The sequence below is a fragment of the Gavia stellata genome, chromosome 18 (genome assembly GCF_030936135.1).
Source record: "Gavia stellata isolate bGavSte3 chromosome 18, bGavSte3.hap2, whole genome shotgun sequence".
Classification (NCBI taxonomy): Eukaryota; Metazoa; Chordata; class Aves; order Gaviiformes; family Gaviidae; genus Gavia; species Gavia stellata.
The window spans coordinates 4,130,461-4,196,002 of record NC_082611.1 but is presented as its reverse complement, the minus strand read 5'-3'; the positions used below and the strand labels follow the sequence as shown (position 1 = coordinate 4,196,002).

General features: G+C 51.8%; 3 protein-coding genes across 7 annotated transcripts; 2 read left to right on the top strand and 1 right to left on the bottom strand.

Moving 5' to 3' along the window:
* The first annotated feature begins 19,274 nt into the window (after window positions 1-19,274).
* Window positions 19,275-31,653, top strand: NATD1 (N-acetyltransferase domain containing 1). Its single transcript, XM_059826358.1, has 3 exons — window positions 19,275-19,371; window positions 27,381-27,499; window positions 28,169-31,653. Exons 1-3 carry the CDS (start codon window positions 19,275-19,277, stop codon window positions 28,283-28,285), a joined length of 333 nt encoding a protein of 110 aa, XP_059682341.1. The 3' UTR covers window positions 28,286-31,653.
* A 2,820-nt stretch (window positions 31,654-34,473) lies between these two features.
* Window positions 34,474-43,491, top strand: TMEM11 (transmembrane protein 11). The gene is made up of 2 exons (XM_059826522.1): window positions 34,474-34,538; window positions 42,604-43,491. The coding sequence occupies exons 1-2, from the start codon at window positions 34,474-34,476 to the stop codon at window positions 43,118-43,120; spliced, it is 582 nt and encodes a 193-aa protein (XP_059682505.1). The 3' UTR covers window positions 43,121-43,491.
* A 3,079-nt stretch (window positions 43,492-46,570) lies between these two features.
* On the bottom strand, window positions 46,571-58,145 carry DHRS7B (dehydrogenase/reductase 7B). 5 transcript variants are annotated; one of them, XM_059826280.1, is made up of 7 exons: window positions 58,126-58,145; window positions 53,543-53,718; window positions 51,797-51,912; window positions 50,880-51,090; window positions 50,108-50,200; window positions 48,479-48,631; window positions 46,571-48,121 (listed from the first exon to the last, which is right to left on the bottom strand). In XM_059826280.1, exons 2-7 carry the CDS (start codon window positions 53,691-53,693, stop codon window positions 47,916-47,918), a joined length of 930 nt encoding a protein of 309 aa, XP_059682263.1. In that variant the 5' UTR covers window positions 53,694-53,718; window positions 58,126-58,145; the 3' UTR covers window positions 46,571-47,915. The 5 variants fall into 5 exon arrangements, with proteins under 5 accessions (XP_059682263.1, XP_009812698.1, XP_059682264.1 ...); XM_009814396.2 differs by lacking the exon at window positions 58,126-58,145 and having other exon boundaries at window positions 53,543-53,732; XM_059826281.1 differs by lacking the exon at window positions 58,126-58,145 and having other exon boundaries at window positions 51,791-51,900; window positions 53,543-53,732.
* Window positions 58,146-65,542: the final 7,397 nt, after the last annotated feature.

Sequence of the window (65,542 nt, the reverse complement as noted above, 5' to 3'; positions counted from 1 at the left end):
TGCCGGGGGTCGGCGAGGCTGGGAGCGGCAGCGAAGGCGAGCGGGGGGAGACGGGGAAGGTAGCACCGCGTTCCCTCATCTGCAGCTGCCGAGGTTGGCCGGTCTCGGCTCCGATTACCCTTGAAAGCTCAACAGTTGTAAAAACTGCAGCGGCGAAATAGCAGATGACGTCAACAGGAAACCAGGGGGGAGCCAGCGCCAGCTCCGGGAGCCATCGAAGCACTGGACTGCTACAGTGCATCCCGGTGGGACGCGTTTTCTTCCGACAAATTAAATCCTCCAAACCCAAGCTTTAGGCAGAGCCCACTCCCGCCTCCTCCATCCCCCTGCCCAGGCATCCCACCGGAGCGAGCCTTGCTCAAGGACAGCCCCGCCATCACCCAGCACCAGCCGGGCAGGGGGAAGCCCACGCTCGCTGGTTCGGGCACCGAGGGGGTGCCGGGATAGAAAGAGGTCACATTTCTTTGTGCTGCAGGTGACACGCTAATTGCTTTGCCACTAACAACTATTACCACAACAAATAGTAGAAATATTGTTCCATGACAATACCGGCACGGAGCTTAGCAGCTATTCCAGGGTGACAACCGAGACGGCATCTCTGGTGGCAAAATATAAATTGCAGCACGGATTTGGCTGGTAAACAGCAACAGAGAGAGACGAAGGCGTAGGAAAAAAAAAAAAAAATCATTCATTTCTCTGCAAACACGTGCAAGAAAAGCCGTGGCAAAGTATCACTGCTCTTCCCCTTTCCCTCAAAACCAGCCCGGCAGAAGCCGGTGCTGATGTTCCCGATCAAAGCCAGACTCGGCTTTGACAGGCTGCAGTTTTGTTTTCGATTTCTCTGTCAGCCTGGAGGGAAGATACTGTACCAGCTTCTTTACCTTAAACTAATTACAGAAAACATGCCTCCAGTTCGCTCCTGGGCTATTCCCTCACTCGCAGGCTGTGCCGGGCCATACACGTTTCCAGGCAGAAAAGTCAGAGGTCAAGGTAAATGCACATACCAACATAATGAGTGACTCTAATTTTAAATAGTGTTTATATAAGCCCCAGAAGGACTGCAGAAGATATTTTCCCAGGCGCATTTCCACTCCCAGGGTATAGTTGCAGGCACAGATCATCAGCACATAAAGGATGCTGACGCAGGAGGTGCTATCGTAGACGGCACCGAGAGCCAGTGGCACCCGTCCCCGGCACTCCTGGGGAGAAAGATGCTGCGTTGTCCTCCCGTCATTAACCCTCTGGCTTGACAGCTAATTCCCCGACCCAGACATAAGACGCTCCAAGGATCTTTACAGACACCTGCAAAGTCCGTAACCCAGCAGGTGGGATGGGAAACACGGTCTCCCTTGAATTAGTCCTGTTGGGTTTCGGTGCCCAAGGAGCAGGGGTGGTATAAAGCAGAGCTTCCCGACATCTCAAAAGCATCTTAAAAAAAAAAGAGAAAAGAAAACAAAAACAAAAAAACAAACCCAAACATCCTTTCAAGTCTCACCATTGGCAGCTCTTTCAAAAGTTTGCCGACACGGTAGGAATTGCCCGGCCTTGAAAGACGCATGCCATTTGACATTAATCATCCAGCCCTTTACACGCTACAGGTAATCCCGGAGGAACAAAAGGCATCGGCTGTTTCACTGGTTTTAACGAAGCCTCCCCACGCCTCTGGGCTGGGACGTCCCGGCGGGACAGCCCAGGGAGCAAATCCTGCCAGCGGGAGAAGTCAAGGCACTTGCTGCTGGTCCAGGTACGCCGGGGCAGAGCCAGGGACGAGGCGGGGGTCCGGTGGGATGGCAGCCACGCTCCCATCGCTCCCAGCAGCCTCCTGCCAGTGGGCTGGCTTGAATAAATGGAAGAGCACACCCTTAAAAACAGCAATGAGCTCAAAGAGCGCCCTGCCAATGCCGGGTCCCTCTCCCCACCCTTCCCCTACGGAGAGGCAGCGTCTCCCGAGGCCGGTTTGGTTAAGGCTGGGTCACCATCACAGCCGGGGACCGGGGAAGAGCCGCTTTGCCGTGAGTGGCAAAAAAGGAATGCCCCATTTCGGGTCAGCCAGGAGCTTTTTACAGGTGTGTGTTTGGGGTTGAGCAAAAAATGAACAGTTTCACCTGCCCCGAAAGAAGAGTCCCTGCCTAACCAGGGGAGGGGGCGATTTTCATGGGACACCCCTTTCCCTCTAATCAGAAAAGTCCACGCACCAGCTGGCCACGCTGTCCCAGCGCCGTGCTGCCCAACGCCCACTGCACCTTGCAGTCCAACCGGAATTGCCGCAGTTCCCCTGGCCAAGGCCGGAACGCAGCTGCTGCCCCAAGCCCGGGATGCACTCGCCTTTCCACGCACGAGGTGCACGTCCCACGGGAAAGCCCCGCATGCCCGAGCTGTGCACGGGACCCGTAGCCTGGAAACTCTGCAGCAGCTCTATTTTTAAACAAAGCCTTTGAACCGAATCCAATGGGAAAGGTAACGGGGTCATCATCCTGATCCCCTCAGACAGTGCTTGGGGACAATCAATCACCGATACCACGCAGGGCTCGTCTCCTCCGACGGAGCGGGATGTCACACCAACGGAGCCACCGCGGCTGGGAGAAGGGGAGACCGATGCAAGGGAGAAGGGTGCGACCTCCTGGTACCCAGCGAGGGATTTGGGGACGGGCACGTTCGCCGAAGCTACCGACAGCCAGAGGCCGACGTTCGTGCTGGCACCTCCGGGGCTCGGAGCCACACCCGGCCTCCGTGCACCGGCCAGATAACGCCGCCGTGAGCCGCGCCGGCTCTGCCGGCAGCTCCGGGAGGATGTCACCGCCCAGTTACATTCCAGCTGTATTTTTAGGTTACCTGCATAACCCCGAGGGCTGGGAAAAAAAAAAAGTTTGATTTTGTGTTTTGTTCCCAGGTGGCAGCTTGCTGTCCTGCAGCCCTGTGATGATGGGACACACAGGCTCCCCTCTGAGAAACGCATGCGAGGAGAGACCAGACTGCCTTCGGGAAGCTGAAAAGCACCGGCTAGCTGGCGTTTGCACTATGCCATTATAGGACATGCCATGCACATACCAAGACTCGTGCTGCTTTGCACCAGAGCTTGTGCAAAACCCCAACGTGAAGGTGGTTACGGTCACAGGGGCACCTCTTCGGAGCAGGCACCGAGCCGGGGTGCGGGCAAAGCATCCTCCGCGGGGCTGGAGACTGCCTCCTTTGCATCCATCGCTCCAACTGGATTTTCTCCCCCAAAAAGCAGCAGCGGAAGCCGCACCTCCTCAAAGTTCAGCTATAGCGCAATGGCAACGTGGACCCACCGAGGGTAGGCTGGGGGGCGGTGGTACAACGCTAGGGATGGGTTATTAACCCAACCCACAGCTCATCAGGACCCATGGAAGTGGGCAGCACATGGGTCCGGCCAGCCCGCGGGGTGCACGGCCAGCGTGAAACCTGCGGCCACGAGCCATCTCGTGGGACCGGCACGGGCTGCACCGACTCGGCTGCAGACGCTGGCAAGCCGCCATGAGACAAAGGTCTGGAAGCAATCCCAGCCCCAACGCCTTAATTGTTAGGTGAAGGCAAAGGAGACGGTGCTCAGAGAGAAGCAAAGAGCACGCTAAACAAACCCCAGAAACAGAGAAAAAGGAAGCGGCAGAGCCACCGTCACCTGTGCCCATCTCCCTGCCAGCGGTACCCGGCCCTCCCCAGAGCAACGCTGCTCCTCCCTTTGATTTCTCAGCCCGTAGGCGAAGCCATGGAAAAATAAAACCTATTTGGAATTGATGTGACCAGCTGGTGACAGTTTCCCCGATGGGAGAGAAAACTCAAACCAGTTTTGGAATAGATCAGCTTGACAGGAGGCACATGGTTAGATTTTTTTTCTTTCTGGGAAAGGGAAAGAATCATTTGACTTTTCAATTGTCAGCTGTAACTCAACTCCAGAGTCAACAGACACTCTTCTTCTATCCAAACTGGTGCAATTCAAGTAGTTCCAGGTTTCCCCAAAACTCTGTAAACTTGGCAAGAGAGCAAAGTATTCCCTCTCTGCTTCTCATGCTATTCTTTAAAAATTTTAAAAAAAATAAAATTAGCTTTCTACCATCCTCCCTCCAATTTATTTTGGGCAGGGATAGAGTGATTTCATCTCTGAAAATGATGTAAGACAGAGCAGGCACCTGCTCTGAAAACAGAATTTATGGAGGGGAAAAAAAAAAAACAAGGAAAGCCTCAACGTCCGCAGCTGTGTGCTCCGAGAGAGGGGCAGAAACAAGAGACCGACCCAGGTGCTTCCCTGGCCCAGAGACTTCAGGCAGGACTTTCCTGAGACCAACGTCTGCGCTGGAGAACGGGGCAGGCAGCTGCTCCCATGGTTCGCAGTGACGTTACCCTCCCGGCCCCGGAGGGTGACATCCTGCAGCCTGGTGTTTCTTGCTTCCCGGTGACTCGGGACCAAGCGTGCACAGTTCACGTGCTTTAGGTCTGTTATCTCACCGCAGGCGTTGCAAACTCAGCTGGGGGGATCGGGAAGTCAGAACAGGTCTGTCCATCATCCCCAGGCACAGCACGGCTCAGGCAGCACCGACTCCGCGCTCTGCCTGCCTGAACCAACACGCACACTTACGCCTAACAGACCCGACAAGCTCATCTGCTATTTTTTACCGTGTTTTTCCCCAATTACATCCACGCCAAGACGCTCTCCCCAGCTGAGACAGAGGAACCCAGGGAGCGCCCAGGCATAGCTCAGGAGAGAGGAGCTCCTCCACCGCCTTCGGATGCCCCAGGGATGCCACCACGGCTCAGGCAGACGAAGCCTGCGCATCTTCAGAGGAAAACCTCCGATCTCCGGCGGTGACCCAGCACCACGTCTCCGGGTTGGAGGAGCAGGGAAAACCTTTGATTATTTCTTTCAGAGCCGGGTGCCGATCCGGCAGCTTACGGAAAGCAGCAGGCAAGCACTGTGGTACACTCCCCTACATCTCCCGCTGTCCCACACCAACTCTTTGCTCTTTTTGGTGCATCTTTGGTGCCGTCCCATTTCCCTGCCTCTCTCACCCTGTCCCCTCCCCGCTCCAGGGAACCGAGCAGAAGACACAAATGCAAAGGGCTCATCGCACCAGAGAGCTGGTGCAAAGCAGACACAGCCAGTTGGAATCCCCAGTTTCTCCACCGACTTTTTCTGAAAGAAAAATCCCCCCCATCACGAGGTGAAGGGGGAGCTAGGAAGCTTTCCTGGGCACGGATGAGGCAAAGGAAAACCACAGGCTGAGAGCAGCCAGGGAACACCAAGACTGCCCAATTCCCCTCAGGCCACCGCTCAGCCTTATCTCCGTGTAAAGCCTGTTACCGCACTCAAACCTCAGCGCCCAGCCAAAAAGCATCAGTCTTAACCGCTAATAACGCTCCCAAGTCACGAGAGGTGGCAGGTGACCCCTCTGGTCCCCGTGACCTGCTTGCAACGGGGCTGGGAGTAAGGGCTGGTGTAGCGAGGGGAGAGCTGACTCCCGAAACCGAGAGCTCAGCCGCAGCGAGCCGGACCTGCAGCCTCTTCTCCTGGCATTAACCACACCATCCCTCTGACTCGCACCACGTACCTCTTGCTCTCCCGCCGCTGCTCCTCTGCCCCAGAGGACAGATTCCCCAAACAAGTCCCATGTCCAGCCGATCCATGGGATCAGCTCCTGCTGCTCAGTGCTTTCGGAAGTTAAAGTAAGATACATCTATCTTATAACGTAAGGTGTATATGTGCATAGACGTATATAGATATGTATAGATATCTACATACAAAGACAAGCGCCACTTACTTGCTAAGCTCCATATTTTGCAAAAGGCACCTGCAAACATTTCTCCTTTGTTCCTCCAAACTCCGTGCTGCAAAGCTTAAAAATCCACCCCCCAATTAAAGACTGGACCATCAGCACACCAAAAATCACTGCCAGCCCCACTGTCCAGCATCGCCCTCCACCATCCCCTCCCGCCTCCCCCCCGCGGGCTCTTATCTGCGGCTCCAACAGCTCCGCGTGGGGAAAACACCTATTTTGCGGCAGATTTGCCCAGTACCCACAAGGCAGCTTCGATTCGTGCCTAGGAAAGGCAGGGGTTCCGCGGGCAATGTGCCTGCAGCTCGGCGGCGTTTCGCCACCGCAGTCCCACGTGGGTGCCGGCAGGAAGGGCACAGCCTCGCTCCGCTGCTTGCCTTGGGTGGGCTTTTATTCCCCGCCCCCCTTTTCACTCCTTGCCTACCTCTCTCAAATCCACTGATTGCACTGCAATTTTTCCAGTGTTCAGAGGAAGCGAGCACTGCAGGCTTTTTCTAGTAGAGCCGGATTAAAGAGCCATCGCTCCATCCCAGGAAGGCAGAGGTCTCCGCAGATGGGCCGGTCCCAACGCATCCGGCTCACGTCCCAGCTCAAGGGCTTGCAGGCTGTGACTCAGTGCACTTCAGCCTGCAACTTCTCGTAGGACACACTTAGGGCTTCCAAGAACCATTTCCATTTAAATAAGAAATAATAAATTTCTTAAAAATCCCCTTTACCCCCCAAGAGCGAGCCTCACATCAGCGCTTTGGGGACAGGAGCAGTGCTCTGCTCTTGCGAAACGGCAAGGAGAGGAGCTGGAAGGAGACATGTGAAACGTCAAACCTGTTTGAGATAAAGGGAAATGCACGCTGGCTCCCTTCCCTGCGACAGTTATGCACGGTTTCCCTTGCTGAGCTGCAACTGTAAAACCCCACGGGGAAATCCACAGTTACCGAACAAGAAATTATTTATGGATTCAAAATCAAGGGTAAACTCTTGCAGCAACCTGGAACGTACACAGAAAAGGAAACCACACGTACAGGAGAGCTGCTGGAGGAAAAGCTGAGTCGTTTTCTAGCACCTTAGAAAGCGCACACAGGGCTGATAAGAGCGTCAATTAATATTCACCCTCAATTTCTGCCTGGCCATTTCTAGAGGCACCTCTTCCAGCCTCCACTTCACTCTCATCACCCAAGCGTCCTTCAACAAACCAGGCAGGGGCAGGTGTCATTAATACCTGTGAAAAGCTTCTCTTGGGCAAGAGAGCAAGACCTGCAGAGCACAAGAGGCAGCCCGGCCCCGGCACAGCCCCACGGGTATCCTCGGCTCGGAGGACAAGCCCAGCCCTGGCCGGTGCTAGCCGTCCTCCAGCACCCAGTGCTCGCCACTGACGCTCAAGGCAAGCAATGCTCACAGCCAAGCGATCGCAGGGATCAACCAAAAACCTGGAGGAAAGGGGCTGCAGATGCTAACGAAGAGTGAACGCAGCGGGCTGTAGAAGCAGCAGACCTAAAAGATGCACCACTACCTCCTTTTTTGGCAGCCTTAAGGCAGCGTGCGGCTGCTTCCACCCTTAAGGTAAACGGGTGCTGCCAAAGAGGACAGCCGGAGCACGGCACGGAAGCTGGGACAGGTCCGTGCCGGTCCCCCAGCAGCATCGCCTCCCACCTCCCCGGCACCCACATCCTTTCTGCCCCGTTACATCATTTTTTCTGACCACTGAGCTCTTGCCCAAGGGGTTGAGAGCTGGCAGGGAGCATCGCAGGTGAGCCGGGTGCAGATTCGGCACCGGGTGGATGATTTTAATTGCTGGGAGATGAGGGAAACCTTGAAAGTCAGCTGAGCACACAGGCACACGCACAAAAATGCCTTGTGCTGCCCTGCCCTGTGCCAGCAGGGATTTTCTGGGTGCAGGCACGGGGTTTTACAAACAGGCACGTGGAGCTGAGCCTGCCACCTACCCCCAAGCACCTTTTAAAGGTGCTTGGAAGATGACAAAAAGCAGCCCAAGCGACATATCGGCACAAGATCGTCTCATCTTTGGCTGAGGTGCAACTTGGCAGCACGTCAGGAGAGAAACCAAGCGGTCAGCAGCGGCAGGGGATTTTTAACCACGCAGAGCAGCTTTCTTAAAAAGCCTCGATAGTGAGCACATCTGGCTCTGGGAAGAAGAGCCACGTCATTTTTAGTGACGAGCTGCAAAGACATCCTTCAGGACAACACACCCCCCCGCACCGTGGGGCACGCGTTCAGGACTGACTCAGAGGGACCGTCCTCGGGGCCGCACGCTCTGCTGCTCCATCGTCTCCCTCTCAAGCCTCAACTTCGTCACTCCGACAGCAGTTAACCAAGATCTCCATCCTCCAGCCAAAAATACCCCCACCGCACGGTGCGCTGGCCCTTCACTACCTTTAACAGGAAAGAGTCTCCTGCAGGGAGAGGTGCACGGAGCCGGAGAGGACATCTGCTCCAGCGGCTTTGAGATGGATGGCGAAAGCCCTCCGGTCAGGATGCCAGGAAAGCCGGGTCAGGATGCTGCCATCTCAAAGGGCTGCCATTAACACCAGCAAGGACGACCAGGGCTGCGTGGCACCCAACCCACCGCAGCCAACTCGCAGAGCGCAGGCAGGCTGCTTCGTCAGCCGTCCCTGCGAGGTTCAGGCTAGGAGGGAATTTATATACGCACGCCACAAGGCAGTATCTAACTGGCCTGCAAGCCCAGACAAGCTGACACTCCCTAGATAACCTCGTCATCCTCCCCTAAACCACCCTCGGCCCGTCCACGTAACCAGCCCTGCGTGTTTATGATCTGTCAGACACATGACCGTCACCTGCCAAGCCCTGCCGATGAGCTTCTTCCCCTCCTGTCCCTCTGCCCCGCGCCGCAGGTCATTGCGCCGCCGGTCCCACCCGCACCCGTCACTGGCAGATGGTAAGGGAGGATGCGGCTCTCGGCACCGCCGAAGAGATGCCGGCAGGACCCCATCCCGGCTGCGGGGTTTGATGCATCCCGTATCGGAAATCTCCAAGACCTTTACGGGAACGAAATACAATCATTAAAAGCTGCTTTTAAGTTTCCTAAAAGACACGACAGGCACTATCGAGGCAGGAGATGAGACAAGCAGTACAAACACCCCGCAACAAGGAACACTCGGTGCCCAACAGGCAGCTCCCGGGGAGGAGAGGGTCCAAGCACCACCGTCATCCTCAGAGAGGTTCATCGGATACGAGCAGGCAGGCTGATGCCAGTGCCAAACCACAGCTAAGGTCAGCAGCCTCTGATGGGAAATTACTTGTATTGAGCACTCTGGAGGTTTCTTCCTTTCCAAAACTAGATTTTTCTTTGGTGGTGGTGGTGGTGGTGTGAGGGGAGGAAGGGTGGATGCTCTACAAACAACTTCTGGTAAGTTTTGTCTCCTCCTCATCCTGCCTCCTCTTCCACTCAAGTTATGTTTTTAACAAAAATTTATTTTAAAAAGAAAAAAAAAAGATAGGCAAGTATTTCACTTGAAATCATGAAATTAAGGCTTAGAGCACGGGACGGACCGAGTTCAGCGGCGACCTCCCAGAGCACAGAGCAGAGACATCCCGCTGCACCACACCTCAGCGCACCACGGAGCTCCCCGCGGCCACGACACTCGCATCTCGGAGAAACCGAACTCCAGCACCGAATGTCTTTAAAAACAACATCAGGTGTCTTTTTACACAATCTGCCTTAATTCGCCCAAAAGCTGATGGACCGGCTGCAGTAATCCCTAGAAGCAACGTCCTGACCTCCAGCCGAGCACGACGCTCGCCACCATCCCTCCCGACCTTAAAGCCTGTGATTCAAGCGTTTCCCCGTTTTCCCCGATGTTAGATCCAGCAGCACACACAAGGGCAATCGCGCCACACAGAAAAGCCCGCCAGCCTCCCGGGCTTGAAAGGGATACGCGCTCTTCCAGCGCTGCCCATCTTCTCTTGCAACAGGCTGACAGAGCAGACCGTGCATGAAGGACCCCTGCGGTATTATGCCCGTGGATTAATAAAGCCACGTGGACAACGCAGCACGGGATTGCGGGGGGAAAAGGATGCTGGAGGAACGGAATGCTGGAGAGGGTCCACCTCACTGCAGGTCCAGAACCTCACCCAGCATTAGGCAGCGATTCCCTCCCACCCCTACCCGCTGGGACCGTGAGACCCCCAAATCCTGCCCTTCCCCGTAGCCACGCCATAACCCGCTGCATCCCGCATGGGCAGCAACTCTGCTCCAGCCTTTTGCTGGACAGAGAAGCGGCTGCAAGAGAAAGGTGCAGGCAGGGAGCCCCGTCCCAGCTCCAGAAAAGGGAGCAGAGACTCAGACCCACTGCAAACCGAGGCCAGCTGGGGCCACAAGACACCACCGTGATATCTGAGATAGCTCCAGTCATGCCCAGTAATTATGGTATTCCTTGGGGCGACAAACATTTAGACTCACAACGCTGCCACGGTATCAGTGCAGCATCGTCCCCACGCAGATAAGGGGCTGTGGGGAGATGGGGTATCTCCCAAGCTGAAAAAAAGAACAGAAACTTCCAGTTTCCACCAGAAAAAATCCTCTCTGCCCTCTCCCCCACTCAAAATCCCTGGCTAATACTCGACCCGCGCTACAGAGTTTTGTCAGCAAAAGAGGCGGCGGGTAGATCTAGCTCCTTACGTACCCACAAGCAGTCCTGAGTCATGCCAGTAAAACCCCAAACTTTTTGTTGGTAGAGTAAAATCACCTCCCCAGCCAACGCAAGTTCCTCTCCCAGCTCCTTCCCCAGCGAACAGCCTGCCCGGGCAGCATCTTATTAACACCAGTGAAAAACCATCTTCCGTCCAAAAACCCACACAGCCCCACGTCCGCAGCGGTGGCTTCTCAAGATCACAAAATCACCGGGACCAGAAACCCGCACCCATTCCCAGGCACCCAAAGGGAAGCTCTACAAAGCACATATGAGTTTCCTCCAGCAACGACCACCTTCGCAAACAACGGGGGCAAAGCAAACTCCGGCTCAGCCCTGGACCGCAGCCCAGAGCTGGAAAATAAAAGCAGCAGCCTTCAGGGAGAAGCATTATCCACTAAAAAAAAAAAAACAGGGGAGCATCCTTCCAGGGAGGGAAAGGGATTGCTGAAGCACAGCTAAATATTTATCACGTCCAACATGAGACTTTCCAGGTACCCACCGTTACGCTCGCAGAAAGCAGCATGAGGAGGAGGGCAGGAGCAAAGCTCTGCGCTCTCTCTCTGATGGTTATAATTAATCAGATGCAAGCTCCATGATGCTTCAACTAGAATTAAAATAAAAACCTGGCTCCGGGGGATCAGAGCTCCTACCCCTGCCACCCCCCTGCCCGCACACCCCCAGGGGACACCAGGCTGGTCAGGCTGCTCTCCCCGGACGCAATGGGAGCCCAAAGCCAAAGCGCTGCTTCTGCAGGTCATGGCCCCACGTCTATTTTCAGCAGAACTGCCTTTTTTTTGGGGTGGTGGCAGGAAAAGTGTGAATGGCACATGAGACAGTACAGGATTCACAGCCGACTGAATTGCATGACGGTGGTGTTCTCCCGTGGAGGGCACGGCCAGGGCACAGGAGGGATGTGTCCCCACCGCTTATTTACCTACCCAGAATAGACACGCCACCAGAACAAGTACCAGTTCATCCCTGGGCTTCTCACCACTGATTTTTCCAAGCCTCGGTGTCAAAGGAAAGCTGCCTCCCCAGAAACACAGCCTGGCTCCAGCTGGATCCTGCCCCCTCTCCCCAACAGCACCTATCTTCCCAGAGGAAGATCTCTCCCCTAAAGAGAAGGACTCACTTTTGAATTACTTGGGCATCGGCACTGGGTGAGCCCAGGGGAGGCCAGGCGAGTCTTCTCCCTCCGGTCCCCATCCATGCATCCTCCCTCCCCGCAGCTACACAGCTGCTTTCTCCAGCAAACTCCCCGGTTTCGGGAGACACGCGCCTCCCCGCCGGCACGCTCCTGCCTATCCCTCCAGGAGGGTCTTCCCGAGCACCAGCAGCCACCTGAGTCACAGCCAACAGCCACGGCGACGGGCAGAGGGGTCTTCATACGTGCTGCACACGCAGGCATAAAAAAATGCCTCGAGCCTCAGGGGAAAGGCAACAGCCTGGATTTGGGTGCACAGAGTCTAACACAGACCCTGCACCCTCTGTCCTGCTTCTGCGTGCGCCCAAACTCCCCGAGGCTTCACCCCCTTCCGCTTTAACCTCTCGGATACAACATCCCTCCCTTCGCAGCAGCCATTTCACCGAAAAAGGTGCAGACTTGGTTGGAAAAAGCACGCCCGGAACCAGCCATGTGTTGCGATCTGCGGCTGGAGGCTGCGTCCCTCGCAGAGCTCTGCAAGGAGGATGCACGGGCAGCTCCGGAGCTTTGCACGCAATTCCTTCCATTCCTTCCCTCGGTGCCACCCATTCGATGAAACACAGCTCGAGGGAGCTTTGGTGACCTGAGACAACAAGGAGCTTTTGCATATTTTAGTAAACATCAGACTTGACAGTGCAAGATAACATCCAAACGGCGAGCGACATTTTCCCCACACACCTGATCCCGCGAGATGATTTGGATCAAGCAGATACGGGCAATGGGAAGAGGAAGAAAGCCAAAATCCTTCCTGAGCTTCGCATAATCCCCAGAAGGTGTTTATCTCACAAGCTATGTTTAGTGCAGAGGCAAAGCTCTCGCCCAGCACCATTCCTATCGCGCGTGTCACGGCCAGCCACGCGCATCCCCAAAAACTCCCGAGGCAGGAGACAGCCCCGTGACTAAGCCAAAATGACAGCAGGCAAGTTTTGGTACGCGTCTATCATGGAAAGAGCCAAACTGCAAGCTTCAAGGCAGCACCCTCCATTTACTACCATGATCAACTCAAGCCCGAGAAGGGAAAGCAACCAGCAAAAGGAAACCTCAGACGGCTTGCTGAATCTCCCGAAGGAAAATTAGGGAAATTTAGCTTAAATTCAGGCCACCCGAAAGGAGAGGCAGAAGGAGCTGCCGCGAGGGCTGCCGGCAGCGTCCGCAGTCCCAGCAAGGGGTGCACGCCCTCGGACCTACGAGCATCCCTACGCGGCAGCGCACAGCCGGCAAACCCGCTCGGAGGGCTGGCACTGCCGAGGCAGAGGCAAAACCAAGGAGAGGCACGGCAGACAGCTAGCAGGACGAGAGGAGAGCGTTTTGAAGAGGCAGATACGTTACGCACACTCAGGATCAATCCCTGTGCCGAATGCTGTCCTAACGAAGGCAAAGGAGCTCGGGTCAAACGGGGACCGGGAGCTGCCAGTGGTCAGCAGAGACCGGGCGCACTCAGCACACGTGCGACACCTCCAGCAAAGGACTTTAGGAGCAATTGTATGAATGAACCGGTTCATCACAACCAACAGCCCCGTGCAACCAGAAACCTGCAGACACGGGAGGGTTCCAAACTTCCTCCGAGGAAAGCACCATGCTTCCAGGTGCTCCCGCAGGCATCGCCTTTTGCTGTCAGCCAGACTGCTTCCCCCGAAATCCTCCCGGGCCCAGCTGGGGCCTCGTCTCCCGCCGGACACGAGCAGTCCCTCGGCCAGGCTCACCTCTTCCCTCCATCCACACATCCACACGCCGCCCACGGCACCTGCGAGCCGAGCGAGAGGTCTGGGCTCCAGCGTCCCGGTGAGAGGCTTTTTAAGAAGCCGGGTTGATCCCTTTCAGCGCGGGACGGCGGCCGGAGGCATGTGCTCCTACCTGTGAGTCAGCAGCTCCGCTCAGCAGCACCGTAAATTGCTGCTGATTCACACCCTGCTTCGCCAGCAAACAGGAAACTCAGGTCCGCATTCCCTCCGGTTAAGACACAGATCATTTAAAAGAGGGGGGGAAAAAAAGTCACGCCGAGGTGTGTTCATCTGCTCACATGGTTCCTGACTTCAAGTTTCCAGCGCATCACTCCCGAACAAGGAAAACCCCCTCAAATTTTATTCTGGTGATAAGAGAGGCAGCAACCGTACTCCGTGTGCTCCCTCCTCCGTCCAGCCTGCGCCCACGGCGCTGATGCAACCGGCTCCCCGGAGCACCAGGACACCAGCGAAGCCATTCCTCATCTTCCTCGACCCCGGTGTCATCCAGGCCGACGCCTGCCAGCCGGCACTCACCTTTGGGACGGGGACCAGGCCACCTTAGTCACGGCGATGCTCTATAAATAACCCCCGTGACACACGGTCACGTTCGCCAACCGCATATGGCGGAGGCAATGGGACGCTCCACCGCGGCGCTCCCGGCACATGCCGGCATCGAGTGGCGGCCGTGCCCCGGCCACCGAGACCAAGGGGATCCCGGCCCCGTCCTTCCCGCCTCGGCCGGCCGAGACGAGGGCCCTGCTCGGCACGCGCTGCTCCAAGGCGGCCGCGGCGCTTTGCTGGGCTGCCACGGGCGGTTTCCCTCAGGGGAAGAAGAGGCTGCGGCAGCTGAAACTTGTGGGGTTTTATCGTTATTTTACACAACCGGGACCTGCCCCCCCCCCCCCCCCCCCCGCGGGCCGCCTGCTCCCCTCCGCGCAGCGCCACACACGCCCCGGGCTCTGCAGCTCCGGGGGACGCGGGAGCCCGGCGCCGGCCCCGGCGAGCGATGCCAGGCTGCAGGCGGAGAGCTGCGCGGCCCTCGGCCGGCACCAGGCAGGGGAAGGCACTCGGGGCCCACCCAGAGGAAGCCCCGGCCGGCGGCAGCGGGGCGCCCACGCCCGGCGGCTTGGGCAACAGCCCCGTCCCCGCGGGTTACGCCAGACCCGACTAGGCGGCTCAGCCCGGCCGCAGCCCCGCTCCCCCCCCGGACCCCCCCCCCGGCCCGCGGCCCTACCTCTGGGCAGGGACATGGCTGGCGGCGGCCCCGCTGCGCCCGGGCAGAGCGCGGCGCCCGGCGGAGTCCGGCCCAGCGCGGCGGCCGGCGGGGAAGAGCCGCGGGGCGGGGCGGCGGGCGGCAGGCTCCGCCCCCGGGCGGCGGGATTGGTCAGCGGCGGGGAGGAGGCGTGGCTACTTTCCTCCGTGGGAAGAGCTTCGCGGTTCTCAGGCGAGGCTGAGAGGGCGAAGTGAGGCGGGCGGGCGGGAGAGCTGTCCCCGCTGTCCCCGCTGTCCCCGCTGTCCCCGCCACCGGCGTGACCCCGCCGCGGCACCCGCAGGGCAAAGGCGGCGTTTGGGACGCGGAGCCCCGCCGGCAGCACGGCCCAGGGGGTCCCCGTTCTGCGCCGTGCCTCGCCCCACGTGCCTGGCATGGGGGCACGGAGCGCGGGGGTGTGGGCGGGAGGATGGTGCTGTGCAGCTGAGACCGGGCAAGCTCATCGCACCTTCCTTGGGTCCCGCCGGTGGGTCTGGCTGAAAAATCGGTGGGGATTTATTCCTCTCCGAGTCACTGAGGAATCAATCCCTCCTAGCCCAGCAATGTGCCGTGGCACGTCCCGGGGCGAGGATGCTCCCCGAAACACCCGCGCTGGGCTGCAGAACGTGGCGGCTGAACAGGACGCGAGTGATGCAGCTGAACAAGCAAAAAGGAGATTACGAGTGCCATTTTCTGGCTGAAATTCCTAGTGTGATCCATACAGATACAAAGGAGGGGTTGGAGAGGTGGCGGCTGCGGACAGCCCTGGTGAAATCACAGCTGGTCTGTCGCAGCCTGTCCTCAGCTTTGCGTTTTGCAGAGCATTTTGGACCAGTCTGGGGGCTGGAAAACCTGCCTCAAAACCAGCCAGCTCAAGGGAATCGCTGCAGGAGGGAAGGAGCTGGACGGACGGGGGTCTGCGTCTGTGCAGAGGACTGGTGCCTCAAACGGACCTGGAATCCAGCCGCGATGGCGCAAGATCCGGCAGATGGAAACTGAAGCTAGAAAAGTTCAAATGGGAAATAAATTACAGGTTTTTTTAATAGGGAAAGCAATTACCTTCCCGAGAGACGTAGTATATTCACCACCTTTCAAGTCCTTCAACACAGGCGAGGAGGCTTTCCAAAAAAACTCCGCTCCAGCTCAGCCGCAGGGTTATTAGCTCTGATGCAAGAGCTGCAGATGTCGCTGCGCGGGCTGGGCAAGCAGGAGGTGGGAGCAGAGTGGACCTTTCTGGCGTTCAGCCTTACAAATCTCTGAACCAACAACGAGGTTTGAACTCCAGCCCGGCTGATCCGAACGGGTTTGGGCTGGGCCAGTGTTGGGGTGCGAGATTTGAGGGGTGCTGCTGCAGGGCAGAGCATCGTTAGCACCTTCGCAAACGTGCAGCTGGACGTGGACCTGCGAGGACCGGTGGGACCGGCTTCCACACCCGCCCTCGGCGCTGGCAGCACCTGCGGTGTCGTTGCAAGCGCAGGGCACGACCCTGCTGTCCCCAAGCACGTTGCGTGCTGCGCCATTCCTCCGCCTGCATCCCCAGGCACGGCTGGAGATCGCCACCGGCCCCGGCTGCAATTACAGGGGTGGATGAAACAACCGCCCCGGCTTTTATTCACCCACCTTGAATCGCCGGGCACTTCACAAGGAGGGGTTTGTCGCCTGCTCCGAGGCCTCCCGGCGCAGGAGCGCTGCAGAAGCATGAATGGAAATTTGGGTACGCTTGGCATCAAAATCCGACAGGGTGGGAAGGCGTGGGGCTGGGGAGGGAGCCCACGGACCCCCGCGGGCTGCAAGGAAGGGACCAGAGGCAGCGTATGGTCACCTCCTCGTTGTTGGCAGGACATGGGGACCTCTTGGGAGCACCTCTCCTTTTCTTCTGCAGCCTCTCAGTGCCTGCCAGCACGGCTCCCTTCCCCTGCACCTCCTTCGGACCCGGCAGACTCTTTGCTGGAGAAGTGTATCTGAAAGATCAGAGGCAGCTGTAATTGCTGGCCCGAGGCAGAGGGAATCGCAGGCAAAGGCAGAGCGAAGCATCCCAGCGGAGCCCGAGTGCTCCTAGAAATTTTGGCAAGGGTGCTGGATTTTTTGGCACCCCTGGAAGGCGATTCCAGGGTGCTGTAGGTAAACCTGTGGGTTTGCAGGGTCTGGAAGGAAAACCCGATGGAGGGAGAGAGGGAGGCGCGGGTGCACCCCAGACCTCACTGGACACGCTGGGATCTCTGCCGCTGGCACTCGACGCTTCGGCGCTGGCCCCTCGCTGCAGGGTTGTGCCAGACCTGGTTGGGAAATCCACCCACGGCGGGACGGGGCGTCCCCGGCACAGCAATCGGGAGGGGGGGGATCGCCAAGAAAGGCAGCGGGGACCCCCTCGCCTTTGTCTATGCAAAACCTGCTTCTCCTTTCCCCTCTCTCCCAGCGCTTCCCAGCAAAGCGACTGACTTTCCCCCAAGAACCACTGTGTGCTGGAGGGCATCAGCTCTCCCTCGCAGCTCCAGGCGGGGTGCAGGATTAGGCCCCTCTCTCCCCCTGCCCCAGGCTCCCCCCTGTCCTCGGGCTTGTGCCACTCATCTTCCTCCCTGCAAAACCGCAGCTGTACCTGGCCCGGCTCTTTGCAGCGTGTTTGTCTTCCCCTGCGTTCCCCCGCTCCGGGTGTTGTGCTGTCTTTATCTTCCTGCACCGTGGTGGTGCGGGAGCACAGGTGGAGCGAAGGCTGCCAGGGAGAGGATGAGGAGAGGGACAACATCCCACCACCGACATTTTCTAGCCTTTCCTAGAGGAGGAGGGCAGTGAAGTCCTCTCCACTAGCAGCCACCCGTTTCTGCGGGCCGGCGGGTGCTGCGGACGCCTGTGCTCGACGGGAGCAGGAGACCGTGACCCCGACGGGCACGATGCCGGCACCGGCACTGGCCGATGGAGCGGCACAAACCAAACAAATCGAGTGGCCTGATGAATTAATCAGCTGATGGACTCTACCTCAGGGAGCAGGAGCCAAAGGGATGAGTAAACAAAGGCCAAGCTACACGAGGCAGTATTTAGGTGCAGAATAGCTGCCAGTGAACTATTACAAGTTCCAGATTAATTCTAGGTGTTGCTGCTTTTCCTGTTGCACAGGCAGCCGCCAGCCTGCCCCGCTGCGCAGCCGGCGTGCAGACACCTCGGACAGGCTCAGCTCCTGCCTCCAAGAGCTTTTGTTTCAAATATATGGAGGTGTTGCTGCTACAGCTCCACGGGCATGGGGACAAACCCCCCTATCTCCTGCCTCGCTTTTGCACATGGTGGATACACGAGGTTATTGAGCTGACCCTGACGTACACGGCGTGGCGCGCAGAAGCTCGAGCGCTTCTGGTTTGGAGGGTGCACTTAGTGCAGCCGTCCCACAAACAGTGATTATGGCATCTGTGTCCCCCCTGAAGGCATCTGTGGGGTCCCGTGACAGCGGATGCGCAAGGTTTCCCTTGCTTTTGGGACTGCTGGGAGAAGGACCTGGAAACCGGCTGTTCACGCGGCAGCGTGGGCACCCTGACGAGCCTTCTGGTGCTTTCTGGGGTTTTCTGTGCTGCAGGGTGACAGGACGTGGCATCGCCCTGCAGCGGGGCTGAGCCAGACCCCCGCCCTGGGAAAGGGCCCGCTCCTGGGGGGCAGAGCATCGCTCGGGGGCTGCGACCTGGGGCTTCCAACACACCGCGCAGCGTCAGCCAAGGGCACCGGCACAGCACCAGTGCCGGGTGCTGGTTCGGTACCAGTACAGCAGGGCAGCAACAGCGCAGCACCAGTACGCTGGCGCAGAGATCCCAGTACGTGGGCAGGGTACCCAGTACAGTAACTACTGCAGAGCAGGCGGCACAGCGGGGCAGTACCAGTGCCCCGGTGCTGGGCCCCAGCACAGTACCAGTAAGCCAGTACACAGTACCCAGCACAGTACCAGTAAGCCAGTACACGGTACCCAGTGCAGGACCAGTAAGCCAGTACACGGTACCCAGCGCAGGACCAGTAAGCCAGTACACAGTACCCAGCGCAGGACCAGTAAGCCAGTACACAGTACCCAGCACAGTACCAGTAAGGCAGTACACCGTACCCAGCACAGTACCAGTAAGGCAGTACACAGTACCCAGCACAGTACCAGTAAGGCAGTACACAGTACCCAGTGCAGGACCAGTAAGGCAGTACACAGTACCCAGCACAGTACCAGTAAGCCAGTACACAGTACCCAGCGCAGGACCAGTCCACCAGTGCAATACCAGTACAGAGCATCAGGGCCGCAGTGGCAGCGCATGTACGTGCACGTGCGCTCGTGCCCGTGGCCGTGGCCGTGGCCGTGGCCGTGGCCCCCCCGCGCGGGGGCGCCGGGGCCCGCCGCTGGGCTGCGGTGGGCTCGGGGGTGCGCGGCCCCTTTAAGAGCCGGACGTCTGTACCAAAACAAAACGGCGGCGCGGCCATTGGCTGGCCCGCGGGCACGTGGCGCACAGCTGGTTTCCTGCGGCCGCGCGCCGGTGGCAGCCCCGCGGCGTCCGCCGCCACGGCCCGGCCCGGCCCCGCCGCCACCGCTCCCGCTCCCCCGGCGCCGCCCTCGGGATTCCGGGGCGGGACCCGGCGCTGCCGGGGCTCCGTGTCGCGTACGGCTCGGCCCGGTCCGGCCTGGCCATGGCGCACTCGGCGCCGCTCGGCCTCCTGGAGCAGGGCTGCCCCATCCAGGTGGAGCACGATCGGAAGCGGCGGCAGTTCACCGTGCGGCTGAACGGTAAGGGACGGGGGCCCGGGGCTCCCCGGTACCTTCCCTGCTCCCCTCGGTCCCCGCTTCTACTTCCCTGGGGCTCCCGGGACCTACAACCCCCCATTTTCCCCCATTTTCCCCCATTTTCCCCCATTTTCCCCCATTTTCCCCCATTTTCCCCCATTTTCCCCCATTTTCCCCCATTTTCCCCCATTTTCCCCCATTTTCCCCCATTTTCCCCCATTTTCCCCCATTTTCCCCCATTTTCCCCCATTTTCCCCCCCTCGCCCTCTGCTCCCCATGCCCTCAGTGCTGCTGTGTCCCACAGCACCTTCCCTCGTACACCCCACCTTGCCACCGTGTGCCCCCCCTTGTGCCCCCCGATACTCTTCTAAGCCCCCCTGTACCTTCCCCAGTGCCCCTGGTTTGTGCTGGTGCCCCCATGTCCTTCCTGCCCCCCTGAAAGCTTGGCCCAGGAGATCTGGGGGGTCTCTTGGTTGGTGTTGGGGGGTGGAACCCCATGCTGGCCTGGGCAGATTTGGGGGGGGACCAGCTTGCCCCCCCCCCTCCAGGAGCAGCTGCCTTTGGGTGACATGGAGGTGCCACGCCAGGTTGGTGTGGGGGGACGTTCCTCAGTGCATGTGCTGCTCGGTGGCTTTTCGGGTGGGATTCCTGGGGGGAAGCCCCGCGGAGGCCCCGGCAGTGTGGGATCCTACCTAGGTCAGTAGGATCCACGGCACAGAGCCAAGCTGCCGTGAGCATCCATGGGACCGGGGCTGCAGAGATCTGGTGACACGGTGACCCCCCAACAGATCTGTCAGGTATCAGGCAGAGTGAACGGAGAAGTAGGTGCCTCTGACATTTCTTTATGGCATGCCGATTCCTTTCCAGACATCCTCTTAATGGTTAATCCCAAATATTCAACGATCCCAACGCCTCTTCCCTCTCTGTCATGCCGAGAACCACTCTGGGAAAAGAGGCTGTCTCGCTGCCCTACATAAATTGCAGGGTAGTTGCCTTTTAAAAATAAAATAAAATAAAATGGGTAGTTCAGAAATTATACAGACTGTAGGAGGCATTCTCAATAAAACAACAGGAATAGTCTGGATTTTATTTTAGACTCTTCTTCCCCCCCCACCCCATTTTCATTTCAACCACTAATTACAAAGTGCAGGCTGGAGGCTCCGCAGTGGTGGAGCAAGGAAGGAGGAGATATGTGTGCTGGGTGCGGAGAAAACAATTTCACCAACTGCTTATTTTGAACAGAGGGAGATCGAACGAGGTCCCAGGTGACGGGTCCTCACTGCCATCGCGAGAGCTGTAACACAGCGTTGTCGCTGTCGGCGAAGTTCGTACGCGTGTGAAAGAGAGGGGAGAGCTAAGGACCAACAGTTATTAGGGAAATGTAATCTTTTTGTCGTGGTTTGCCGAATAAAACCTCTGCCAGCCACGCTGTGGGCCAAGTAGCGTTCGGTGGCTGAGCGGGGATGGGTCGGGAGAGGATGAATTTCCAGAGTGAGAGAATCAACTGTGGGACCCGTGGTGGGAGTCGTGTGTGAATCAGCACAAAACCTCCTGCTTCAGGAAGGGACCGCCGCGGCTCAGGGAAGCCGCGGCCTTCCCCGGGGCTGTAGGTGGATCCCTGTGATCAGGGTTGGGTTTTTTTCCGGGAGTTCAGGGAGATCGAACCCTTTTTTTGTGAGATCAGTGCCAGCCACGTAAGGAAGCCGAGCTGAGCAGCGTCCTGGTGTGACGGCGTTCCTGCCACTGGGCTGACTAACATCCACGCGGAGTGGGTGATCCGTCTCTCCTTCTTGTTAGGCATTTGCTGATAACAGCCAAGCCCTGGAAGGCGGTTAGAAGATCACCGTCTCTGTGGGAGTGCGTGGCAGGGTGTTTATGTCCTCCACTGCTCTCTTCATCGCTCCCGCTTCTGGCACGACCGGCATCAGTGGTGCTGAATGCTCTGGCAGGTTTTCCCTGCTGCACGTGGGGGAATGACAAGAAACGGGCCAGGCACAGATTTTAGTGTCAATGTGACCCACGTGTCCCTCTGAGAGCACTTTTGTCCCCTGTTACTGCACTGTGGCAGAGATGAGCAGCAACCCGTGGGGTGAACCTGCAGCTCACCGATGGGCTCCAGGGCCAGCTTGTCTCTGGTGTCTCGGTCCTAATTTTAGCTATCTGTGGGGTGTGGGTGATGCTCTGGGAAAACACAGGTGCATCGGGCTTGTGGACCAAGGAGCCAGGCTTTGCTCATCTCCAGTAATAGCTGGTCTCTGGGCTGATGGCTTGGTGGTTTACGGTAGTGTGATGTTGGGTAGAAAACTTCTTGTGGTGGTATTTTCATAGAAATCCCCATAGCAAGAGGCCCGAGACACTGTGAAAGCCGTGAATTAGTTGTGAAAGTGTTTGATTTCAGCATCGTCCTGTGTTTGCCTCTGCACCCCCATGTAACCTCATGTCAGGACTCCCTCCTTGTATGCAAGATGAATTGCATTTGGTGTTTCTGGGTTGCCCTGTCTTTCCCTTCTCTACTCGTTGCTCCCCTCTCTCCCCTCATTGCTGCACGTGGCTTCTGATAGAAACAGCTGCTTCACTTTAACACGCTCCCTTTTTTCCTTGCATCCCAAATGCAGAAGCATTGAGAAGCTGAAAGTAAAGCTGATTATAACCAGACCTCACTGAGCTTCGTTATCCCTCTGAGAGGAGGGTAGAAAGAAGCCCAACTGGATTTGAAATCCATTAAGATGTGACTAACAGCACAAGCTAGCCAGAAACCTCCCGATGCAGCGACCGTGTTGGAAAACATCAATTTGTCAAAGCTAAAAACTTCGATGGGAATCATATAGGCTGGTTTTGTCAGGAGTAGTTGGGGTTTTTTTTGGATCCGAGATAAAATTTCTGGTCAAAACAAGAAACCCGAGGAGACCCCCACCCCAAAGTAGTCGGCCGGTCATTCCAGCTGCTGGCACAGCTGCTTGGGGCAGGGGAACAGCCCTTTTAGCAGCAGCCTCTTTGACTTCTTGATGCCCATCAAACACGTCAGGCTCTCCAGTTGGGAGATGGGCTCACCACACGCTCCGAGCAGCTCCGGTTCCTCAGGGACGCACGGGCTTCTTGCACACCAGTGCTCCTGTTCATTCAATGCATGGGTGCAGCAAGCCACACTTCCCCAACCTCCCGCTCCTCCCCAGCTGGGTTTGGGCAGGATCCAGTGGCTGGAAGCTCCTGCTTTGCCTGCTGCTGATCTGAGTCTCGAGAGCTCCTTGTCAGGAATCCAGGCTCGGGTGTATTAGGAAAACCGGAGCAGGTCGTGCCTTGGTGCTTTCCTCCCTGCCGGGGCAGATGCCCTCCAGGAGGGGAAAGCTGCCGCGTTTGCAGCAGGCATGAAGGGATCTGGCCACCGGATACTGCACCAAGGTGGCCCCGCTCTTCTCCTGTGCCTCAGTTGCCTTGAGAGAGCTCCTAAACAGGAAACCGCTTCAAACCAGAGCGGCCCCCCCGCCGTCTGCCGCTCCTGCGAGCGAGGCCCCTCGGTCACGGTTGCGCTGTCTGTTGTGCTCTGTTGTGTTTTCTCTCCGTAGTAACGTGCCAGAGGCTCCCTGGGGAGCAAGGCCAGCCTGCAGCGAGCCCTGGCTTGGGATGCACGCGCTCCTTGGGACATCTTGTCCTCTCGGTTCGCCCCACACGCAGCTTTCGGCAGCCACCTTTCAGCTCAGCAGCCGGAAGAGCCAAGCTGCTGCCTGCCTCTGGGCTTTCCTGGGTCTGGGAGTGGGAAATGGGGCTGGCGCCTGCTCTCTCCCACCTTGCTCTTGGGGAATGGCTTTGCAGCAGTGCCCCAAGGCGGCTGGCCCTCAGGGGCTGCCTCCAAAGGCTGGTGAGCGCAGAAATTGGCCCGTAGGCAGCAGCCAGCCCTTGCCAGGCCCCCGCTCTGCTCCAGTCTCAGGCACACAATGGCGTATTGTAGGCTGGGGCCAGAACAGAGGGACGAGGGAGAAGGCCTCAGGCTGGGGGGACGGGTCCTGCTGTGCTGCCAGTGCTGCAGCATCCCCTCGCTGCGCAGGTACCATGCACGCCCAGGAGAGGGGACCACCGAAGAATGGGCTGGAGCAGGGTGCCTGCGTCTTCCCGTATGCCTGCCGTGTCCCTTCCCCAGCTCAGGGCTGGGGCCGGGCTCGCTGCTCGTTCCTCTGCGGCTCACGAGCCGCCCAGCTCAGGGACTTGTGTCTGGCTGAGCCTGTGGTGCAGGGGCCTCATCTGCTGCCCGAAGCTGTCTGCCCTGCTTGGGTGGAAGCTCTGTGCCACCAGTCCTGGTGGAAACCCTCCGTGGAGAGCAAGTTTAGACCTGGTCTCTCTCCCACTTCCCAGAAAAGCTTCCCCCTCCCCGTGCACCCTGTGATTCCAGGGAGGGAGGGCTGGGGACCAGCTGTGCTGCCATTGCTGCCATTTTCATCGCGCAGCCTCTTGCTCCTTTCTTGCTGTGCTGATTTGCATTGACTCAGACTTCCTCGCTCACGGTGGCCTTGAAGCCGAGGTGCTGCGCAGGGGTGTCTGCGAGTCAGACGTCATGATCCGGCTCACGGGGCACTGCTTGGGCCAGCCAAGACCTGAGCCTGTTTTGCCAAGCTGTGTCTGTGCAGGCTGATAAAATCCCTGCCCCAAAGTCTAAGGGGGCGGTGAGACAGGCGGGAGGCCAGCTTGCGGCATCCCTCTTATGCCACGTTTCGGTGTGGTTTCTGCTTGCGTGCCCTCTCTTGACAGGGGGATTGGGACAAGCTGGGGCTGGGCTGCTCCTGCGAGGGGTCAGCGCTGCTTCCAGCTCCCCCTGCTTTGCAGTGTTCCCTTTGCCGGGGGCAGCCCCCTGTGCCCAAGGTACGGAGCAGCAAGGCTTCTTTCAGCATCGTTATTGCAGCAATGTGCTTCTGCTCCCCATCTCCTCCCTCTGGCTCCAGGGAGGCTTTTTGGTGGGAAAACAAGGGTTGTGCCTGGAGCTGCTCATAGGGAGCCCAGGAACAGTCCCAGTTTGGGGGTACAGCCTCCTTCACCCTGCTTTTCCCTGAGGCTCTTGTCCACCGTGAGGATGGTGTGGAGAGGATGTGCAGAGCAGCTGCTTTTGAAGGAAACAGGCTTTCCGCCGGCCGGTCCTTCCCCTGCTTTCATGAGCTGTTGGCCACCTTCAGCCTTGCCCAGTAGAGGAAGAGGGATCTCGATCCTGCCAGGAGAGGCTGTTCCTGCAGGACGTGTGCTGTGAGCCGGCATTACTGCGGAGGCAGGGCTGCTGTGAGTGCACAGCCTGACAGCAGACAGTGGAGAATCTGGGTGGGATGCTGTCTCACAAGACTGAAATCCTTTTGGATCCCGGCTTGTCTCTCCTTTGTTGATCAGGGCTTTTTCCCACTTCCAGCCCCCGTGTCAGTGCAGTCCCGTGTATCCAGCTGTGCCCAGCTTATGGGTTTGGCTTGGCATGTTCTTGCCTGGAGGAACCGCAGGGTGTATTTGCGGTGACCTTTAAGCATAACCACCCATCTCTGGCTGTCCCCCTCCATCAGCTCCTCTCGCAGCCTGGGTGCTCTGTTTGTGGCTCTGCATCACCCACCATCCTGCAGCGGGGAGCTGGAGATGGGGAACTGGGAGATGCTCGACGTTGCCCAGCCCCAGGGCTGCACAGGAGTGGGGACACAGCAGCGATCTCCTCTCGAGCCGTCGGTGTCACCTGCAGGGCCCGCACCAAACCCTATGGCACGAGTGTCCCTGATTTCATGTGCTGGGTGACTCGGGGTCCCATCGCTGAGGTGAGCATGTACAGATGCATTTATGTACTTGGCTGAACCAGGATGTTTTTCTGAACTGGGAGCAGTTTCCCGCAGTGTTGGCAGCACTGGCTTTTTCTGCAGAGACAGTTGTAAAATCCTTTGGGCTCTGCGTGTGTTCATCTGTACGTGGGTGGCACCCTGCGGCTCCAGTCCTGGCTGGGGTTTTGTGATGCTACTGTGACACAGCGAACATCGAGGGAAAGTCTGTCCAGGGCAGATCTGAGACTCTTCGAACACTGCATCATCTTCTGCTTTAAAATGCATTTTTGGGTGTGATACTTCTGTATGGATCATATATAAATATAATGTATAAAAGTATTAATTTTTTTTAAAAAACCCAATAATCTTTTGCTCCATCGTCACTTAGAGAAGGATTTAATTTTGAACTTATCAAAACTTCAGGTAGAGTCTACGCAAAGTTTTGGCCTGGGAGGACAGCAGAGGGGAAGGTCTGGAGCATGTGAAAGCCACTGTTATAAGAGCATTTCACAGCCTTTGGTGCTTCCAGATCTGCCAATAGCACCTCTAAGAAAGCTGCTGCCCAACGTGTTGCTTCTGATGTGAGGGTGAGGGCACCCGGCTTTGCCTGTGCCCCGATCTGGGCAGGTTTTCTTCTGCGTGAGACAGGTCTGTGCTGCTGGGGAAGAGCAGGGCTCGTAGCTGCTCCCTTGGCTCTGTTTGGGTGCCTGTATCCACACTGGGAAATGCTGTGGTTCTCCCTTTTTTCCCCGCAAATATTTGCAGCTGTAAAATGGGGCTGTAGGATCTCATCTGCACTGTTCTTGCGAATGGGGAAGAGGCAAGCACCCCTTCAGCCCCTTCCCCACCCCGTTACCTCTGCCCGTCCCAGCTGTTCACCCCAAACCCTCTGTCCTGAGATGGGGGGGTTCTGGGGTAGGTAGGGAGTCTAAAAGAGCTTGGCTGCTTGGTGAACTAGAGGCTGAGAGGGGCAGGACTGATGCCTATAAATACTTGGGGGGTATGGCAGGGAGGGAAATTATTTATGTCCACCCAAGAACAATGTTGGCACAAGAACGAGTGGGTAGAAACCAGAAGGAATAAACTCAGGCTGGAAATGTGCAAGTTTCCATCTGATGTAGGCAGATGCTCCTACAAGGAGCAGGAACAAAGACTTGAGCTGCTTCTCTTGAAACACAAAATTCAAATAGGCTCTTTTCTAGTGCCTCTCAAATACAGGGATCGGGGAACTGGGCTGGAGTTGTCAGCTGAAACACAATAAAATAAAGCATATTGAGCACACTAAAGAATATAGTAAACGCAGGTGAACCTTGCAGCCCTTCACCCTCCAACAACCATTGGAGGGAAAGGAAAAGTTTCCATTATTTTATTTGAGCGTGTCTCTTTGATTGGAAGCTTGCATTTCTGAAACTCACTTTTAAATACAGAAACCCTCTAGAAATTAAATGTTTGCTTTTGCACTGAAGACAGAAGCTTGCATTCTGCAGACAAAGCCGGAGGGGTGTTATTAGCTTGCCTCTGATTTACACGTGTGCTGAAACTTTTTTCCTGTAACTGAACTGCTGTGAGAAAGGTCAGGGTGTTGCAACAGGAAGCCTGTGTGCATATAAATGTGTGTGCAGAAACCCCCTTGCACGCCTGTGTGCGCTTTCCTGTGTGTTTGTGGGATTATCTCTCCCAGCATCTTCCCCTAAACATGCCTGTCCAAATGCTGCAACACCAGGCCAAGAAGTCTTGTCCTGTTTTACATGCCACAACAAAAAACTCTGTGCTGTAGAGAGAAAGGAATTGGCCGTTACCTGGGTTGGCTTTGTCCTGTTCTTCCCCCTCCTCTTTTTGCTCACTCCCCTATCAACACATCCCACCCCATCCCGCCAGCTGCTTTCCGACCCTAAACATGTTGCGTTGGCACATCAGCCCTTGATTCAGGGCTCAGTAGAAAAGGTCCAGGGGCTTGGAAAAGCCAAGAAGATCTGCCTCTGCTTGTACCTCACGGGGGGGACAAACAGGGATGTCCAAGTGTCACCAAAAGCAAAATCTCTGCTGAGCCTTTCCACTGCGTGAGACCACCCAGCGCCACGGCTGTTCCCGTGGGTGCGAGGAGCCGTGCGGTGGCTGTTGTAGCAGTCCCAAAGCTGCCTGTTCCCTGCTGTGGGCTCCCCGGTGAACGGCTCCATCCAACGGCGGCCCTGGGGCTCCCTGGGGTCATCCCATGTCTCACCCCTCTCTCGCATCCCCCAGGTTGCCACGACAAGGCGGTGCTGCTCTATGAATATGTGGGGAAGCGGATCGTGGACTTGCAGCACACGGAAGTACCGGACGCCTATCGAGGGAGAGGAATAGCCAAGCACCTCGCAAAGGTATGGCCCCAGCCACCCCTTCTCCCCTGGGCAGAAGCTGTCGCCATCCCGGCCGTGGTTAGAGACCCTGGCTGAAGCCAGGCCCCGTCACGTTGGCATTGCAGGCATGTCCCACGGGAACTGTCCCTGCCCTGATGGGAGGTAGGGGCGGCTGGCGGGGCAGCTGGAAATCCGTGGTCAGATATTCCTATTTCTGGCAGCGAGAGGGGCTGGGTGAGGGCCAGCACATCCAGCTGCTCGCCCGGGCTCGGCCCTTTCCTCCTCGCAGCGAAGAGCCCTCACGCCCACCTTGCAGGGGCTGATGCAGTGCCTCTCGTGGGGGCTGGACCCCCTCATCTCAAAGCTTCAAGGCCCTCGTGAGCCCTTTTCCTGCCTTGGGCCCTGCTTTTGAGGCCCACAGATGTGCAGGGAGAGCTGAGGAGCTGTGAGCCCAGTGGTGAGAGGGACCGGGGAGTGATGCCTCTGGTTAAACTGGGGACCCTGTAGAGGCTGTAGTAGGACAGCCATGGTCTCCCCCCAGCTGCCTCGTGCAGTGGGTACATGAGGGCAACCTGCCGTTTCCCCCAGCTGCATGGGGGGTACGGGAGTCTGGACCGCCGGGACGTTTCAGAGGAGCGCGTAGACTGGGGTGCTGGTTGTAACCCATCTGTCCTCTCTGGCTGGTTGCAGGCAGCCCTGGACTTTGTGGTGGAGGAAGACCTGAAAGCTCACCTGACGTGCTGGTACATTCAGAAATACGTCAAGGAGAACCCACTGCCGCAGTACCTGGAACACTTGCAGCCTTAAGGCAGGACAGCTCTGACAACAGCGCGCCTGTCCCTGACTGTTCAACGCGGCCTTTGCTTCTCTGTGGTCTCAGGAAACCCCCCTCCCACACTCACAACTTCCACTTTTTTAAGCGTGTCCGTGTGGTGCAGGAGTGTGGGCACGACCTCCTCCTCTCTGCCCATGTGTGAACGTGGCTATGGCCCCTGGGCCAGGCTGGCTTTGGGCACACATGGTGTCCCCTGGTGCCCTTCTTCCCAAGCCAGGGGTGGGAGAGGATAATTTTTCCACCAAACTCCATCACAAGACTAGGGGATGACTCGATCTGCGCCTCATCCTCTCCCCTCCGCTTGGCAACAGCTGTGAACTGGCTGGCGGATGTTGGTTAGGGGCAGTCGTGGGGTACCAGCCCCCCTTTCCTCCTGGCAACTGGGGAAGATGCTGTGGATTAAGCCTCGTGGGACAGAGGGAGGTGCTGGAGGAGCCCCAGCCCCATGGCAGGTTCATCCCCTGCAGCATCTGCTGGGCACCGAGCCTTGCCCAAGCCCATGTGGGGCACAGGTGAGAACGTGTGGGCCATGGTGGTGCCTTGGGGGCTTTGCTGCACCAGCTGTGGAGACACTGGGATGGTGACACCTTCAAGCCTAGAGACAGGAGCCGTGTGCGGAGCAGGCTTCAGCCACAGGGGCTGCGGCAGAGCTTATGCTGCCTGAGTGTGTACAGGATGAAAGGCGTCTGAGTCGCAGATGCTGCTCCCTGGAGATGCCAGCCCCTGCCCAGCCTTCTGTACATAGCCCTGGTGTGGCATCCCTGCAGGGTTGTGGGCCGTCGTTCCTGTCTCTGCTCCCTGCTGTTGTTGTCTGTGCTGGTGTGGACACAGCCTGCTCAGGAGAAGAGCACCAGCCCTGGCCTAAGCAATGAGGGGACATCCCATGCTTTTGCAGGCACCAGGGTGGTTTCCTGCAGTTGAAGAGGAATGCTCCCCCCCTCTCCCTCAACTCCAGCTCTGCACCCCTGTCTGTGCCCCAGACGGTAAGGCCTGAGCTGTCATCGCATCCTGAGAGCATCGGGGGTAAGGCCTCTAGAACCTGGTCCTGGCCCGTCTCCAGGACTCGATGCTAGAGCTGCCTGCCTCTGCCTGGATGCTGATTACTTCTCCTTACGGCCTTTGGAAAGAAGCCCTGGCTCAGGGCTCGCTGGCCTCCTCGCTGCTCCAAGCCCTGGGTGCTGGCAGCATTGTGGGGTCCTCGGCCAGCAGCAGGGAGGAACACCCTCATGTTGCACTGTTACCTCTGCAGATGATGACCCCGTAGCACAGCTCAGTGTTGCCACAGTCGGATGTAGAGGTAGCACTGTGATGGCAGGACACTGCCTGGCTCTGGCTTGTTGCCTGTCCTGCTTTGCCTAGGCTTTCCAGGGCCTGAGCTAGACCCCAGAGCATCTCCCCTCAAGCTCTCAGGATTTTGCAGTGTCCCAGGGCTCGGCTGTGGTGGAGGAGATGGTGCTGCCAGCATGCCAGCCCTGAGCAGCTGCTGGGGGCTGCAGCCAGACAGAATGAGCTAAAGAGCCTTTCGCCTGGAGGCCAAATCCAGACCTAGCTTATCTCTCAGCAGGGACTAAAGTTTACAATCTGTGCCACGGTCCGAATGAAGCCCTGGCCAAGAGGCAGCTCAGCCCTCTCCCAGAGCCCAGCGCAAAGTCCATGGAGGCAAAGACAAAAGCTCCTACAACCTTCTCTCCTGGTTGGGTGGGTTGGAGATGGAGACCCTGTGCCTGATCTCAGCCAGGGAGGCCCTGAGCTATTCCTCCTGGTCACCAGCTTGAGGCGAAGCCCTGGCGCCTGCCTGTGCTTGTGGGCTGCCCGCTGCCAACATAACGCAGCCCTCTGCCCACAGGCCTGAGTAAAACCTCCCAAACTCCATCCCTGCCCTGCCACTGCAGGCTGCCTGTGTCCATTGCCTGCCTGGGGAGGGACCTGTGCCTGGTGGCAGACCTATCTCCAGCTTGTGCTGCTCAGGAGAGGCATCAGGCTCAGCCCTCTTGCTGCCTCATGCTTCTGTCCTCTTGCTGCCTATTTCAGCCTGGCTGCGACCTTCAGGTTGGCTTAGAGGGACTGGGAAAGGGTTGCAGGTAACGAACTAAAGAAAAGGGGCTCAAGAAGAAATCTGGGCTGCTGAGTGTTCATCCTTTAACATGCAAAACATACTTCAACATCTAGTTACAGGAGCAAGGCTGGCTCTGTTACAGCCAAGTGATGACAGAACTGTCCCTGCTCTTGATCCCAAGGTGAAGCTGAACCATCTCTTCTTCTGCAAGCCAAGATAAGACATCATCGTATCTTTGTCACAGCTGGGCTGGGTGCTTGGGGGAGATGCGCACACCTGGTTGCCTCTTGGGAGCAATAGCGCAAGTCCAGCGCTGCAAGCCTCTGCCCTGGTTTTGTGCTTATTTCCATTGGGTGACAGTTCCCAGAAGTACCATGTCGTGTCCGCTGCGTGAGAGTGGCTCGCTGGAGGGCGTGCTGTGGTCGCTGCACCGTCAGGGTCCCAGCATCCAAGCTTAGCCCTGGAGCCCTTCGTGATGCTCTGGCAGGAACCTCGTGCTTCCCAGCACTGGATCACAAGTGGCAATCGCTGCCTTAAATCAGGCACAGCACACGGTTTTGCTGCTGCTTCCCTTCGAGGTGCTACAGTCCCTCTGGTGTCTGACCTGATGGAGATGTGTGCCAGTGTCCGTGCCAACCGTTTCACTGCTGTACCCATCCTTTGCCCCCAGCCTTCCCTTCCTCGTGGTCCTTGATCTCGGCGAATAGCAATACCCATAGGTCACCAGCGATGCCGTGGTCCACAGTGCTCCCATGATCTGGCACTGCCATGTGGGAGATGGCTTGGGGTCCCTCAGCGTTGGGCAGCCCTCCCTCCCGCCTCTCCGCCAGCTGCCCTTTCCCAGCTCATCTCTGCAGGAAGGAGCTTTGAGTCCTGCGCTGCCCCTTGGTGCTGACTAAGCCTGGAGGAGTTGGGGATCCTGGACTCTCTCCGGAAACGGGAGTGTGGAAGTGGTTTGGTTGAATATTGAGGTCCCGAAACCCATTTGAACTACAGACCTTGTTGGGTGGGGAAATGCAGATTGCTGTCAAACCTGCTTCCACATCACCCAACTTGAAACACCCCTTCCCTCATTCGCTTTCCAGCGTTGTCTTCCTCTGTCCAAGGTTTCCGTTCTGTTGAATTCGGTGGTTACAATGTGCCTTTCCTTCTCAGGACCTGTTACAAATGACCTTTCTGCTTTTGTTTATGTCTAACATTTATCTTTATCCCTCCCTCTGTCATACTATAAAACATGAACATATTGCATGGAGTACAATACAATAAAAAGTGTGGCTTAACTGACCCGCAGTGGTTCACTGTGCCGCGCTTGGTGGGAGGCAGGAGGAGGTGTCACTGCTGGGCTGGGTTGCTTTGGCAGAAAGCCTGTTTCACAAGTCCTGTCAAACAACTCTGCTCTCTAGTCCATGTCCAGGGTATGATTTTTGCTGCCTTGTTGCTGTGTATTTGTTTGCTACATGAATGTAAACAATCTCTTTCTCATCCTCAAAAAACACATCCTCTAACAAATCTAACCCCAAATCTCTGAGACAGTAACTACCACGTGCCTGTCTGTTTCTTGGAGAAGGTGAGAGAAAAGGCAGAAGTTAGCAGATCTGCATGTTGGTGTACTCAGCAGCTACTCTCCTACTGCCTAACCTTCCCCTCCAAAAAATGGAGAAAATGCTACTTCTCTCCTTTGCGAGGAAGAGGATCTTGTGCAAGGAGGACCCCATCGGGGCGGTGAGGATGACGGAGGGTCTGCAAGACCCTTGCTAGGTGCAGGATGAAGGATTCCTGGTCCCAGTGCTGGTGCTGGCCATAGCTCCCTGTGACCTGTGGGCAGCCACTCTCGTCTTTCCATCACCTAACGTGGGTGCTACCTGCAGCGCCCTTCTCCCATCATGGAGCACCTCAGAGCCAGATCCCAGGCGAGCCTGGCATGCACCCATTGCAAATGAATAGGAGGGCATGGGCTGAAGCTATTGAATTTTATTTCAGGTCATAGGGCTGGCTGACCTCATGATGACTGCATAAGCTTGGGGTGAATGGGATCACAACTGGTTCCTCTCCTTTGCCGGCTGATCCGCCCCTGCTCATGCTCACCAGTCCTGCCTTGAGATTTCAGCCCAAACAGTCTTCAGGAGTTGTGCTGCAAATTCAGCCTCTCGTGAGCAGGTGCTCAACGCTTGTGTTCATCGGTTTAAGATGTTTGAAAACATAAAGGCATGAAAACATTTAAATAGCCAGCCGGTGGAGTTGTTCCCTGCTGTGCTTGTCTGGAGCAAGGCGGGCGGGCAGGTGACTCAGAGGAACACAAGGCGCTTCCCTTCTGGGGCCAGCGCTCATCAGCCCTGGGGCTCCCAGCACATGTTTATGTCCCTTCCCAAAGCTGGGCACAAGCTACGGAGGCTGAGGCCGAAGTTTCAATAGCTGAAAATGCTGGGGCTGGGGGGTGGTGGGGAGGAGAAAGGGCACAGCTTATTTACAGTTATGATTTGATCCAACATTGTCAGTGACAAGTGGCCCCTGGGCTGCAATTTGAGCAGGCAGGAGCGTGGGTTTTGTTCGTCCCGAGAGACAGTGCAGTAGGTTTGGGTTATAGCACGAAGCCGGGCTGTTGCTGGTAACACGCTCTGTTTACATTCCACATTCCAGACAGTCCGATGCGCTCCGGCCTGCCCCAGCAATGCCGCCGGTCGGCCGTGCGCTCTGCCAGGCTGGGCACTCTTCCCAAACGCCTCTTGTTCATGCAAATGCACCATTTACCTCCACCAAAAGAACTGACCCCCAAATTACCGCTGAGAAAGCAGGGGTGCAGGAGGGCCCTGCAGCCTGGAAGCGCAGCCTCGCAATGCTCGGGATGGTGGAGGCAGCCATGGGTTTGTTCTCTTCAGTTACATTACATCACTTGGAAATAACGTTGTCAAGAAGAGGCATTTTCTAGGAACAGGAGATGCAAAAACAGCACCGCTGTCTTCCGAAATGCACTGTCAGGCTGGAAGAGGGCCGGTCCTGCTGAGGACAGCTGGCAGCGCAGCGCAGCTCCAGGAGAGGGGAGGCAGCGGAGCAGGGAGCTGCTGTTTGTTAAGGGAAAACCAATTCCTGAGAAAAAGGCTCCTCTCCTGGGAGGAGTCAGAACTGGGAGCTAGAGAGGGCCCTGGAGAGGCACAAGGATCCCGGAGATGCACCATCCAAGCGCCCCGGCACAGGTCCCCTTGGGGGACCCTGCTGTGCTGGGGGGCAGCCCAGGGGCTGAGGACAGGGTGGGTCTTGGGACACCCCCACAAAACCTTCAGCATCGACTGCTGCTGGATCGGACGGAGCTGGGAAACCTCTAACAGTGGCAAACCTGCATTTTGTTTTCTAAAGAAGCGTTTGTCTATGAACTGGTATTCCTCCCCAGAGAAGCAGCAGTGGTGGAGCCTCCTCATTCCCGGCTCCTCTTTCAGAATTGACTAAAGGGGATAAATTCACCCCAGCAAAGTCCCGTCTCTCTTGCCCAGGGAGGTGCTGCTCTGAGGAGTTCCCCCATTCCTCCTCCGCCTGCGAGCAGAAATCGCGCGTTTCTTTTCGAGCAGGAAAACAAGGCAACGCTCCGGCTCTGGAGGACTGTTGACCCTCGGCAAGAGCTGACCCCGCTCCTGCCTACAGCCACTTCCAGGGCTCCTCGCCCGCGGCGGAGGCCGCATCCGCGGCCGCACCCCCTCGTCATGGCGGGCTCGTGGGGCAGGCCGGGACTCGCCGCGGCGCTCCTCCCATGGCCGGCCCGCTCCCGTTGGGGCGCGCCGGCGGAAGAGGCCGGGAGCAGGGGCCGAGCCGAGGGCCGCGGGGCCGCTCTGCCCGCCGCAGCCGAGGGCTGGTGACAGGGGGCCTCAACCGGGCTCCCACCCTGGTCCCCGGCCGGCCCCGCCATCCCCGCACCCGCCGCGGGGACTACGCGTCCCAGGGGCCCCCGCGGCCGGGTAGTGGCGCGGGGCACTGTGGGACTTGTAGTCCGCGCGTGGTCTCGCCCCCCGCCCGCTGAGTGGTTCCGGCGGGCCCCGCGAACTACATTTCCCGTCGGGCGGCGTGGCGGGCCTGGGGTCCGCTGGCGGAGACATTTGCGAGCCGAGTGTCTCCAAGATGGCGGCGTGGGGAAGGAGGCGCGCTGGCCCCGGCAGCACCAACAGTGGTGGCGGCCGGGAGAGGTGAGCTGTAGCTGGGGTGCAGGGTATGGGGCTGCTGGGGCGCCTCGGGCGGGCAGGGAGCGGGAGGAGGTGGGCTGCAGCCGCCTGGGGCTCTCCGCGACCCCGGGGCAAGGGCGGGGGCCCCGCTGAGGGGAGCGTGGCCAGGCAGGGCGGTTGGCGGACGCGGCCCCGCTGAGGTGGGGCTGGGGCGGAGGGGCTCGCCGGGGCCGACGGTCTCCCGCTGTGGGCGGGCGCGGGGATGGGGCCGTGGAGGGGGCTGGGGCCGGGGAAGGTCAGCGCGGCCCGCAGGGTGGCGGTGGTGGCGGCCGCAGCCCTTCCCGCCGCGGGGATGCGGCGCTCGGGGCCGGGGTGGAGGAGGGCCAGCCCCGGGGAGGCTCCTTCCACGGCTATTTTTAAAGGCGGTAAGGGCAGCGACGAGTCCTCCAGGGTGACCTCCTTCTGCGGGCGGCCGCGGCGGTGCCGGCTGCTTGGGGGGTCAGCGCGGAGCCGCTGCGCTCCCCCGATCCGCGGGGCCGGGCCGGGCGGTGGTGGCCGCGGCGAGCGGTGGTTGCTGCTTCGGCGCTCGCAGAGAGCTCTGTAACGCTCTCCGTTCGCCTCTGTCAGGACAGAGGAGCAGCTAGGACATGCTGGAACTGCCCACAGAGTAGCTGTAGAAGTTCGGGAATCATAACTTCAAAACAGCAAAAAGAGACAGAGGAAAATCTTGTTGAGCTACTTTAAAATCAGTGTGCAGAGTTCTTTACCTACTTAACATGTCTAGTTAAGTCCTGTATTTCCTTACGTTGGCATTTTCTCTGTTTTGCCCCAGGGCTGACTGATGTAACCAGCAGCTGCTGAAAGCTGCTGCATTTTTATTGTGAGGAGTTTTCTTTTGTCCTGTCGCCTACCTAGAGACTCTGATATCTCTCTTAATTTTTTTGCTGTGGCTTTTGTTTCATTTTGTTCCCTTGCTGTAATTCAACAGTATTCTTTTTAATGGTGTTGAATCTACCTAGCCAAGGAGAGCCACAAGTAACCCTTAAAATTCTGGCGCTAATGTGAATTGCAGGAATGCTGTCTGTGTTCAGGGACTTCAAAAGTAATTGAACTGGAAGAGCCAATGGAATTACTGCATCAGTGTAGTTTATATAAACAACTAAGAATACCACAGAGCTCAGTGGTGGAGTGGTAAAGCTGTCTGCACCCAGTGCTGGCACCTGCCACAGCGCTACGCACATGAGGTGTGGAGTTTCCATGTGGTAGACCTGTCCTCCCGTAGAAGTGAAGAAAAAAATCCAGAGAAGAGCACTTAATAATGTCGAGGAAAATTATTCTACCAGGATGAAAATTGATGCAGACTTAAAAGTGAGTTGTTACCTTGTAACTTAATCTGTGAACTATACAATAATCTAATTGTAGTTTGAGGCGGTTTTTTTTTAAGTTATGATTACTCTTGATCTTATGATCAAAAATACTTATTCATAAACATGAGTTACTTCATGAACATGCAGCATGTATTATTTTTCCCTTGGCAATGAGAACTATATAGCTAAGTACAAGAAAGCACAGAAGTGACATAGCAGAACAACAGCAACACCATTGACCAGCGTTTCACAATCCGTGTCAGAAGATGGTGGTGGTTCTTTTAGGTGTCATCCCATACGAACGTGACCAAAGATTGTACTTCTAATAGGTGTCAGGTGATGTCAGCTAGGTACTACTTCTTCCTCGCAATTGCAGAGCTGGAGATACGCATGACTGGGCCTCTGCCTCTCTCCATCAGCGGCTGATCTGAAATCACACCTACCGATCTTGTTTGACTGCTGGCAACGCAAGTTGTGTAAAGGGCAGTGCTGACAGACCTGCTGTCATCAAATGATGACATACGCTTTTTTATACGGTGAATACAGTTTTCTTACACTGGGCAGGATTCTTGTCAAAAAACACATTCCTTTGAACTGAATATGCTAATCCAGCTTTCCTCATAAATGAGCTGCTTCAAGGAGTTTTTATAGTTGTCAGCCAGCTAGTCTAAAAGGCATCTGTGTGTTGGGAGGTGGTGTGAGGAGACTCAGTAGTGAATAAAATATTGTCTGCTATTAGACTAGACCAGCTTTCATTAAAAAAAAAAAAAAGTCCAACTCTATCTGTGGAGACTGTATCCCTTCATAAATGACTTTATTGATACAGGGAAGTCTGTAATTGGTCAAAAAGTGCTTTCCTCAATAGGACTAAACGTAAGGACACTAATTTCAAAGGATGTTGGCTGTGAACTCCAGCTGGCGCTCTGGTGGTAAAATAATAAGTTTAAACAAAATAACCCAAAACACTGAAGAGAACCAACTAAATATTTGTTTTTCTTCATTCTGGATAGACTCTTTAATGGAGACTGTCTAAAGGGAATTGTTAATCTGTGGACCAAAACAACTTTTTTGTACAGAACAGACACTGAATTGTACTTAATGTTTTTGTATAAAATTCAGCACGATGACCGCCAGAACACAAGACAGAACGCCATTTGTTCCCTCAGGACATGTTTTAACAAACTCCAGAAAGAACAGCTTTAATGTCATCACCACTGCTTGTATTGGCTTCTTTGCGCCCTTAAAGAGGTCTTTCCTTTTGCTACCTGCACTGCTCAGATTTCTGGTACTCTGTTTGTTTACAGCAATGATTGACCTATTTCCATAAGCCTGGCTAATCATTAGTTGACTTAAAATTGACACCTCTTTTTGCTCTGGTGGCTGGAGTTTTTTGTTATGGTCTAGTGATGTTTTCCTTAGTGTTGTCTTCCCTTGCCGAGGCTGCTTGAAGATCTCGTCTATGTTCTCCTGTTCTCTTTCAGATTTGTATTTAAGGTACATCTTTCGAGCAGAAGTCTTGCTTTATTGCTGCGATTTTCCAGTTCGTCCTCTGCTTTAATGCATGCGTTGACAACCTGTTGAGAATGGCCTTTCAGAAGGCATAGGCCTGACAGCTGTGGCTAATGGCCTGAGACTGGTAGATACTATGAAAGTTCTGCAGAGAAATAGTTCTTCAGGTGGTAAAGCTCGGATGTGTTAGTACTTTCTGTACACTGTATCCTGGAGCTCTCCTGAGTAGGAAAATACACTGTTGAGTATGACTTTGAGGTGGAGTATTTCCACTGAGAATTAAAGCCAGGCTACAGCTCATTCCTTAATCTTGAAATTAAATTAAATTTCAGAAGGATTTATGTGGGGGGAGGGAAGTTTAGTGTTTGAATTTGTCATGCCTTAACTTTATTGACTTGCTCAAGCTTGGCTGAGATACTAATAATGACCCCAGACACTGTGCTTTGGCCATTGGTAATGTCCTTTTTCTGCAGCTCACTTGCACAGCCAGCATGAAGTCCCTCTGCTTCATTGCTTAAATTGGATTGTGTGCATGTGTGCTGCTTGCGACAGGCGTTATCATACTGCTGCAAGCCTCTCCTTTCTTATTTTTTTTAACTACTAATCAGGCTGGTCTTCATTTACAGTTAATCTGAATGTATGTTTGGTGCTCTGAGCAATACTGTTGTCCAGGAACATTCTTCTAAAAACAAACAAAACTTGACCTGTGTGTTATGGGAGGGGTTTGAAAAGAACTTTTTTTGCACAGACCTGTACCTGTGCTTTGTGCAGATTGAGGTTACTGTTTCTAAGTGTGATTCTGAACATTTTTGAGAACTGAGATAGTTAGACTTTTGGCCAGGGTTTCAAGTCGTCCATCTGGCAGATCGAGGAGCACCATTAGGCTGAGGGCAACAAACTGATGAGGCTTGGTCATTCTGCCCTGCAAGTGGACAGGGGTAGAAGGATGCTGGGTTTTCTTCCAGGATGTTGTCATCTGCCCTGTTTTCAGCGCTGTTCATTTGTTTCTCTTTTTGCCAGTTGGCACCTGGCAAAACTTAAGGTCTTTTCACATTGAGTGGCATTGTGCCTCCTCCTTAGAAGGGTATTTATTTCTTCATCCATAAAGATTATCCAATTGAAACTTATATTTAACAGGCAGGCTGCTGTTTTCAGGAGGCAGCTAGGAGACTGCTTCCAAGCCGAAGGCAGAGAAATGGAGCTGCTTTGAGGGCTGTAACTGGGAAACTGCTGGAGTTGCTATTGTTCAGCCAGCTGCAGCACCCCTTTCCTGATGCTCTCTGATATTCCCATGTTAGGAAGATAATCCAAATGTAATTTGAAGCTTGCCCTATAGCTAAGAGAGACACTTCTGCCCCTCCTGCTGGTGGTAGCTCTGTTAACAACTGATTCCTTATTTATAACTTTGGCAATACCATAATCTTACATCAGTCATTTTAAATTATTTTCATCTTTCTATGCTGAATAGTTGAGTACTGTCACATTCCTGCATTCATTTGGCACCAGGAATGAGACACTTAAAATTTCACAAGTATAGAATGCGTGAGGCTGCAATAGAATACGCTATTTGGATATAAGGTCCAGAACTATTCTTACAGAACAGCTGTACAACTTTTTAACGCAGCCCTCTCTCTTGGGGTGGGGAAGCAGGTCCTGGAAGAGCATTTGATTGAATAATATTAACAACTGCTTTTAGGTTCTGATCTGTCTAGTAAATGCATGCTGGGCTTCTGAACACGGGGCAGCATTTTATGACTTCTGGAACTAGGTCCTCTCTGACACTGGTTATTCACTATTCTTTTAAGTAAAATGGAGTTTGTATAAAAATCACCACACTTCATAACTGGCGGATGCCAGCTCAGAGTGGATTGCATAGCTCTGCATTTTTGTTTGTCATCGCTGGGGGGTGGGGGACAAGCTCCAAAAGGCAAACTCCATAGCCTCCAGTGTTTGAGCAAATCCAATTGCTTTGACTGGATTTGTTCATGTGCAGCTGCTGTGTTCAACTGAAAGGCTGTGTCAGGAGAGAATGCCTCTGTGGATTGAGGTCCTTGGTCCTACCCTGCATGCCAACAAGGTCTAAAACCTTCTCAAGCCCACGTATCTCATCTGAGTCTTTTTCTATATTGTCTGAAAACAAACCAGTTTTCAGCTTTCCATCCTCCAGGGGCAGCCAGTTCTTGTGTGAAAATAATACATGATAAACCCCACTTCCTCTGTTACAGAAACAGAGACTTTCTGCTTGCATTGCTGACTCTTCATGTGTCCTATTGCTTGAGCAGCTAATTTTTCATTCTTTGTCCTTTGTTTTTGGATTGCCCGTTTTGCCATTTGCAGCGTCAGCACTGTGATAGATTTATTCCCATATTAGAGGACTAATTTGGAGAAACAGCATAGTTAGGGGGCCAGACCCTATCAGGGATGAAACCTTTGTGCGGTTTATTTCCCAGAGATTTTCTTCAACAGAACATATTTTAAGTTCTGTTTGTTTTGGCTTAGGAGGATTGTGCTTTTCTTGACTTCATTGTTCCAAAGCCCCAGAGCCTGATGAGCCAAAAGATTCCAGAAAAGATGGACAGTACTGCCTCTGGCTAAAGTCTGTTGGATTCCTGCTCCCTTTGCCAGGTGGCTGTTGCTTGTGGTATGGCTCTGCTTGTGTATGTCATGGTGAAAGGAAAGATGGGGTATTCAGAGGGAAGCACAGGCAAGATCTGAGCGCGGAGAAATGAGGCTGATAGGTTAGTTGCACCTGTCCTGATGCTGAGCCTGGAGAAATCCCATGTAATGTAGTTCCTTGACTTAATTCCTAGAGTTAGAAGCCCAGTTCCCCATGGCTCTTATACAGGCAGAGAAGAAATGGGCTTGCTTCGCCCATGTTTCCCCAGTGATGGCAGGGAGATCCTAGGGTGACGAGGCTATTGTGCTGTTCCTAAGCCCATGCAGAGTTTTTAGTTGAATTTGGATTGTGCTTCTCTGTTTTGCAGACCCACACTGCATGTTCCTAGGTGTTAGAAAACACTGAAAATCATCCTTGGTAGAAAATACTAATTTTATCTGGAGGGTTGTTTTAGCACTGGGTCAGCTTCCAGCTTGAAAATGCCTTTCAGCAATAGCTTTTCCCTGAAGTCATTATGCCTTAGCAAGTGGTTTCACATAGTCATTGGTGGTGTTTTAGAGTTTTACCTTAAGTCTCAGCATGTCTTCTGTAATGAAACTGGAAATTTTGATTTGGAAGAATCTGCACTTGGAACAGTTGTCAAAAAGAAAAAAAAAAAAATCCTTGGCAGAAACTGTTACTAGCTCTGTCCTTCATGTCTCAGTGTAATACCTGGTCAACTAGTTCTTTGTTAGAAACTCCTTAATGTTAGCTGATACACTTAGTTATATTACAGATGTAGTACTCTGTAAAATTTTTATATAGGTGCTGTCCTTCAAAATTGTTCTTTAAATACTTGCCAATTCACTACAGAATGGCAGAGCCCACCACTTCCTGTGCTGAAAGGGGTAATCGTAATTTTTCCAAACAATGTCTGACAAGATGATGGCCTTTAAGAAGCCCCTGGCATACACAGCATCCAGGTGGATTTTTATTTTTCTTTCTACCCCTGAACAGGCCAAGGGGGAAGTGCACTGCAGAGAACTCAATAACTAGGTTGTAAGTTGCATTTTCTGTGTAGTTTATATAAATTCCAGCCAGACTTCTAATGAAACTGCTTATTACTCTGCTTTGAGAGAGGCTGGTGTATCTTGGGTCCTGCTGTTTGATATGTTTGCCGCTGTTCACAAAAGCAGCTACTTCTGGCAACAGCTTTAAATTTAACAATATTCTTGATTACAGATGGCCACCGCACACTACCCTTTGCAGCACGAGTGTAGCTGCACATTAAGGGTAATGTCTGGTAACAAAGCAGCTTGCAAATGTGTATTTTTCTCCCTTATTTTCCAGTGCATGCACATAAGTACCATTGTACTAATGGAACAAAAAGTGCTAGTGTCATTCTCCATCTCTTGCCTCCCAATATCAGGAGGGTCTTAATGCTGTTGGGATGAGGTTGGTTTGTCTGCTGTGATTAGGTCAAATACATGTGTGACTTGTTCTTCTGCTAAAGGAATCTGCTAGATATTTTTATCCTTGAGAGGCCACGTGCTCAGTTTTGCTCTGATTAAGCACAAGTATATCAGAAATAGTTATTTCTTCTGCTTAGAAGGAAGGATTTTGCCTTGTTCTAATAGATAGGTTTTTACCTTTTCCCAGCACAGGTGAACAGTCATAATTGTATTTCTTAGCAGTCCGTTACATTAATGTAGCTGCGGCTAAGGTGATGTGTATGAAGAGGGTGGAAGGAAGGTGGAAATTGATGTGACTTCAGGTAGCTAAAAGCTGCTACTCAAATGGGGGACGTACAAGTCTTGTGAATCCCCTGTCAGTAGGGAGTCTGCCGCCAGGTAAAGCAAGCAGCTCGCTCTTCACTGTTAAAACCTGCCTGGGTTAAAAAAAAAGTAGTTCCTTTCTTGCTTTGCTGCACCCTATTTCAGCAGAGGGAGTGAAACGTTCTGTAACAGTGCTCTGCTACCTTTTTCACCTTCACTTCCAGCAGTGTTTCTTGGCCATCCTTGTTGGATATACTATGCATTTACTAGGTTGGATTTACTATGGAGGACTACATAGCAAGCTGCATCAGTGGCAAAGAGGTAGTTAGTGTGGGGAGAAAGCAAATATCTTCATCTGAAGATGCTTCCTCTCTTAAAACCTTCCAGTGCAACTTGCCTTCTTGATGGATGAGCTGCTAGTCTTGTTTTCTGTGAAAACTCCTGAAGTCTGTGTGGTTCATTCGTTGATGCGGTGTGGTCGCTAAGGCGTTACATTTACAGTATCTCTAGAGAAAACTGCTTGGGTATCAATGTGAGGAACCATTTCAGGATTGCTAACAAGATCCTATTTTCTCAAAAATGTTCTAGTTGCTCTAAGTTAGGAAAAGGTAAGGAAAAATAAGTTGCCTCATTTTGGCATGACTTCATGTACCACAAGCATAATTAGCTGGTGTGAAATGAATCTTGATTTGAAAATGTTGCTTGTTGTTGAGCAGAGGCAGTGACTGACCTTGCGGGGCTGCCCTCACTCCGGGCATTTTTCTCTCCTGTTCTCACAGCTGGGTGGGTGAAAACTCTGTCTTTAAGCTCTGTGGTTTTAATTCTGTGTTTCCTGTTAACAGGGTCACCTTGTCCTCCACGGACTGTTACATCGTGCATGAGATCTACAATGGAGAGAATGCTCAGGACCAGTTTGAGTATGAGCTGGAGCAGGCCCTGGAAGCGCAGTACAAATACATAGTGATAGAGCCCACTCGCATTGGGGATGAGACGGCCCGCTGGATCACTGTCGGGAACTGCCTGCACAAGACCGCCGTGTTAGCGGGCACCACCTGTCTCTTCACCCCTCTGGCACTTCCAATAGATTATTCTCACTACATCTCCCTGCCTGCTGGTGTGCTGAGCGTGGCTTGCTGCACCCTTTATGGTATCTCTTGGCAATTTGATCCCTGTTGCAAGTACCAAGTAGAGTACGATGCCTATAAACTTTCCCGCCTGCCCCTGCATACGCTCACCTCCTCCACTCCGGTGGTGCTGGTGAGGAAGGACGACCTGCACAGAAAGAGACTGCATAACACGATAGCACTCGCTGCCCTGGTGTACTGTGTAAAGAAGATCTACGAACTCTATGCTGTATGACTTCAGCAGGGAAGAGAGAAACCCACAAAGACAAGTGTATTAAGACTCCCACAGTAACATTTTGTTTTCCTCTTTGAGAAGCAGTGGAGACTGGGAAGGATGTGGTTTAATAGAGCTGTTATTTTTAAAATAACACATCACTGGTGCACCAAGGTTTTTCAGTTCTTTGTTACACTTAAGATGTGGATGTGTGGTGACTTGAGAGCTGTATGTTAGGCCATGGGAGTCCAGTCCAGCAGCGGAATGTCGATGAAAGCCAGCTATAGAAAGAGGGGGTGTGAGAGATTCCTTTTTTTTTTTGGGGGGGGGGAAACATTTAAGTATATTGTTTAATTGTATTACACAGAACCAGCCAGAATTATCATTGACCATTAAAGGATGAGAATTTCAAATGCTTTTGCTCTCTGGTTACTGTTATCATAGTTGCCTTTTATAGTGCGCTTCCAGGGGATGGAGGCTTTGCTATGAGAACTCCAGTGTTGATAATTATTTATGCATGCTCACACACAGCCCTGATATTCCCCTTGTCCATTGCACATGGCAGCAGCATCCGTGTTACTTCACAGCAGCCATCTGTTGAAGGAATAGCTGTAGAGTGTTGCTTCCCCTCTTGCTTGACTAGTTTTGGTTCTTGGAAGAGGGTTTACTTCTTACCCCAGTGGTTTTTATCTTTTTGGTAATTGCTTAAGCACGGATGGTTGGGGCTAAAGGTGTCCAAATCTGCTGCTGCCCTGCCATCTCCAGCCATTCGTTAGTTCTGTGCACAATGGAGATAATGCTGTAAGTTTCCAGCTACAAACACATTCTGCTCAGTTTTTGTACAAGTTCTTTCTAGTGTGGATACATCTCCACTGAAATGCGTTGTACCATGTGCAGCTGAGGACTGCTAAGGTGGGAGTCCAGCTGTCTTACCTTTGTGCTTTGGTGGTGCTGCTGACACTTGGATGGCTGCGCCCTGACCATGCAATTCCACTGCTCTTGCTTGGAACACATGCTTCTGGAGCTGTCTGCTACTGCTGCAAGGCATCCATGTGATTGTATCTTGTAACTGTGTTATCTGCAATTTCAGAATTCAATCTTGTGCATTAATTAATCTTTTAGCTCAAAACTGTCAAAATCTTGTTCTGAGAAGGGGAAGTATTTACTGTTTTGCAAGATCTGCCAGTTACTTTTAAAAGATAGAGGCTTGCTTTCTTTTATCTCCTCCTACCAGATGGAAAATAGGTATGGCTTGCATTTACTAGGCCAGCTTGGCACAGCTTCAAGTATTATGATCTGAATAGAAGAGCAAAGCCCTGTAATAAAAACTGCCTGCACCCAGGTGTACTGCTTGCTTCAGTGGTAGCTGCAGTTCGACCTCCACAGCTGAAGCACTGACCTTGGAAGGGAGTCTCATGAGGTCAGAAACCAAATTCAGTAGTTCTATCTTTATCTTTCCAAATTGCAACAGCAGGCACCAAGAACTCCTCCTCGCCTCCAGACTGCAGCAGGCTTTTCTGGCCGTGGTTCCAATTTGTGGTTTTCTGCTGATGCAGCTTTTGTGCGAGCAGGGCGTACATCCCAGTGTGCGTGCTGGGCAAACGGGGTTTGCTAGGAGTTCTGACCAAGTACTTTTACCACCCGCACAGGCAGCCGTACCTGAGCAGGCACGTGGGCTGGAGGAGACTCCTGTGGCATCGAGGCATTTCTAGGTGGCAACAGCCTTTCGCCTCTCTTGCTGGTACAGTGGCTGAGTTGTCTCCCTCCAAGGTTAAAAGAAGCTGGGATCCAGAGCGTCTCTATTTATAGCAACAATGTACAGTTGCCTTGGCAGAGAGGAGGGGAAGAAATACAACTACTTCGTCTTGCTGTGGTTAGGCCAAGACTGCTGGGCAGGCTGCCTTTCGAGTCCTGACATTGTTTGTTCCTGAAGTCCCGTCTATTGGATGAATTTTAAACTAGTGGCAGATCTGCCGTAGCTAATACATACTTTATTGCTGCAGAAGGCCCTGAAATACTTTTGTGCTAGCCACACAAAAGACATTCCTGCTTTTTTTTTTTTAACTCAATGCGAAATAATTGTCAGGGCTGTTAGTTCCTTTTCTTCACCAAACCTCTGTGGTCCTGGGGCTTTTTTGTGTTAAGCTTTCCCTTGCCTGGAATGACCACTATGGCAGAAGGACTAACCCTTCGTAGGCTCCCTAAATGCATGGCTTGCATCAAAGACTGGAGTTAAAAATGAGCGAGTTTCCTGTGGTCTCGTATTGCAGGAGGAAAGGTGAAAAGTCAGCTTAACTGTGACAACAGGTAGGTCTGTTTTAAAAACGTACCCTTCACTCCATTCTGAGGTGGAGAGGACATAGATGAGGGGTAGAGGGGCTTGTTTTTCAAGAAATATTAGTGATAATCCAGTGAAAATGCTTGGCAAACATGCTGGCTATTACTGAGTCAGTGCTGTAACTATGCAAGGTGAGCTGGGAGAATGAGAGGGGTCTCGAGGGTCGTGCGTTTCAGTGCATCGCATGAGATGGTTGCTGTATCTGCCTCCCCCCATGCTGGTAGCTGTGGGTTACAGTGGCTGGGGACAAGCCTCCCTTTCAAAAGCCCCGCATGCTTTGCTACCCATCCTGACCATTACGGAGGCTCTCTGAAATGGACCGTGCTACGTTCCTCTCGTCACAGAGAGGGAATTTACTTTCCAAGGGGAATGTGCACACTCTCGGTAACCTCTGACTTGGAGCTGTAGTTCAAACAGTAACTACAGTAACCCCCCATACGTAATTTTTTTTCCTCAGGCCTGATGTGTTACACCCCTCAGCACCCTGGATGGTAACACAGAAATGCAAAGCAGCCCCTCGGACCTTCCTGGGTAGCCACCACCTGAAACACCAGAAGACGGAGCAGCTGGACAAGACTGGCCGGAGTACTGTATTTTGCCAATAGAGGACCTGAACATGCAAAACACAAAAGGAAAAGCACAACTAACGCTTACAGAAACTCCCCTTGTGGAGAGGGACAGAAGGTAATGCCTTGGTTTCCTATTTTAACAGGAAAAAAAGATATATATATACCTGAAAGCGTCAACTTGGAACTTCAACCCTAGGCCTAGATTTGTTACATAAAAGGTAAATCTGCAACCTCAGTCACAGTGAAAATACTGGAGGATGTCCTAACTGAGCAGCAGCATTGTGATCATTAAACATGCCATGGTCATCATCTGGGATGGATTCTCAGAGGTCATTATAAATCCGTAGTGGTCAAGACAAGGCTTTTTGAAGGAGAAGGTCCTGCTGAGCCTGCACACCTGTATCAGAGTTTCAGTGTGACTAATCCTGTGTGGATTTACACTATGTCTACCGTCAGCTACCAGACAATGTAAAGAGGGCTGGGATGAAGTATGTTGTTTTGCAGCTACTACTGGTACAACAGCACCTTGCAGGAATGTAAGAAAAGAAAAAAACCCTCCTGCTTTCCCTTCCTCTAGTGTTACCTGCAGTTAGGAGCTGAAGTACAACAAAGGATTAATTTCATAGCGATGTAATTTATTTGTCATCAGATGTGCACTCACAGGCAGGACATACAAGGCAGTACACATGGAGAATGCTGCTAAGTGCATGGAGGCGGAGCAGGGTTCTGGACCTTGGCTCCTACTAGTAGGCTTTATTTCAATTATAAGTTAGAAAAAGATTATTTCTGACCTTACTTAACTATCTCTGTGCAGCCACTCCTTTTTCCTAGTGGTGCTGGTATCCCTCACATGAGGAGAAGGGGTGAAGAATGGAATACGGCACTCCCTCAGGCTGTCGGACTCCCTGAAGCCTGTGGTATCTGAACAGGCGGGTATCGTCCCCCCACTGGATGTGATCCTAATTAGCATCCATGATTGCTTTAAAACAGATGAGAACTAAGGGTCTGTCTCCTGAACTGTCCACCCTACGTGCACAGATTCTCCTCTGCTTGCCAGGAGACAGTGTGCCTGGCACCTACAGAATCGCACCTACTCTGTGCTCTAGGCCTGCAGGTGGACCAGGTGTGCTGCTGTCAGCTGCACAGTGTTTACACGCAACAGCATGCCTTGCTGTGCCATTTTCTATCTGTTCCGTGCTTCCCCTGCATTAACTCATGCTGGGGTTAGTACTGTACTGTCAGGGAGTGCAGAGTTAAATGTCCCTATGCATCAGTAAGGCGTGATTCAGGCAGATAAAATAATTGCCAAATAGAACTTAAAATTTACATTAGTTCTTTAAAAGTCGTACTGGACTTGACTTTAGCTTAACATATCAGATGATTTGGCACGTTAACAAGGAGAGGCTCTGTGAAGTTTTCGACTTTAAGCAACATGTTCTAGATGAGACTGGAAGGAGTGGGAAGGAGACCCTGATCACAAGAGCTTCCAGCTGAGGACTGTATTTCCCAGGGGCCGTGGGGTGGGGAAAGCCAAGATCTGCTTGTGTGAAGGCAAACCAGGTGGGTTTTATTTGTAGCAGGCCAGTAAAGCTGAGCATGCCTGGGGTGAGGTGCTGTCTTCCAGCACAAGGGCCTCCCCTGCTGCAAAGTGTGTTCCCTTGAGTTACCCTCCCTTGCAGCCTCAGCTCTCCCCCTTTGTCCAAGCACCCCTCTTCAGGTGAGGTTTAGGTGCTGCCTTCCAGCAAGTGGGCCTGCCTGATGTGGGGAAAACCACTTCCCACTCTCCATGCAATGATAAACTGCAGCATTTTGAGAAAGGTTTTTCCTGCAGGAGCACCTCCACTGATGTCCCAGCCCAACTGCAGGGGGTTAGCCTCTCCCTACAGTTACTGCTCGAATGAGCTGAGCTCTAAGAGTCCTTTGCTTTTCTCTCCTTTCTTGCTCTAGTCGCCATTAAGGTGAAGAAGAGCCTGGGGAAGAGGTTTCGCAGGTAGACAGCCAGGGAGGGTGTTAGGCCAGCTACAAGTACTTCCTTCTTCTTCTGTCCCACCGCATTGAGAACCACCTGAGCGACCTCTGCGGCTGTCTGTCCTTCAGCGGTGTTCTTGTCCATAACTGCCAAAGGAAAGCTGAGTAAGCGCCAACGCCAGCAGGTAAGCCCACACTTAAGTACCTTTCCTAGGAATGCTCTGTTCTAACTGTACATGGCTGCTTGTATGGTTTTGGTTTATACACCAGCTGTGTATGGGAGCACAGGCAGGTATAATTCACGGTTGGGCTAGAAGTCAGTAGTTGCTGTCTAGGAGGGCTAAATTTGGGGAGTTACTGTTCCTACCCTGCATCCAAAGTTGTCTTTTAATACTTCAGGGCTAAGCTGTGTCCCCACCAGAGGCCATACGCTGCAAGCGCACTTTGGTGTAACTTAGTGAGTGGAGGTGCTTTAGATATAAGGGGCACAAAATCATATCTCACCTCCATAGCGAGATCCATCTGCTGTTACAGCATTGAGAGAGAGGTTTGTCTGAATATATCCGGGGCTTACAACCGTCACATCAATGTCATACTGCTCTACCTCTGCTCGCAGACAATCAAAGAAGGCCTGGGTAGCATGCTTAGAGGCAGCATCTGAAAAACAGGAAAAGAGCTACGCACTAAAAAGAAGGAGCAGGGCTGAAGGAAGATTCATTCCCCTGAATGGGTTTTTCATGGTAATGCAGCCACTTCTCAGCAAGAACCCAGCAGCTGTTCTCCAGCTAGGGGTTTTTTTTGGTTTTAAGTGAATGGCAGCAACAGGTAGTGGGAGTGAGAGGCAATTTAGGAAGGCAAAATGTAAATACTCAAGTTGGAAACTGGCTAGGATCCTGAGCTTAATATCACAGCCATGCCAAAGCACTATGGAGTGAACCCAAGCTGCCTCCCACTTGCAACAGAGACATGAAGCCTGGCTTGGGAAACATTTGGTAAGACAGGCTGGGGCTGGGGGAATGCGATGCCAGTACAGGAGGGCAGAGCTGATGTTCGCTGCTGAGCGCCTTGCTGGCTACGTGCGCTGAGCGTTATGGACTTGCAGAGCAGGTTCAGAGCTTGGCTGCACACAAGTCAAAACCTGATCACACAAGCAGACAGGAGTAGAGATGTGTGGCCTAGGGCAGGATTTCCCCCTGTTAAATGGCTAAGTGACTTTTTGCTCGCTCCTTTTTCCATCTATACTTGGTCACTACCACCATGACTGCCATCACCTCAACATGGCTACAGGCTTGACCCCAGCAGCACAGGGCTTAGCGCAGGCTGTGTGCCCTGTTTGAGGACCTAGGCAAGAGCTGAGCTCTGTGCTGCCAGGCCCACACGGCTCTGGTCACTGCAAGTGCTCTGGAAGCTCTTCAGAACACACTTCCTGTGCAATTGTACCAACACCGTCTGCAAGACCAGATGGCCCAGACGTTCCAGGCTCCCCTTCACTCTACATCATGCCCTACCATTCTTATGCCACCCCCATGGTACTTTTCCATTTTTATGTTTATTTTCAGTGATTTACAGATGCTTATATGCCAAATGCTCTCCTTTTAGTTCCTCCATCTTTTATAAGGCTTTTTCCAGTAATTTCACCAATATTATTTCTTGTCATAACTGATTCAGCATGAAGAGTTTGCTGGATCAAGATAACTGTTTAGGCTTTTATTTTGGCATTGGTTGTACTATGGCACTTCACAACATATTAAAACAAGAAGTTCCTACTTTCTTACAGGAGATTAACCAGGCAAACAGCAAGGATAAAATGCAATAAAATTACAGAATTAATCAGAAAGTTTATAGGGACTTTCAAGTGTTAAGATAAGAATATCAAGCGGTTTTCAAGATACTGAAAACATATTCTCCTTCCCTGTCCCTTAACAACTTTAGGACAGGGCTAAGATTTTGAATTTGAGAGTGCCTTCCTCAACAGCTGTCAGTGACTTGTGACCACACAAAGAATGATGCACAACTCTGCCTTCCCTGCATGCAGCCAGCTCTACAGAGAGCTAAATGTGGAAGCAGTAGCCAAGTATTCATTCAGTTTGGTGCTCCAAATATGTATTCCTCATCTGCTGTGGAGGTACTTACATGCGGATCTGAAAGGAATGCTTATTTTGCCTTGAACACTGCTGATGGCCACAATGTGGCCTTGTCTCCTCTTGATCATGGAAGGGAGAAGTGCTAGCAAAAGACAGAAAAGAGCCATTCAGAAGAACAGTCCTGCCATTACTGCTGTCAAGAATCGATGCTTTCAGAGCATTCAAAGATGCCTAAGTGAATTACAAGATCCTTGTTCAGTGTAGGGGTTGGGCAAGGGATAGTGCTTAGGATGCCTCTAACTGAAGCTGCGGTCTGGCAGGGACATTCACCTATGAGGAGACTCCTCGTGCCAGTGAGGCTGCACAAAGGCTGTTACAGTTGCTATTATCTCGCACAGGCATGGTCAGCAGGACTTGCTCTTTTCTGCCACCAGTACATCTTTCCATTTCCTGCAGCTGACACCCTCCAGGCTGAACTTTCTGTGTAACCGAAGAAGCTTCCTAGGAAAGCTACAGCTTCACCTAGAACCCCTACTGTGTTCTCTAGGGTTTTATCAGCACAGACAGGCTAACCATGTCTCTCTTCATAAGGTCCTGCCAGACTAGGGTCAGGAGGTGTTTTAAACAAGGTGGTATCTCTAATCAGGTACTTCCCATGCAGTCATGTCCAAGCATCTCCTTTATGCCTGCCCATAAAACAGAATTTTCCTCCCCTCTTGTACTGTACATTACAAACAGAAATTAAGCTGTACTTAGTTGTGTTGCCCTGCAGGAGGTATCAGCCAAATCCATTATCCCCCTGTAATTCGGATCACGGGTACCTTTGGTGAGGGCTATAGGACCAAAATAATTTGTTTCCATCACTTTCTTGTCCACGTCCAGTCCTGTGTCCACGATTGTGCCTCGGAAGCTAATGCCTGCATTGTTGATCAGTATGTCCACATGACCCAAGTACTTCAGGATCTCTTCAGCAGCATTTAGGACAGTTTTAGTGTCCGAGAGGTCAAATACCACAGTGTGAGGTTTGTGTGTCTGTGAATAAACAAAAGTTGGCAAAAGACCCGTTCAGGCTGTGCTGAATGTGCTGTATGTTCATGCTCATGATGGGATTTCCCAGCTCTGGAAGCACAGAAGCAGGGCCATCCAAACCACGTGCAATTCGAGTGCAGCAGTTCCATCTGGTAGGAATACATGACAGAAGCAGGTCGTGCTCTCATCTTTACTGTTCCTGTAGCCTGTTCCTTATACCAGAGGCTAGGAAAGGGCCAAGTGAGATCTGCCTCAAGTACTAAAGTTTGCTATTGTCTTATTAAAGAAAATGCATCTGAAATAGTAAAAAATTTAACCCATGTGTCTTCTTCAGAAGCCAGCAATACCTTTCTTAGCCACTGTCAGCAGAACTAGACATCAAAAATAAAAGCCAACAAAAGGAAAGTCACTTTTCCAGATTCAGTATGTGATATACAGATGCAAGGGGTCTGGGCACTCAGCACTGTCATGCTTTCACTTCCATTACAAGGCAAGGAGTTTTTCAGCTGGCTTATTTTTATAGGGTTTTTACAAGATACGACACGTCAACTCAATGTACTCCTATAGTAATAGCTATCCCTAACCACAGAGTTGCATTTTTCCTATTGCTCAACAGAACAACCCACAAGCAATTCTGTAACTTCTGTAATAACACGAACAGAAATCCCAGCCACACGAGACAACAAGCCTCTCCTTTTCCCACACTTACGTTCTTTTGGTGATTGGTCATGGTAGAAAGCTGCTGCACCAGGTCTTTGAGTTTCTCACTGTCTCTGCCACAGAGCACCAGCTTGGAGCCAGCTGCATGGAAGGCTTTTGCACATTCTTTGGAGGAAGCAAGGAAGAGAGAAAAGTAGACATTTGAATGCCAGAGACAAACAGCAGATCCACATCATACTTGGTGATAGGCTAAAACTTCTTTTAGCTGGCAAGGGTCTAAGGTGGCTTTATTACTCCTGAGAGATAGGCTGATTTACAGTGAAGTTGCAGCAAGATGCCACAGACATGTGACAGTGGCGAAGCAGCTGGTGTGTTCACAGTTACTGTGCTGGTTATGCAGTTATTGTGCCGTTTACGCATCCTCCCCCATCAGCTGGTTGAATTTGCTTGTGCCTCTTAATTTTTGACTATACGTCCTTCTTTAAGAGGGACTACAGTTACCTTGTGTATGTCATCTAATGCAGTGGGGCCTGATCTTAGGAGTTTCAGTTTTAGTGACACTTCCAAAGGTTTTGGAGGCCTTGGAGCTAGTGGCTTCATCAAGGTGATCTTCCTCATCAAGAAAAGGCTGAAGAATGGATACCATGCTATTGTTCTCCTTTCAGTGCTACCAGCTGCTGAGGCAATTGCATGTTCTTCTACTCCACACCCCTGTGATCCAGTGAGACAAATTGCTTATTTGTGCAGGGGAGGACAGTGGGTGGTAACGAAGGGTGTTTAAGAACACACAGTAATTAGAGGTGGTCTAGTATATTAATAACTGGGAGTGAGGGGAATAGTATAAGATCTTGGCAATGAGTCAGTAAGGGGGGAAACTTCACTGTACAGTGGTGGAAATCTGTACACCCAACACCACACATCTGCCCAGCCTATCACACGAAGGTCCCTCCTGAGATACTAGTTCTATCTCTTCTTGATGTGAAATACAAATTCTTTTACCACTCCCAGCTGTTTGGTTCTGACAGGCAGAGAGGACCAGTTCATCATCTCCCTTGACCATTCTGTTACTGAACAGCCCTAACCTTAAGGACAAACTCACATGCAAAGACAGCATTAATTTAAGCTCTATTTGTTCTATAAATGTACTCATCCTAATGAAAGGCCTTGATAACAGAGAGCACCTTGTCTTCTCTTCAAGAAGCTTTTAAAGCAATTCTAGCAAGCAGAATTAGAGAGCGTATCCTCTCAAATAAATAATAAATTTTATTTGGAAAAAAAATTACTGTGTTTTTATTTAGAAAAAAATACTGGTGTTAATATTGCCAAGAGTTTGAATTTAGAATGGATGGATTTGTGCCAGAAGAGAAAAGCTACCTTAACTTGAGAGTGAGGGGCGGGGAGAAGGAGTGGAAAGTATGGCAGGGTATCTAGAAATACAACAAACATGAATGCAGAACACCAGTTCTGGGAAGTTTTGGAGACATGATTTGACTTCCTGGCTTTTTCAGGATTTAGATAAAAGACCCCTGACAGCACAAGGACAGCATAACTTGTTCCTTGCTTTGATGAGCTCCAGTTTATACAGCATGATTAAAATTTTCCTCAACAAATTTTGAGACTTTCTTGCATCAAAATTTGCACTGGCTATAGTTACAACTGATATAGCTGTGCAAGCTATGCCTCTCAAAATTCAGAACAATAGGAACTTTCTGCTCATTACTGCTTTATTCCAACGGATACCCCTTCCACAACCTTCTGCTTGTCCTGCGTTTGGTGCCTTTCTTTCGGAACCTACCTTTTCCCAGGCCAGAGGTAGCCCCTGTGATCACGACCACTGCTTCCTGCAGGTAAGCTCGCATCCGCATCCACTGCAATAGCCGGAAAAGGGCGAAAATCCCCAAGCTGCCAAAAAGCAGTGGGACGATGACTGTGCTTGTGAGATCCATGAGTTTTCCTTTCTGAACGGTCTTCCTAGAGCCACAAGATGAAAGGAGACATCACTTCACCATCAAGAAAATTAGCAGAGGCTTGAAAACTAAGGAGGTCCTTTTTCTTAAACCTGCCTTAGACCACCAATAAACTGAATCCCACACAGAGGTACCTTCAACAGATTTCCTCATCCCTTCGTTTAGACTTTGAAAAGTTCACATCAGTACCCAATTTTAAGCATTTAAATGCTAATCTGAACATCCCAGCAGGACACTTGCTGTTGGATCTTGTCAGCTGTCCCGTAACAAACTTGCGTTCAGAGATGCTGTTACCACATGCTTTTTCCATTTTGCTCTAGCTTGACTCTCTTGTACAAAGTGTATTTAGAGTGAAAGCTCCTCAGGGCTGCGATATGTCTGTGCATTCTTCTGATTGTAATAAAACCTCTTAGATTTCTCTAGAACAGCCAGTACCGCAGTATCTATGTGCCAGAGACCCGTTACTGTGTATTATCCCAGATGGATATATGCCAGTCTATCTTCTGGAGATGCAGAGTAAGTTTTCTCTCTGAGCTTGTTATTTGCCTAATGCACTGAAATCTGTGCTTCCATCTCCAGTGTCTTTCACCACCTGTTAGCAGAGACAAGTTATCTGATTTAAATGAACCACATGTCCAATCTAGTAGGCTAAAGCCTACATTCATGCTCTTTACTTTTATGCCAACGTTAATTGTGCAGTTTAACAGCATGAACCTGTGTTCTAATATACTGAAATTAAACCTCTGAATGAAACCCAAGCTAAGGGTATCTACGAGACCTAGCTCATCCTGGAATTGGATTCTGATACCAATGCATAGCTCTAATCTCCTTGCTAAGCCATTGCCTTCAAGGGAGTAGTTTATGTTACAGCTTACTACATGGCCAAAGAGTAAGTGATACTTCTGCTGTAAAAAAGGTCACTAATTTTCCCACTGTATATACCCCCCCAAGCTTTTATGCTTGATGTCACAGTAAAGTCAGTTACAACCCCTTCTTGGAATCTATACAACTTTCGGGGCACACGTAAAGTCAAAACCAAATATTAGTGTATCTTCCCTGTTGTGCAGAGAGAGTTTGAACTCTGGCAGTTTGACCTGCAAGATAGGCCTTTACCAGGAAGTTATTGGAAAGGTCTGGGCACACAACTCATAGACTACTTCAAAGGACAGCGTGAGTAGCAGAAAAGAAGAGGTAACTGATAATGCTAAGCCAGAATTCAGTGTCATTAAGTAGGGCTGAGCTTATATGGAGCTGAAGGGATGACAGAGGCTCTACATGCCGTGGAACAGAGCTAATGTGGAAAATGTCAGGCTCTTCCAGATTTCCATCAGGGGCTTGGACACAATTCCTCAAGTAGCTGGTCAGTGAACAGACTAGCTTGCTGAACCAGTAGTGAACTGTATAAAATAAGTATTTCTGGAAGTATAGCTAGAACACAGTAAAATAACATACAAAGATAGCTGAGCTAGTTCTAAATAAGCTTGGCAAGGTCTAAAAATAAAGCTATCAAGTTAGTACACAGGTCTTCTCAAGGTATTATGGAGCTTCCCATTCATGAGCTAACTCATGTATCTACAAAGTACTTTATTGTATAATACACTGTGCATAATGCAGCTAGACATCCAGGCCACAAGCTCCCCTGGGTGCAGGGAGTATGCCCAAAGTGGGAAATCAGAAACCCAAAAGGAGGATTAAACTCATTCTGTTGCAAAGCAGAGCATGAGCACAGCACCCAGCTGCTCAGAGCAGCCTCTTATTCCTCCACTACTTTGTGCTGAGTGCACGTAAAGAGCGTGTATTTTGTACTGATTTACAGCAGAGGACTGGTAGAGTTGATTTAACATAAGATTTAACATAATTCCTGGGAAAGAGCTGTTTAGACACAAGGCAACTGGCCTTCTTTAGGCTGGATAAGAAGAAGGTTTTCCATACTAGTTCATGTTCAGCTAGCCATTTAGAGCAGCTGCCCTCTTTATGTTGTCCCTGGGTCTTTTTTTTTGCTCTCAAGGGTCTCTTGAGATTCAGAAGACAAGATGTGGGCAGGGACAACAGGTGCTATGCTGACATTGAGCACCGTGGCTTACAGGACGTTTTGGAATCAAAAATCTTCGGCTCCCGTTTAGGAATTTTCGTTATTTCCAAAGTGGGAGCTGACAGGTGGAGTGGCACTTACGAGCTCCGTTATGAGCCCATGTTGAAGCTGAGGCATTTTAAAAATCTGGCCCTGACCAGCTTTGCTTCTGATTTCAGTAAAATGCAGATGATGGTGTAAAGCAGATAAAAAGGTAACTGGGAAGATGGTGCTTTTCTGACACCTTTTCTAACTAAACCACACTAGGAGATAGGAGGCGGTCCCATGTTTGATTACAGTACGGTTCTTTCACATTCTTTGGCAAAAATACAGGTTTGCAAGGACTGAACTCTCTGCCACAGGGGCTGGCGGAAAAGAGCCCCCAAGCTTACCAACTAAAAGCTAACTGTGTTTTGGCCATGTAGCATCCATTGCTCATCAATATGAACTAGTTACCCCTACTTAACTTATTCCTTAATCATATCACTTATTCATCTACTTTCTAAACAAAGAAGGTCTGCCTTTAATCCTTTTTAATTTGAAAAATCTTACCTAGCCTTTTATTGTTCCCTCCCCATATTATATACAGGAACTGGGCAAATTACCCAATCTCTGCCCGAAGGCTGCAGCAAGCCATGAACCCAGTCAGCAGCAACAACCCACTTTTGCAGCTTCCGGGCTAGAGCGTGAATCAACAGGTAACCAACCCCCTCTGATATATGGTGAGGGGAAATACGGGACGGGGAAGAAAAAGACTGGATGAAGGAGGGGGAGCAAGAGAGAGAAGGACTAGCCAAACAGAGATGTAGATCCCTTTTTATTAGGGCATACAGTTGCAGTACCTGCTTCCAAGGAAGGTACTCAAATGGCCCCTTAAAAAGAGCCCCCTACAAAGAAAATCTCAGTTCAGTCAGGCTTGAGAAAGAGGACAACCTAGCTGAACGAAATTATTTTGAAAGAAGACAGAATTCCTGTAGCACTTCAGACCTACAGCAACAAGTTTTTCTTTGATTTCATAGACTAGCTTATATCACAAACCCATGAATACTTATTTTAGCTTGTCATATTGGACATGCTTTCAAATATCATTGATAAAATAAATATCAGTGGAACAAGAGAACATGGAACTCAGCTCAAGCCATTGAGCCACACTACAGTACATTCAACAATATCCATCTTACGGGACCCAGTGCGAGGCTATTGACACACACACAGGGTGGCAGTTACGTTCTGCTCAGTTTTCAGGGTTATTTGGTGGAAAGACCAAAGGAAAGAATTGCTGCAACCTGAAGGAGAAGTTATACTCTGTTCAGTATTAGGGTTATTTGCTACAAAAGCCAGAGGAAAAAACTGCTGCAATCTGAAGGAGAATGAGATAGTTCATAGATAAGAGGACTTGATTCACATCAATAAAAATGCTAAGTTGCAAGACAAAGGCTGAGAGAAGAAAATAAAAAGCATAAAGCCCAACTTAAGATAGACAACACTCTGAAGTAGCTAAAGACATTCCAGGGCAGATAACGCCATGTCACATTAAAAATCTGGGCGAGGGTGGGGAACACTTGGGTTTCCACACCTAATTTGAGATGAACTGGATATCCTCAGACCTCTTGCTCAAAGGTCTGAGACCCCACTATTACCTTTGTTCAAAAATTTGAGTATTCACGCTGAAAAAAGCTGTTATTAGTTCTTGACAGATAATGTCTATGACATCAGATTATCTGCAGGAGAGAAGCCACTGCTCATAACTGGTTCAAATAAAGTCCTGTCATTCTCAGGTGTCTATCCCAGAAGGTGGGATTGGAACATGTAGGTTATTAGAGAGCAGAAGTAAGAACACTGGTAATGTAAGCAAATACAGATGATTGGAAGCTTTTTGAAAGGCTTACCATAAAATAAATCACATAAATCTATTTAAAAAAAAAACCTTTCCCCTTAAAATGAAAACTGGATGTTATCCCGTGAAAGCCAAGAGAATGATTTCCAAAGGAACAAGGATCTTAGTTAATAAGGTCAAGTTTACACTAAAGGCAGCAAAGATGAGATCAAGTCCTAAAAGAAACTAAAACCACGATAGTTTCCCTAAACAACACCTATTCTCCTTTAGCTTCAGCAACCTAGAATCACATTGTCCTTTACATGACAAATGGCAGCAACTGGTAGGCTATTTTCAGAAATCAAAAGGTGTCATTTAAAAGGTGGGGGGATAAAAGGAAGGAAAAAAATATTTTTTTTCTATGGAAGCCCTTGTCCAGAAGCCCAGCAGCTCTAAGCTTGATTAGCTACCGACTTTAGTCTGAAGAAAGCACAATATCCTACCTTCGAAAAGAACTCACTTACCAGTGACTCTGTGAGATGGTGTCTCCCTCTGGTCTTTTAACAGGACAGACCTGACTTAAATTTGGAAATGGCAGCAGTCCAAGCAAATGCGCTCTGTCCAATGCTAGCACAGCCAAGAACTGCCTCTAAAAACAAACCTTGGGAATACGGTCTGTGACCTTTCAAATGTGGGGGTAATTTAACCCCCAGATTAAAAAGATAGAGGTGAATTCAAAACTTATGACCCTCTGATTATTTCTAGTACTAAATAAATAATTTCTAGTATTGAATCCAGAGCATCCATAAAGATCAATACAAAAAAAAAAAAAAAAAGGCAACTTGTGAATCAGTTGCTCTATTACTGTAATTAGTTTTGGGGCATACACTGATTTTATAGTGCACACTCTAAAATGGGTACCACGCTAATTAAAACAAAAAGGACTTTTTTCTGTCCTTCCTTAGGATTTTGAGAACTTTGAGCACAACTGAATGGACAGATGAGTTTCTCATCACTCTCTGCATCAAAACCCAGTATTTACTGGGGAAATGGGCATTCCCTCCAGCAGACCAAATTCATTAAATCCCTTATAAGCCATGTTTGACAGGGAGAAAAGTGAGCATTACTTGCATTTTATATCAGCTAAACAGTTTTACTGACCCAACTGCTTTGGAAAGAAACTGAAATCAAACTTATAAGCCAGGGGAAAAAAAAAAAGTCACATAGCATTGGCTCTTAAATCAGTGGTTTAATATAAGCCAATGGGAAATTTGCTGACAATTTCTCTGATGCACAAGATCCCCATAAATGGTAAGTTAAACTTCAAAAATGCATTCAAAACCCCATGAGAAAAAAGAATAATTGCATTAATTCAAACAATTGAATTACTGAAATGCCAGTGTGCATTTACATGCTTACATAATCAGCTTTAATTCCAAACTTTATAAGCAGAAAATAATGTAAAAAAAATACACTGAGGTCATTAGAAACCAGTAAAACTCCTAAGAAGGAATGCAGGAACTGGACAGAGCTCCTCCCTACAATACCATTTCAAACAGAGGACAGAGAAGGGGTTCAGGAGAAGGAATACAATAACCCAACTGGAATTCTCAAAAGAAATAATGGTAACTGGTATTATGAAGAGTGCCACAGAAATGCTACGCAGCAGTAGCCGGTAGGTCTCACTGTAAGTAGCTGGCAACAACGAACACGCGTTTGAGGTTTGTTGAGGGGTAGGTAAGTATCAGTTGTAATATTCTGAATTAACTTTTTTTACTGCGATTTCAACAAGCTACCATCTCACAAGCATTACTTGAAGCAATGTCTAGGAAAAACCTCTTCGGTGCTTCAGTAGTCATTCAACAGCATGCTGCTTGTGTTTTCACATAATTGTTATGCAAAACAACCACCTTGCCCCATAGTACAGGGAGCGGGGGAAAATATGTTTCTAGCACCCAAAAAACAGACTGGACTTGAGAAATCATCTTCGCATAAATCACCCTGCCACTTTTGTTCAGTTACAAGCTTCATTTCCAACCCTCCCACTCGAAAATCCTCTATTGGTGTTTGGGACACAAAGGTCAATCAAGGTGGCATGATTAGAAAATTAAAACATTTGCTGTGCCAGAGAAAGCATTTTGCAGACAGTTACCAAATCAAGAATCACCTAAAACATAGTGAGAAAATGAGAGTTGGCTTAATGTCTCTCCCCACCCTGATTTATATATAAATATGTATTTAATAGCTGTAACAGTGATGAACTATGTACTTAAGAGCCCAGGATTTCTCTGCACACAGACCAGGGCCACGTTCACCCAACCTCTCGCATCTGCCAGACCTCCATCTCCCACAGGACCGCACCCGCAGCCGCCTCGGCACCTCCCGGTGGGTCCCCCCGGGGAGATCACCGGCGGTCGGGAGAAGGTGGGCAGACCCCAGGGGCACCGCAGGGTCACTGCGGGGTGCCAGCAGCTCGCTGCTGGGGGCCGCCGGCTGAAAGGGGCTGCCTCCCCGCCGGAAAGGGACGGAGGCGGCTGGGGCTGAGGGGAGGGGAAGGCCTCGAGGGAGGCCTGCGGGGGCCGCCGGGCCCTACCTGGCTACTGCTGTCACCATGGCCACCGCCGGAAGTACCGGGGAGGTGCGCATGCGCCTGAGTCGCCCCGGGGGGAGAGGCGGGCTTTCCGCCAGGGCGCCCAATGACAGACAGCTCCTCCGCGCCGCGAACCGGAAGTCGCCGCCGGAGGGCGGCCTGTCTTCGCCGGTCCGCCCGCAGGTGCCGCCCGCCCGGGGAGCGGCGCTCCCGGCCCGGGGTTCCCCCAGGCGGCTCTGCGGCCGCCGGTCTGCCCTTCCCGCCCGGGCGGGAGGTCGTGCCTCTCCCACCCCCAGCGCTAAGGCCGAGGCTCGGCACCGTGAGCGCGGGACTCCGGCCCTTCGCATGGGCGTTGCTCATCCCGTGTCTCCTTCCAGGGCCGCCTCCGGCCGAGCTGCGCGGTGGGGATTGCTGAGCGGGGCAGGGAGGGCCCAAGCTGCTGTCCCTCGGGCAAGGGAGGGCCGGGCATGGGTAGAGGGGGAAAGGGGAAGGTGGGTACGGTTGGGCTTTACCAAACACCTGCAGCTGAGGCGAATTTTTACCGTCAGACTCAAGACACAGAAATCAGGCTGTTCCTAAGCAGTTGAGCTGGGCTGTGGCAGTGGCTTGTTTTATGGGAGTCTGCTATAATTACCAATTTCACCTCCAAACAGGATCTCTGATGAGCTTGGAAGACTTCCCATGTGCAGCGGTCATTATTTTATGTGCACATTGCTGATTACGCTGACCTAAATTCTGTTCTCTTTGACATCTCCCCATGAAAGTTCAAGATGGAGAAACTGCTTGCAGTGCGACTGTGTGGAATACGTGACTATGGGGAAGAATGGATGGTGAATTCCTGTAGAAGGAGAAACAAGGAGTTTCTGCAGAGTTCCTTTCAAAGCCATGATCAGGGGAAATCCCATTTCTCCCTTTTTAAATGAGCTCTGTGCAGCGATGCTCACAGACTGCAGTGGTGGTACAGAAACATTTCAGTTTGTCTGTGGTGAAGTGGGGCCTGAATGTGCTACAGGTTCTGTAGCTTAAATCTCCTCATCCAGGTAATGGCACTGATAAGGGACAATAAAGCATTGCCAGGCTGTAGCACAGATCTCACCAGGCCTTTGGAAACCTGGGGCTCCAGTGATCCCAAAGTCCAAATCGACTCGGTGCTGTGAGGAGCTTGTGCCCTGAGGAAGGAAAGGGTGCGTGGCTTCATCCCAGCGCAGGGAGCTTTTCCACCTATTTGTTACAGTGTGCGTGAGCAGAAGATACATTTACAGAGGCAGTTGGAAATTCTTTAGCATTATCCAGAGACAAAGGCAGGTAATCCCAGATGCGAGAGTTTTATCATAAAAAATTATGGTAACAGTCTTCTGCTCTTCTCTTCTAATAAGGAAAATACTGAAATGAATTCACAGCTTCAGTGTAAGTTTGTCATTAGTAAGGGATTGATATTTCAGGAAACAGGAGAAAAGAACTAAAAATCTTCCTAAAAAAATCACATTGTTGAAAGGTCTGATGGTAATACACTTTTTTGGCTGCAGGACCAACATGAAAATTACCGAAAGAATAAATAATTTTATTTACACAGATTATATTGAAAAACAAAAACCAGAAGAAGGTAATTTATGTCATGGCAAACTTACTGGAAGCTGTAGTCAATTCAGACTTCTGAAAATCGGAGCTGGAAAGACCACCTTTCCCACCAAATCAGGGCAGGATGAGCTGCAGCCTAATGTGTTCTCTTTCTTACAGGACAGTAGCTGCCTGAGAGCTCTGTCCAAGCTCCTGCGGTCATTTACCTGGTATCTGCCAGCCTATTTATTTTAACAGGGAATAGTCTGTCACCAGACTGGCAGGTGCTGGCAAAGCTGATTGAAACCAAGTGCCCTGCAGTGATTGTATGAGTAGCAAGTCACATAGCAAAGGGAGTTGCAATTAGAGAAGGAAATTCACTGAACTAAAGCTTGACTTTGTTGCTTTGATTGGGATTCTATTTTCTTAGGTTAACCTAGTGTAATTAGCAACAAATTCACAGTTGATTTAAACCTGCTGATTCACACATTGCACATTGGATGGCAGTTAGGTGACTTTGTTTGCAGAAACATTAGAGGGGAGTCTGTCCTGAATCAGAGACTTTTGTTTTGGAGACCATACAGGCCTGACTGGTAAATGTTGGTATAGTCTTCTAAAACTACGCCTGTTGTTTTGTATTATCACTCAATCTCCTCTTTTCTTTCTCACTGTGTCAGGCCAGACTGCAAAGGGCTGGAATCCTTTTAGCATTTTAACGCTTCCTTGACAAACATCCTGCTGCTCTATCACTACCCTCCTGAAGTGTAAGAGCTATTTTTTGAGGGGAAAATATCTCCAGACTCAGTGAACTATTTGCACTTGTGTTTGGTGACATCTGCTTTACTGCAAGCACCACTGAATGCAGATCTACAGCCTTTTAACCCTATTCTCTAGGGCAGCAATTTTGTGCTCTAGTTCTTCCAGGCTCTTATTTGTTACCTTTTTTCAAGGAGTATAAGATGTAGCTTCTCTCTTAAGAAAACCTTTGGTTGCTTACCCTAAGAGCAAAGATCTGTGCAGAAATCCCCACAGGGTAACAAAAACCTTCCCCAGGGAAAACATCCTTGAACTAGTTTGAACTGAAAGCCTCCAATTTCACAGTGCCTTTGGCTGGAAAATGTAAATGTTCAAATGGCTGTGGCATGATTAAAGATTTTCTTCTTGGGCTCTGATACAAGAGTGCAGACTGTCCTCCTCCCCTCTCTGCTCGCACAGATTGAGTTTATAGGAGTGAATGAAAACAGACTAGGGTGTTAGGGGAAGAAACAGAGACCTAAGGTAGAAAACAGAGCAAGAAGGGTTTCTTGGGGCTTTTTCCATTCTTTACCCCTGCAGCTCTGTGCAGATCAGTCATCTGTGCCTTCCAGGCAGTGGACCCAAGAAGATGGTCTTGATTATTGCCCCAGTTTTAGTTCTGGTTTGGAACTGGGCTCTGACCCAAAGACAACAGACTCCTTTCGGAGAACTCTTGCTGGACACCTGGTCACTAGTCTCTCAGCTCTTCTCTCTGGGAGAATTTTGCTGTAGGTGCAGTTCACTGCACTCACAGGTTTTTGCACCACCCAAGTCTTTTTTTTTTTAAGTTGGTTTCTATGAGGTTTGGTTCCAGTTGTTTATAATTACTGTCTTCTCAAGACCCTGCACTGCAGCATTTCCAAGCTCATTATGAGACCAGTGTAGACTTAGTGAGACTGCATTTCTGATGTATTATCGTGCTGCAAATCCCTGATCTTTGCAGCTAACGCAAAAGCCAGGGAAGAGAGAGCAGTATCCCATCCTCCTGCAGCTAAAGATCCTCAAACATACACCACCACCATTTTAACCGAGTTGAACGCCTCCAGGGGAGATAATGTTTTGTCACACACAGAAATAGAGACATGGCAAAGCTGAGCTACCATTTCCATTGCTTTAATTGCTGAGTGGACAGCTCAGGCCCGGTGTATAGAAATATCTCCTACCTGCAGCTTTGCTGATCTCAGGTTGTCCAACCCCGTCTTTCCCTGCTGCCTTCCCCCTTTCTTTTACAGTGGTAAAAGCAGCTAAGGTCTGAGGGCTGGGCCCCCAAGAGCTGTAAGGCAGCAGGCGCATATGCAGAGAAGTGTATAGCTTACCCCTCTTCTGCTTTTTGGTGGGTTAGGAAAGAGTTAAATGACAACAGAGGGAGAGGCTGTGCTATTGTTCAGGCATCCCTGGGTCCAGGGTGGCTGATCTCTATTCCCGGATCTGCCTCTGGCTTCCTGCATGACCTTGGACCGGTCACTTACCTTTTCTTTTCCTTAGCTCCCAAATTACAACATGGAAATCATTCTCTTCCTGTGGTGCCTCGTTCCCTGCGGGTTTCAGGGTGGCTGAGGTTCTCCGGTGGGAGATGATGGGAGGAGGAGAACGCATTTCCACTGGAGAAATATTTACACAGAGGGTAGCAATTTTTGAGCATGTTCTTGTTCTCTCTGATAGAGCGCGGGCTCTGCATATGGTGATATTTGGTTTTTTTAGTAGGCAAACCTGTGGTGAAAGTCAAACTCCATTTGTCGTTGATGCAGCTGCCCCAGAGCAATGCCAGCTGCAGTCATCCTTCTCTTCACTAGATGGTGCTTTTGATCAAAGATTCGAATAACGGCACTTCTTTTCTGCACAGAATTTCCCGATTTTTCTTCCCCAGTCTCCATTCCTTCCCCTCTTCTTTCTGTGCTTTAACACGACGGGGGACGCTTAATGATGCTGGATATTGAGCAAGGCTAATCTGGTGGTAGTACACGCTCCGAGCCACCCGCACCCACCAGCCAGCTTGTCTTTTGGGCTTTGGTTTTTGAAGCGTGTATCAGTGCTGCTGGGCTGTGGCAGAGAATTGAATTCTTTCCGTGTTTTCTATTCCCATAAGGAAAAGGCTTCAAAGAGCAGGTCCCCTCCCCCTCTCCGCTGGTGAAGGGCATTTAGAGAAGCTGGGGAAAAAAATCCAGCTTTGACAGACACATTTATTTAACAAACCGCTGCCTTTCCCTACCTTAGCAGAAGATTGGTTGTTTTTTAAAAAGGGAATTGCTGCTTTTATATCCATCTTTGTATTCAGGAGATGGTTACCTAGCCAAGGTCATTGCTGCTGCATGCCAGTATCAAGCAGCGAGCCAGCCTCCTCTTCCTTGAATGAGCACGATTGCAGTAAGGCTTCCCCAGGTAAAGAATGGGAATAGGCTTTAATCGGCCAACACAAGGTCCCAAGCCGCTGCTGGGTAGGGAAAGCCACAAGAACAGCCTTCCTTTCTATAAAGGCAGATGAATGAAATTGTAATCAAACATTTCCTGCGCAGACATGCACGGGGATGGGTTATGAGCTCGTACAGTATGAGGCACAGCAGGGTGTGTGGTGGTGTGCTGTCATCATCCGTGACAGCGTGTGCAGGGCAAATCAGGCTGCCTGCCCGCAGCACCCCAGTCGAGCACACACAGACGATGATGACCATCCTGTGCTGGGCCCCTTCTGAGTCTGGCCTGAGGCTCTCGCCCCTCTGGCACTCGCCTGCAGCGATGACGTTTGTTCACATTCATGCGCTCGCAGGGCTACCTGCAGCCTGCCGTGCCCGCGCCTTCGTGCCAGGCTGCCTCGCACGCCACAAACGTGCATCGGGACACTCCCATCAGGGAGGCTGCGAGGTTACATCACTTACAGATCCCTCCCCGTGGAATTTTACAAACATTAATGAATGGGGCTGGATTGCTGCTATGACGCCCATCAGCCATGCACAGATTTATGGTCTGAGGCCAGGAGAGATTATGCTTCTGCCTCTGCCACTGCA

Bases quoted from the DNA above. Each gene is read 5' to 3' on its own strand.
- NATD1 (XM_059826358.1), top strand. From the start codon at position 19,275: ATGGCGCACTCGGCGCCGCTCGGCCTCCTGGAGCAGGGCTGCCCCATC. The intron at 19,372-27,380 runs GTAAGGGACGGG...CGCATCCCCCAG, and splicing joins GTTCACCGTGCGGCTGAACG to GTTGCCACGACAAGGCGGTG. The intron at 27,500-28,168 runs GTATGGCCCCAG...GGCTGGTTGCAG, and splicing joins TAGCCAAGCACCTCGCAAAG to GCAGCCCTGGACTTTGTGGT.
- TMEM11 (XM_059826522.1), top strand. From the start codon at position 34,474: ATGGCGGCGTGGGGAAGGAGGCGCGCTGGCCCCGGCAGCACCAACAGT. The intron at 34,539-42,603 runs GTGAGCTGTAGC...TCCTGTTAACAG, and splicing joins AGTGGTGGCGGCCGGGAGAG to GGTCACCTTGTCCTCCACGG.
- DHRS7B (XM_059826280.1), bottom strand. From the start codon at position 53,693: ATGGATCTCACAAGCACAGTCATCGTCCCACTGCTTTTTGGCAGCTTG. The intron at 51,913-53,542 runs GTAGGTTCCGAA...CTTCCTCCAAAG, and splicing joins TACCTCTGGCCTGGGAAAAG to AATGTGCAAAAGCCTTCCAT. The intron at 48,122-48,478 runs GTGAGATATGAT...TTCCTTTGGCAG, and splicing joins AGATGGATCTCGCTATGGAG to TTATGGACAAGAACACCGCT.